A 72,089-nucleotide genomic window follows, 5' to 3' on the forward strand; every position below is an offset into this window, starting at 1 on the left:
TCCATTTTTGCATGGTTTAAAAATAAAATACGGACAGCTTTGTTTAAAATTGGTTTGTGTATGTTTCAATATCCTCTTCCATTCAAAAACTTGACTGTCCTGTTATCCAGTGCCGCTCAGGACATGCAATCCCGCCCTTGATCGGCCATGAGACATGACATGGGCTCTGGCATTTCGTCAGATCATTCAGGATTCAAACGATTGACTGAAAGTCAAATGATCTAGCCAAGAAATCATTACTATTCACACGTATTTCATATGACCATGGCTATTTACGGACAGCCAGTCTGTTGAACACCGGCGTTAAATGACCGTTTTAATAAGTTTTGTTAACAACATTTTTCGTGGTAGGCCACGCTTCTCAACGTACAAACGTCTAACGTCATACGTCGACGTTACAAATGCAAAGCATGGTTCCCCTTCATCCTTTACATTGGGTTATCGTTGTCAAATCATTTAAGATGATCGTATTGTCGCCATTTACTTGGATGAAAGTGTACTGAAAACTTCCCTTTATTTGAAAATTAACACAGAGGGGCAATATCGTGACATGTCTTACCCTTGTGTTTAAAATAGAATATGTGATAAACAAACCATTAGAATCTCTTTTCATATGATATAATACAAGACAAACTCGGTTATATACCAGTCATGTCACAATACTTGATTTGCCAATAAGCTGGTTACCCAGATCCAATCTGTGAACGAGACAGGGCATACTCAAGTTTCAATTTTATCAAATGACGCATCCAATGCAGTTTATTGCAACAAACATACAGCCCCAATTTCTCGAAACTTATGGGGTTCCTTATAACAGGATTAAGGGGACTTTTTTGTTTTTCATTATTTTGTATATTTACTCTTTTTTCAAACTTATATAGAAATTATCTTTATGATAATCACAATAACGCTTTTTTCATTTATTTATCAAATTTCAATGTAAGTATATACTTTGGCTAATTGAAATAAGTTTCTCCAGCCTATTTAGCTTAAGAAGTTTCAAGACATTGGGGTCAGGTTATTACAAAACATTTGACACTCACATAAGCTCTGAATCAACAAAACCAAAAATTAGTTTTTTCTCTTTATTTCCAGCATTTTAACAGTTAAATTAAGATTTTGACTCCGACTTGGAAGTAGATGCGGAGCGACTGTTACTACGGCTACGGCTGCGTTTCCTCTCCTTGGCTTCCTTTAGGCGCTGAGCAAGCAGCTTGGCGTACTCTGCTGCATCCTCACGCTTCTTGACAACACGGCGCCTCTTCAGGGCGATTCTGTGGCGTTTACGCTGGAGTACAACAGGGGTCACCAAGCGCTGAATCTTGGGGGCCTTGCTCCTTGGCTTTTTGTCTGAAAAAGTTTTTTAAACAACATTGAAATGGCTGTTTGCAGACTACATTTTTTTTTTTGGGGGGGGGGGGGGGGGCGATTTTATAACCAGTATTTGGTCATGTTCCCAATGGCAAGTTATCTTTTTCCTAATTTCCAAACAGAAACTAGGTTTGTTTTTTGTTTTTTTATCCCAAACTGATGTCTCCCCCATCTGCACATTGTCTCAACATGGTAACATTTGTTGTGGCAAACCAAATCCTTCAAGAGAAATGGAGCAGACAATATAACTGGTCATTACCTTTGACCTTGTGAGACCTTTAACTGAGCTAGTTGTCTCATGTGCTCTACACATCATCTCAATATAGTGAACATCTGACAAAAAAATGGTCTTATTCTAGTCATATGACCTTTGAACTCTAAGTGTGACCTTGACCTTGAACCAAACTGGTCAAAATATGGTGAACTTTTGTGGCAAGTTATTTCAAAATCTTTCAAGCAGTTCAAGAATTATGAAGCTGGGAAATTTAAGGAAGTACTCAGTTTGAACATGTCCTTGTAAATGTAAGACTCAGAACATCACAAGAATTTATAACACTTGCAGAATACCAGTATTAGAAATTTTGATTGTCTTTTAAACCAAGAATGCCTCTTACATCATGTTGAGTCACTGGAATAACTTTCAACCTATCTGAACACTTATGAGACTTAGTACTATTGTGCATTATGGTCAAGGACCTTATTTCAATTAACTTCAATCACAAATTACAGGACTCCTGTACATTGTATGTCTGCAGGGCTTCAGGTAAAAAATTTCCATTAAATTGGGTAGTACGCACTCAATATTTCTAAAGGGTATTTAGGCTTACGTTTTGAACTTTTGTTTTATAATATATAACATATATATGGACTTAGCCTTAATTCATATGTGTATTGTTTGCTGAAATGAACAAAAGACGAGGGTGAAGTCTCAATAAATGGTAGGTACATCAGTCTAAAATTTTAATCCCATAATACATGTCCAATAGTACATGTAAAAGATAATTCCAGAACAGTTAAATTGAATTGCCAGTTTATACCAGCATTTATAGTCATATGCCATTTCAGTTAAATATAATGTCAGTTTTTGGGAAAATTGAAGCTGGTAACTTGCCACTCAAAGCTGTTTTATCAAATAATATTCAGACATTTGATTCTGTACACAATTGGTATAATCAAAGCTGATCAAGCATCAAGAACAGAGTTTCGTAATAATTAAGTACTGTATTATTCCCTTTCAAGAACCTCCATTATCATATATACTTCCCACATGACATTGATTTGTAGTACTTGTTTCATAAAAACTATAACAAACTTAAACAAGGATACCAGTACACTGCTTATCTGAAGCTCTTGTTTTTTTTTGACACACCTTTTTATGAAAATTTTAGAACTATCATTTAATTGCTATTGTGATAAGGTTCAAGGACATAAACAATGTACTCTTGATTAACATATCTCTATTAAAACCATTACCGGTACATTACATTACAGCTCAAAGATAGAGATAAAAAAATAATAATTTCAACCACAAAATTACGTTTAATCAAGTGATAACACAATTAAGGTTTGGTCAAAACACAATAAAGAAATTATTTGACGAAATTCAATTTCTTATTTAAAGCCGTTTTTGATTGACACTATTGTTCTTATCCTTACTTTCTTTCTCTGGCAGTGGTCGTCTGACAACATACTGTCGGACATCATCGTCTTTGCTCAGGTTAAAGAGACGTCGGATCTTGCTGGCTCTCTTGGGGCCAAGACGACGGGGAACTGTCTTGTCAGTGAGGCCGGGAATCTCCTGCTCACCTGAAAAAAATTGTGGGTTTTCGCATAAAGAAACCTATACATTGCTAAATTCCAAAATTATCATCAGCAGTACTGAACATATGATTTTTTTTCATAATATGAACTATTTCATAAAGAACAAATCATAAATATCAAAGAACCCTTGACAAAACACACCCTGCATTCAATAGTCTTGTTATAGCAAATAGTAATTTGCATCTTCTGCCTTTTGATTAATTTAAATTGTTTAAAAACTGAAAACTAGTAGATCCAATTGACATTTCATCAAGTTTCTACATATTTCAATTCGGTTTGCTCTAGTTTGAAACCAAATATCTGAGCTTTTTTTTTTAGACTGACCTAACACAAATTATCAGAATTAGACAAATACAGAACTTTATAAAGAGTTGAACAATGTTTATTCTGTCAACCTTTCTTGATAATCCTGAGGGCCAGCACACTGAGATTAGCGTCAACAATGCAGCCCCTGACAGACTTCCTCTTCTTCTCTCCATTCCTGCGGGGACGGTAGCATGAGGTGCCCTTGCCCATCAGCAGTTTTACACGGCCATTGGTGAGCACACCCTGCTTCATGGGAAATCCCTGCTTGTCATTGCCTCCTGTGATGCGCAGCACATAACCCTTGAAAACAAGACAGAAGTTGCAGAACTAAATAAGTAATTTGGGCTTAAATGATCCATATAAATTTATCTTTATACTAGTACTTGCAGGACAGGCTACAATAAAATAAATCAAATGGGTCCCAGATAAATAAAATTGTGCAGACACTCTTCTGCATTGTCATATTACTAACAGTTAAAATTATTGAAATAAAGGCTGATAAACTTATTTTTATGGTTGAACTTCCTGTATTAGTTATTACACTTTTAATACTAATAAACGAAGAGTAGAAAGATATTGTGCATGCATTGCTTTATAACAAATTTTCCACACATCTAAGTACACTGCATACTTGCAACTTTTAACTGCAGAACTGAACTGCTTGTAAAAATAATGTGTTGCAAATAATCCTTTACTTTTAATTTAGTTGTTGAAATGAAAACATGTCTAGACTGTGATATCACAGAATCTACAAAGTTTAAGACTTTTAAAGTCTTCAAAATTGTGTTTGAAAGCATTTGACCTGAATAAAATCATGTAAATCAACCTATGAATAGACTAGAATGAATACCTTCCACTCATCTCCAAGACAGTCAGCAGAGACTTCAGTGGCTATCCTCTTCTCATAGAGAGGTCGAAGTCTTTTCTCATCATCAACTTCAATCAACTTCTGACAGCCAGTGGCTGGGTAAGATACGTTCAGCTGGAAAGTGTAAAGAATGTAAAAAAGCAAGTTCAACAAAGGTAGCGGTTGTAATAAAATATCAATATCGGACAAAAGCAATATTTCTCATAACTTATTGCCGTAAAATAATCACATGAGCCTAGCTTTTTTAAGAGATTCGCTCACGGAAGGGCAAATGACAGCATTTTGGGGAAAATATTTCCGGCCGTAATGCATGCTGTCCCTTTTCTGCAGCGCCCTGCCCTTTAAAATATCTGGCCACAATTTCTCATAACAACGTTAAGCCTAATAAGCTGAAGTATCTTTTTGTTTTAAGCAAAATTACCAACTAGGTTTTTAAAAATAACACCATCATAATTATTTCCTCTAAAGGTCTCAGCTCTTCAAAGCAAAAATATTACACAAATTATACCAAAACAAAAAAGCGTGCTTAACTTCATTCTATTAAAAAGGACTTCAAACCTTAAATGTTGTCAGCATCAACATCATGTAAATGTTGTAAAACTCATGGGTGCACCCGAATTGCCATTTGTTATTACTTGGCAAACAATCCATTTCATTTATTTTGTTCAATATATTGCTCGATTGGACAAGTTTCACAAACCTCTTCAAGAGAATTTTGTGGAAGGTAATAGATAAATCCAATTTATAAATTAACTCAAGTATTAAATGCAGATTTAATGGTTATTGCATTTGATGCCAATCTACGAGAGGGTGCTTTTAAAAGAACAGTAACAGGATATAAAGGCTTGTTCATCAAAATCCCAATTAACGCAAAATAATGTTGTTTTCGTAATAATAAAATTTCGCAGGAACGACAAGGCACAGAAATACTGAGCGATCATCAAACGCCGTCATTACAACAGAAAGTTAATCTATTGCACCACCTACCTCAACATGAAACACAAAAACTTGTAATGTTTTGACAGTTCATAGAAATAAACCGTCAACGAAATCTGAACAATCTGAGCAATGTAAATAGCTAACGTGGATCTAATGCTTAGTTACATACTAAAAAGGGATATTTTTACATGTCTGATGGTTTATTTATTAAATATTATCACTGACAATAGACTAAAATGACAAACTTCTCGCACCTTCATGCCGATCTACAAAGATCGAATGGCTGTAACCGGAAAAAGAAAGTAACCGGAAATAACAGAAGTAAAGTCTCAAAATAAAACAAAAACGGAATAATGTAATACAATATGTACTTTTTCTTCTTTTTCTACCAAGTTTGATAAGATAATAATAGTTTTTACATTTATTGAAAGTATGGAACCATAAGAAAAAAAATAAGAATTAGAGATTAAAAAAATCAGTGTCACGAAAACGCGCAAGAAATTGCCGCGAACAAAACAAGACGCATTGCAATGATTTGAAACCAGTACAGCATAGCTTAAAGGTTATTCAGCTAGATTGTTACATAAAAAAATACGTTTTCTATATTATTTTGCTCCTCTTTCGTTGATTAGCTATTTATCTAAAAGATGGGTTATCCGAATTTGCTTGTCCGAATAACAATCAAAAGTGCTGATGAAACATTTGACTGAAAAGCACTGGCTCATGTTTTGGCACGAAAAATATTTCCCCAAATAATGCATCTGAAATCACATATTATAATAAGTTTACTTGATAACGAAATTGCAGAAATAATAAAATTAAAGAATAAAAATGTAGTGGTGGTTGTAGTCCACCTAAATGGCCGTCAACGAGTCTTTTGACGATTTTTTTAATATGGCAGACTCGTGACGTCCACCATCCCAGCAAAAAGTAGCAAGCGGTCCTTGCGCAGAGAATCCTCGCGGCCACAATTTTGAAATTATCTCCGTTATAAATTCAAATTTCTACGAAAATATTATTGCCTACTATTAAACACGTATTAAGTTATGTCAGTATGCCCAAAAAACATGTTAAGTTATCATAAAACACTTACAAGTGTCGATTGTTTATCGAGCATCCCGATATCGGTAAATCTGGGACAAATCTGACTGGTTGTGTACATGTATAACGGTATTCGTGACCCATAATATATTAATGTGAAAATAACAACTCTAATGACAAATTAAATCCAGTTCAGATCACTGTCGGATAAAAATTGAACAACTTTGTCATTATTATTCAACATCAATGCATATTATTACAGTATATCATTTCGCCCGTTGTTAAATGGTAGAGAGTTGTAGCGTTACAGGGATACATAAGAAATGTCAAAATAATAAAAAAAAGTATCCCTGATCGCTCATTATTGTAGCTAGTGGTGGTGGTGGTTTTAGTCACAGTTACTTGGTATTTGGACTGCATTTTTGGCCAGTCGAGCTACATGATTCGAGCGATGTGTCCCTAGGGTGATCTCTTTGACTGAGAATCATTAAAAATGTGTTTTAGTACTCTATGATACACATAATAAACAAATAACCCACTTTTAGTCGTATATTTTCACATATTAGATATTTTAAAATTTCATACAATCTTTATCATTTACAAGTTATGAAGGTTAGCAGATATGGGATTGAGACATATGTATGGAAAAGAGCTCAGATCCACAAGATTTTTTCGATAAAACAACTGTATATGCCGCATGCATGTTCAGAAGGAAGTTATCTCCAAGGTGTAATCGCTCAACAAGCACAAACTAGATGCTTTTTCGCATTTTTTTTTTAATAACTCTGCCGAGAATACTGTACTGGTTAGCGACCCCTTTTCAGCCGGAAACGGAGGTTTTTCCTATGTTACTTTTGACACAAGATAGCTATTCTGATAAAACTTTGCACTCAGACAGGTTGGCTCTACCGACAAAAACTGGGTAATTTGTTTTTAAAAATAGCTAGGGATTCTGAATATTCCCATGTGCAAAGTACCTCTATAATTTCGCTAAAATAAGCACCCTACTGTACCAATTATTCGCCCACCCCATAAATTCGCTGTTCTTACGATGTTTTTCATATATTTCTCTCTAAACTATATCTTCAAACATTTTTAATTTTATTTGACCAGTCAAGCGACCGTTTAAAACGACAATTGATCAATAAATATAATACGTTAACTATTACATACTGTTTATGTATGTTTAAAATGATACATTACCTACTCGGTAAGCCTTCTCTTTTATGTCTTTGCAGAAAATTAAAAAAAAACTACTGGGATTTCCTTCTTGAAACGTGACCTACAATGTATGCATATTTATAGACTTCCGAAGAGGGACAATGCATGTCCGTACAAGAATGTAATGATCAATTCAAATTTGAGTTGCTTCCCTTAGACGAAAAATTCGGCGATTACTTCACCGTTTTTAGGTTTTACCATTTGCTTTTTCGAAAATTGAACTTAAAATGCAGCAATTTATGGCATTTGTTTAATTCATCACCCGTTTTATACTTTATAATGACAAATCAATAATGTCGTCTGAAAGTGCAAGGTATAAGGAAAATTAAACAATCCTTACAGGGCCTCATGCAAATGAGCGCAGGCGTGATGACGTCATCCCCGCGTACAACTTACAAGGTCAGACGTGTAAACAATGTTTATTTGGGTCGAATTCCACATACGTCTTACATTTAAACGCAGAAAACAGCTAATATCTGTCAAAAAAGATGCCGCAATGAAACGCCAGACTATTTTGTGTAAAATATTTCGTTTTGACTGGTTTTAACTGGGTGGGCGAAAAAGTGGTAATGGCGAATAATAGGTCGCTAACCAGTATATAGACCGACTCACAGATCTTTGCCTACTGAGGAATTTTTGAGATGTTTACGCATTTAAATTTCACAATTTGCAGTATTTCACGCGTTTATATTTCCCAAATTGAAAAGGCTAGGCCTCTTCACAATTTGGGGAGAAAAAGCCCTGCAGAATATAATAAAGTTCCAGAAAATGTGCAACAAGTTAATTTGGAGACAATTTATTAAAAATAAGATAGTTACAAGCTTTACTTAAACACCACTTGGCCACAGGGACTCTATCCGGAGACTGATAAATCGCCAGTGGGGCTTTTTCATAATCCAATCATTTTCAAATTTATTTCTGTCATCAGTCTAATATGAGACTTACGCTATTTCCTTGCATTAGTCACGACTCTTCTGGGTAATTTCTGTGATTCAGATTGCTATCCACTATTTGTACAATATCATTGCAATTGTCAAACAGTAACATTTGGATTTTGCATTTTACTATAATTCGAAACGCCCTGACTGGCAACGTATTTTATGACCTAAGTCAGCTGAAAGCATTTGTAAATGTTCTGTTCTTGTGGATTGGTTCCTGATTGCACAATAAATTATTGAATAAAACAGCAACCGATAGTTATATTTGTTGAACATCAGTTGTCAACAATATTGTATCTGAAATATACTTGATGTATTCATGCCAGAATATGTATATATTTTTTTTAATAATTTTGAATGTAGATATTCAGCAGAGAATTAATTTGACAAGATATTGCAAAATGTTCAAAGGTTTTTCTGCCCTTGTAGGGTACAAATATGGGACTCTTTCACAAGTTTTTCACAATCACTGGAGAAAAAAATCAAAATGAAGAATGATATTTAAGTTCTATTTTTATTTAACCATCATGAAAAGGGAGAAAGTACATGTTGACTGGAATTTTTGCAGTGCAAACAGAAACTTAACAGATATTTACCTAAATTTGACTTGATGTTTTTATATGAAGGTGACTTGGCATGGAAATTCCAAAACAGAAGCGAAATGCCATCCTTTTCCCAACTTTTGAGTAACATCCTTTTCCCAAAATAAATGGACAAATACCTAAATGGTTTTCTTTCACAATACAACTAGTGTTATTGCAGCTACTATGGCCTAAAAGGAATATATCTCTGGTTCGGGTTACCCGACCCTACCTACGCCTTCTACCGAAACGCTTACCCTTTTATAGTCCCTTGGTTTTCTTTTTTAATTGTGTGTTTGTTATAATATTTAGTTAAAAAAACCTTTGTACTGATTTACTCATTACTTTAACACTATTACCCAAGGATGACAATATCCTACATAAATAATGATAAAAAATTAAACAGCCTACCTACCCTACCTTTTTTTGGTTAAGATGTAACCCTAACCACACATTGTTTTTATGCCTGAAGGTTTAATACTTTCATTTCTATTTAGGTTTGTTCAAATTACAACATTGAAAGCCTGATGGGCTTGTTGTACAAAATTCTAATTTTTATCACTGTTGTGTTTGATTTGATGGCAGTGGAGGTCAGTTTGGGCATTACCTGTCTCTAAAAATGTTATTATGCTATTCTGTTTCAGCTAAAAAGCCACTTCTGCTTAATTTTACATCAATGGCTGGTTTTCTTTGAAACTGTTTTGGACACGCCTCCAAATTAGAACATGCGGTTGCGCTGAAAACCTGTTGTTAGCTGTCGCTGGGTTTCAAAATGTAAGATTTGAACAACTTTTCGATAGACTTGTGAAAAACAGGATGTGCTTTGATTGCTTACATAAAGAATGCCTTACTGAACCATCGCCAGTATATCATTATTTTTGGTCTTTGTTTTTTCCTCGACCAACCTGTTTACTGTACATCCAATTTCTGAATTTTCAATTTCTGCTTTTTATGTCTGATTTTTCCAAAAAAAAAAATTATGTTTTCAATGCAGGTTAACAATGTCAGCCGCATGTTGTAGCATAATTTTGTATTACTGATTACTTTCAGGTTTATTCTTTAAAATTGGTATTGCTGCAAGTCTCTGTCAGACGATCAAATGTTAGTCTTCTTTTTCATACTGTAGGTGGAGAATGGATGATGATGACTTCAGCTGCAGTGCCCCTAGTCAGAGCTTCATCCTGCCAGCCTCACAGGAGGAGACCCAGGAGGATCAACCTTTGTCACCTGGCAAACGCATGAGGAGGACTTTGGCCAACCTGCCAGCTCTGCAGGTAGAAAGCTCCTCATTCAATGAAGAATACATTTATACACTGCATACTCAAAAGTTTTTATTTCATTTATTTCATAAATTAAAACATTTATCTGCTGGTATTGGAAGTTAACATTCATAATTGTTAAAGATGAAAATTAAATCATGAATAGACATTCTCAGTTCACGAATAAACTTCCTCAGTTCTTTACTTGTTAGATTCTTTGGCAAACTATCGTGACTAATGTATGAGATTGTTAAGATTTAAAACATGTTAAAGCAAAGTTGTCTTTATGTTGAAAAAATTTAACAAATGTTGGTACATAAAATGTCATAACATTGTTTTCCCAGGATAGATCTGGAAATCTACAAAGTGGGAGGGGCCAGGGAAGTGAACAGGGCCAGGGACTCCGCTTCTCACTCTTCCCAGCATCTCAGGATATCTTCTCCGACTCTGAGGAAGGTCAGTGGTTCCCTAGCTGTGTTGAAAAAAAAGGAAAGAGGAAAAAATATAGTAAAAGAAGTGGTGTCTGATCAGGTTTTAAAAATAACAGTATGCTGCAGAATAGTGTTAGGGTGCTAAGGGAGGAAAGGGCGCATTGTATCAGACTGTGAAGAACATTATGAAATTAACAAAAAATTGTTTATTTTAGGTATGGTGTTTTACTTAGGAAATATAATGTTTCAACTTAAAATATGTAAAGCTTGTGTGTTAGTATTTATAATCATATTATAAAAATGAGCCACCAACACTACCAACAACAAAAAACTTTTTTTAAAAACCAAAATGATTGGTTAATTTTTAAAGTGAACAATTGGAAAGTTTTTCAAATGTTTCATTGCTTCATTTCATGAAACACTTTCCACTAAAATACATGTTTATATATCTGGACTGATATTGTTTAGATGAGGACAATGTGTTGACACCTGCGGCTCACCTTGGCAGTCTGCAGATATCGCAGAAGCCGATGCTGGTCCCAGAAACTGTTGAAGATACAACTGAGTAAGTAACAGTAATTTCCAAATAATCTTAACACTTGTTGCTTGAGTCTTAAACATGATTTTTTTTAACTTGGCCATTATGAGGATTGCCCAGTTACCGGCTATGCTCAGTTACTGAGTGCCCGAGGGTCAGGTTTACTAATTCGCAGTGGAAGCAAATTATCGATAACTTTTTTGCATATGTTATACCCTCAAATTTTAGATTTTATCAAAATTGATGAGTGAATTTTATTTTCATAAGTTTGCACTTATGTATATTTAACAATTTGGCAAAACTTGTTTACTGACATTATATGCATAATAATTTAAATCACAGTTGATGTTCAAAAGGTCTAAGGAAACATTGCATTGTTACAGGATTTGAATGATGATGTAATGTTAGTTGTTTTTTATAATTATTTATGGATTATACAGTTTTGAAAAGTTGTAATTTAAATTGCTTAATATCAGACAATAAAAGTAGTTGGAACATTGTTGGGCATAAATCATCTTCCATGGAGGGGGTGGATGATCAAACCAGCCTTAAATACATGTCTAATTTGTAAGAATAATCCGGTTTCACTTTGATTTTAGGAATGAAATCCCTCCATCTCCTGAGGCGTACGGCTCGACTCCCTGCATTATCCCAAGCTCACCAACTGACCAGTCTGACAACCAGTCAGATGAGAAACATGAAAACATTGGAGCCACAAGAAACCAACAGCTAGATAATGAAAGCAGTGGTGTCTCGTTTGATTTTTTGGCTGATGAGACCCTCGCTAGTGAGTCTCAGATCAAAGAAACAGACAGAACAGTCATACATCGGAGGGAGATGGAAAGATCTGATCAACTGTCAGGAGATATTGAGAAAAAGACTCCGGAGAAAAGTGATGAAAAATCCATATCCTCACAGGTAAGGTGGCTTCTTGAATTAGTAAAAATACCAGTATATGAACTTGTAACATCAAGAGTCTTTGAACACTTCATTTATATCATACTCAATATGAAAGAAAAAGTGTTATTTAGATAATGCATGCTCAATAACTAAAGGTAATATTCTTTAGCTAAATTTCTTTTTAGTATTGTCATGCAAAAATGAAATGAATTAAAAAGTGGGGAATACCCTTTAGAACAATTAATTGTGTATGTTGTGTATTCAATATCTCCATTTCAATGACAGAGTCTTGAGGCGCGGCTGGCCATGCCTACCCTGGTGGATGATGGTGGGAGGAAGGAGCCTGTGTATCTAAACCTCACTGTCTCCAGCACTCAGCCAAGTCAGGTAGGGCCATAAACAGGGCTGGTATAACAAATTACAAACAAGTTACCTGTACCTTCTTTAAGATTATTCAACACAAGCCTGATGTTTTACAGTAGCTGATATAAAATCAATATTTTACTGGCCAGCTACCAACTTTAATGATGTACTGATTTCTATAGCTGCTTACTAATTTTACCTTATGATGTTAAAGTAATGAACTTTTGTTTTGGTAGCTTATATTATTGGAAGCAAAACAAATCGGCCTACTACCAAATCAGCCCCTTAGACAATTTGGCCCCTTAAAAATATTAACTTGAGACATTTCAGTTTTTATTTTAAATATTATTAACAGAGTAGAAACGTTCAATTTTTATTTCATACCAGTCAAACCCCGATCGCGCGAACTCGGTTTGTTGGATTTCTTGTTGGCTCGAACTGTATTTTAAGTCCGATTTCTTTCTACTGAATGTAAACAATCCCGCTTGGCTCGAATTTTCCAAGGCTCAAGGTATTTTCGCCTGTCCCTGGGAGTTAGAGCCAAAGGGGTTTGACTGTATATAATTCATAAGAAATCAAAAGAAAAAATTGATGCATTAATCAAAGACAAATTTGAAAGTTTCTGTAATCAGGGTCCGAAATGTCTACAGGAAGGGGTCGATTAGGTAAGGTGCCGAAAAGTCTTGCGTTTCAACTAGGTGCCGAATTGGTAAGGGGCCAGTTTGCCTGGTAGCCATATTGTGTAGTATAAAGAAACATGATGTAACAATGTCTTTCCTTGTATCTCAGAGTATTGAGATTGTGGATGTCCTGCCTCCCCCCAGCGGTCATGAGGGTATGAGACAGGTTGCTGGTGTAAGTCTTGGGCTAGCCACCTCTCAGAGTCTGCTTGGGACTGAGGTGCCCCATAGGGACATTATTGTCATCCCTAGTGGTTCAGCACCCTCACAACATGGTGAGATGGGCATAATCAAATACTTTTATTGACAATGTTTTGTTGATTCAAACAGATAATTAAGCAATGATTCATGATTCTGTATTATGGGTAAATTTACTATGTCTTTCCACATGTTTACTTCTAATGTAGCTTTAATACCTCTGGAACAAAATGCTACTGTACGGCACAATTATCAGTAAAGCCTGCACAGAATATCTGGAAAAAGTGAATCAGGATAATGTTAACATCTATCTTTAATATTGTATTTTGTTTCATATTTAGGAGTCATTGAGAGTGATGACTATGGCCTTAGACTGAGCCCGTCTCAGCAACAAAGCTCTCGAGCAACACAGGTTAGCAAAAACACTGACTCCCACAGCACGCAATCAAATAGTGTTCACATGACACATTCAAAAAAGGATTTAATTGAGAAAGAGTCTGAAAATAGTGAAATAGGTGAAAAAGTTAGGGGTGATAAAAGTGCTGTTGATTCTAAACCAACTCTGAGCTCGAAAGACTCCACTGAATCAAGGAAAAGTGCCTCACAGGGTGTGGAAGGTAAACATTGTGCAAGTGAAGGTCAGGCCCGGAGGTCATCCAGTGAGCCAAGGTCATTTGAGAACAACCGAGAGTCGCGGAGAAACAAGAGAATGCTGGACTTACTGAACAACGACCCGCTGGTGCTCTGGAAAAATGACAGTGATACAGGTAGTTAAAGAGGCAATAATTATAAAAAAATTAAATGACAGTGATACCGGTTGTGAAACCATTTGAAAATTGTCCATGGATTAAATTCTTTTTTTGGCATTAGCATGTCATGTTATTGTTAAATAATTTCTTTCTAGTATCAAACTTGATACCGGTATATGTTGGCTATGATTGATGGATGAAAACTAAACTTATTACAAAGGTTTGAATTTACTCACTGTAGATCTTAAATTCATCTGGCTTAAAATTGTTCAAGGATTTGGGGCCAGGTTCTAAAAGTTATTTATATTTCAGAGAAGAAAATACTAGACGCCAGTGTCCGGTCCTCTGAAAAATACACAGGTATGATTGCTTGAGGGCTTTTTGAAAACAAACACTGCTTACTGAGTATTTCTCTAACAAGCTTTTGCATCTTAATATTGAAAAAATCTGAAGTCATTGTCATCTTTGAATCATTTTTGAAGACAAAAGTTTAAAGACTTCCTGCCTACACTTTCAGTCAAGCATCTCTCCTATGATATGACGCTGTCTTTTCTGTTATAGAGGAGTTTCATCTAGAGATACCTAGAGAAAGTGCCTCTGACCCGGTCACTGAAATTCCCAGATCCCAACATGCTAAAAGGTGCATGGAGCACATGGATTCAAAGTATGTGATAAACAGAAATACTCTTATCTGGTAAAAATGAATGAAGTGTTCAAAAACTACTGAAAGTCAGAAATTAAATTGATACTGTATATCTTTTTTTTATGTACCATATAAACAATTATTTATTCTTACAAAGATTATTATATTGTGTGTTAAACATCCTGTAGACCTACTTTTTTTAATTCTACTTTATTTTTGAACATTTTTCAACGTATTTGTAGGAAATATATATGCATTTTTGGATCCTGCAACTGATACTATAAAAAAAATCATATAAAATTTGAAATTCAGATATTCTCTGGCTGTAATAATAATTGAGTTATGCCCCTTTTTGACTGTTAAACCGTCTTCACAAGGCTTCTTAGTAAAAAAAATTCAACTTGGTGGAAAAAATGCTTTTATTTAATTTAAAGTCAAATTTAATGAAAATTAATAAAACATGAATAAAAAGCAAGGAAAAGATTCAAATAATAAAGGCATAAAAAATTAATTTGACCTTAAAAAGAGGGTATTTTAAAGATTTGTTGTTGAAAATTTCATTAAGAATTGATGTGAATATAGCCCCAGATATTTGCACTCTTGAGATTAGGTTTTACACATTTAAAACAATTTTGAATTGAAAACAAATTTTCATCACTAAAAACATTGAATTTGAAATATTTGTTTTGTTCATGCCAAAAATGTAAAAACAATTTTTTTTTTCAGGAGTCAGCCAGGAAAAGAGCCTGCAATAACATGTCCCACAGAGGACAAGATGGCCATAGAGAACATACACACCGAGTCAGAGCCTGTCACACAGCCAGAGTTCAGGCTATTAAGTATGGCTTGCTACATATAGTTTATGTTTTACTATTTTACAGTTACAAACTGTGTCCTAATGTCCCTGTCATGTTTCTGAATTAGATTATTTGAATGTATCAATTAAGTAAATAAGACTTCATAGCTGCAGGCAAAAATCATTCCTTTGCCTTTTGTTATTATATATAAATTAAGCTGAAGCTGACCTCTGTTAGCTGTTCTACACTTACGGTGTCCCGGGATTCCGAGGACACCAGATTTCATGGAGGCACACCAGAACCTCATTGTCAGGTGTCTTAAGGCTAACTGAACATAAGTTTTTGGAAAAAAGTTCCATTGAAACCCAAAATACATGTTAACAGGGCTCTCAATAACTTTTGAAGTAGGGGTTGCACAGAAGCATCATTTAACATGTACAATACAACAACATGTATTATGAAAATCAAAGATTGTAAATGCAGTATTAACAATATTGAAATTCTTAACATCAGATGTTAAAATAATTTGGGCAGGGGTTTTCCTACTGCAGTGTTACTTGATACCTCAAATCAATAACAAGTGCCCCACCCTCTCCAAGTCTTCAAAAAACTGGGAGAGAGTTAGCATCATTCCTGAGTATCAAACAGCTTTAAAGTTTATATAAATAACAATCCACATACATGTATCAGTAACTTACTAAGATGTCAGATAAACTAGCTTAAAGCAGTCATGGTAACAGAAAATTGGGTCTTTCAAAAGAATATCAACACAGTCGAAAATAATGGTATCCGAAATGTGTACAGTTCTTGCAATGACATTTCAAAGCCACAATTGCGCCGTCATTGAGTCGCCATAAATATATCTGGAATATCATTCATATACCTACCTAGAAACAAAGAACGATTCCATTTTTCTTTGTTTAACATCGTCGTTCCCATCTTTTTTACTTTTTGACATTTTCGCATTTTAATGTTGTTGTTGTTTTATCGAATATTTAGCTTGTTATCGCCGATGTTCTTGGTTGTACTTTAACGAATTAATACGCCGATATCATCTCATCTTATTTTAAATAAGCGTCTGTCGGATTCAAAGCACTCCAAGTATTGTAGATGCATATTAGTTCAAATACAAGCGCTTTGAATGGAATCTGGTCAAATAGCCCCCAAATCAAATAGCCCCCAAGTCAAATAGCCCCCATTTTGGTCAAATAGCCCCCACACTTTTGGTCAAATAGCCCCCACTTGGAAAAAATTGATCAAATAGCCCACACTCCTTTTTTTATTTGAAGGTAAGTTGTAATATTTTTAAGATATTTGAATGTATGTTGTAATATTTTTAAGATATTTGAATCATAATGAATGTATATTTAAAGGTAAGTTATAATATTTTTAAGATAATTGTATTTATATTTGAAGGTAAGTTGTAATATTTTTAAGATATATTGCATTTACATAATTGCTAATCAAACACTAGCATTTGTTGATAATTAAAATGTTAAAATATAAAAAAAACAATTGCACATATGAAAGATTTATTAATTAGAGAATATAGGGCATCTAAATTATCACATTGTGCAATAATCCTTTGAAGAAAGATTAAAGTGGGTTCACACTTTGTTTTTTAACTGACTTCAAATAATTTAGTTTGCACAATATTAAAGTCGGTTCACACTTAGCTTAATAAATGACTTCAAATAATTTAGTTTGCACACCTCTTTGATATTTTTAATAACAATTAATTTTGATTTAGTTTAAAATGATTGATTGTTAGCAAAGCTTTCATTGTGGAAATGAGTTCATGAATGTGGTGCTGGATGACAATTTTTTTTAAGTGTATATTGGATTATTCCACAAAAATAAAAAAGTGGGGGCATTTTTTGGGGGCTATTTGACCAATTTTAAAATGTGAGTGGGGACTATTTGACCAAAATGGGGGCTATTTGACTAGGAAGCCTTTGAATACCACGATGCAAATCGGCAAACGGGCGCTTTTAACAATAAAATTGATCGTAATACATTGTTTCAAATCATTTTTTTTACATTTAGACAAAGTATTATTTTCATTCAAGATAAGGGACATTTTAAGAATACAATCATGACATATTACTAATTGAGAAGGCAGCTGTTTACCTGATAGTAGCCTGGTCATACAGCCATAATTGCCGGGGGATATCCTCGGCCCCCGGCTCTTATTGAGAGCCCTGATGTTAAGTTACAGAAGAAACTTAATCACATTTGAAAAAAAGCTTTTATTTGCCAATAATTAAGCACAGTAGGTTTTAAAGTGCACTCTGTCGGTTTTGCTTATGATCTTTCGAATTCAATTTTTTCATTATTCCATATTTCCCATTTCTATTTCATGTTTGTGTAGAGCCCGACTTCAAGGAATCAGAAGACTTTGATGAGGAGGAAGAGATCATACCAATACAGCGGTCCATGGGCAGGAGAAAATATATACTTGATGATAGGTATACCTATTACAGTGTTCTGCCAAGGATTGAAAAAGATGGGGCCGAATGGCCCAGCAGTCATGAAAATTAGGGGCCATTTTCAAAAGTGAAGGACCATGACCTTTTCCAGGGGAAAAATGTAAACTTTTAAATGAAAGTGTTTTATTTACCCATTATATACATGGTGTAACATCCACATGACTTCAGTATTCTCAAATATTGGACAGATCAATTTAACATTTAGAAAAAAACTATAAACATGGCACAAATGAGACACAATGATATATGTTAATGAACAGTTTCACATGTCAATGTGTAGTTATGCTTTATCAGGGATGTGATTGACCTGGCAGCTTGAGGGCTGAAACCATTTCGGTCATTGGGGCACTTTTGGGGTCAAAAGCACACTGCCGTAGAAGAAAAACTGGCCCAAAAGCAACTGCCCAGTAGTATCTTTTTTAATTAAAAAGAATTTTTTTATTTTTTATTTATATCTTTTTTTGGGGGGGGGGGGGGGTCCTTGGGGCCATTAGATCCGCGGAATTTCGCGAATCCGTGGACAAATCACATCCCTAAATTATAATCCTCCCCACCCAGGCACATTTTCCTCTGTTTTGCATTCCTCTAATGCACCAGGGCCTCATTGAAATTGAATTTGTTTATATCTCCCCCCTCTAATTTGAGTTGTTTTCTTTTTCTCAGCCATTATGATGACATTGAATTTGGGTAAAAAAAATATACTACTCCTCGCGGTTGGATAGTTACACGTATACGGACCACTGAAAATCGTTGTTTTATCGAATGAATGCTGTGCTGTAAAACTTCTGAAAAAGAAATCGATTAAGTCAAAACGGCTCTTTAAAAATTTGATTAAGTCAAAATGGCTTTTTGAAAAACGGGCGCGCCGATCGGCCCGTCTACAGGTATTTCGTTGCGCCATCCCGATTTTTTCTGCGCCAATGGCGCAAGGGCGCGTCCTTGGCAGAACACTGCTATTAATTATAAATTGATTTGTATCTCTTTTTTATGCACTAACATGCCCTTTTTGGCTTAAGAATTTTGAAATAAAAAATCTCCATGTTTCATGATTTTCTAACAGTACTTTATTTTCCAATTAAAAATCTTTGGAATGCTAAAATCTTGCTCATGCTCATTGTTGATATGTTCATTCCTCAGTGATGATGAGATGCTCTCCACAAGAGAAAGGGACACCCTGGTACTGCCTAGTGACCCACCCAGCAATCATGCAGACCCACCCAGTAAGCCCGGTGACCCAGACTTTGTCCTCGCTAGCGGGCAGTACCTCGCACAGAAAATACCTGTATGGGAAGTCTTTTATTTTTTTGCTGTATCATATAAGTTTTGCAAATGCTGTTCATGCCGGATGATCAGTCAAGAATTCGGACTTTAACAATAACTCAGACACAATTCAATACCAAATAATGATCAGTCATGCAAAATAAATCATGTCTGATCAAATAGTTCTATGCTTTTATAAAAAATACAGATAATAACATAAAAAAACATATGAACAATACATAAAATACTCACACACACAAGCTCACAAACAGGTAGGTTGCAGTAAGTAGATGGCCCCTGTTTTTTGGTCAGTATGTCAAAAGTCAAGGTCAATGTCTACAGTCAGATGTTAATTTTGTTTGCACGATAAATGGAGGGTGGCTTGTCCTAGTACTTGGATCTTCAGTGGTTTATTGTCCTTGGCTAGATGACCCCTTTTGGGAGTAGGATGTCAGTCTATCAGAATGTCAAAGTCTCAGTCAGCAGTCTAATTAAAACTTTGACTGCAGTTTTAAGTTTGAAATTTTTGTCTTCACTTTTAAAAATCTATTCATAATCAATGCACATGTAAATCACATTACTCTGTCATACAATAAATATATTTAGACAACTGCAAAGATATACCAAAATATCTGTTTTGAATGTTTATATTTATGTTCATTTCAGGCTGCAGAAGCTATGGATGATACACAGACATATGATCCTGTTGAGGTAGGTTTGATGTCAGGTGCTTTTGATCATAACAAAAGCCAGTCCGCTGCTGGTATGAACACAGAGCAGGCTGTTGATATCACTGAGAGTAAAGATGAGGTCATAGTGACTGCAAAAAATTCTTCTGAACATTCCCTAAAGGGAGGAGATATAAAGTCAGGTGTCCATGCAAGTGTGAGTGATGAACTCTCTGTATGTTCTGAGCCTATAATGCCAGGAAACGTCCGAGAGAGGAGATTGACAGAGTCATCCACGCAGACTCAGGAGGGTAAGCCGAAGAGCGTTTTTGAGGGAGTGGATGTAAATGTAGTGCAGAAGGTGGCCGAGTACCTCACCTCTGGCTACGCCCCCCGCAGTCGCACAAACTCCACGTGCACAGACATCTCTGACCAGCACGGGGAGGGGTCAGAGAAAAGTGACTCTGTGATGAAGACTCCTCAACCCAGAAAGGCAATGGATAAACATAGGAGTCCAGGGTCCTCCAGAATGAGAAGGGAAAGCTCAGATCAAAAAAGTCCTCAGGAAGTAAAGGATATCGTTAAAACATACTCAAATATCCTTCAGAAGAGTGCCATGAAGCAGAAACAACGAGAAGAGATGCGGGAGACAGCCACCACGTCCTCACAGAGAACTAACCCTGAGTCTGTCCTGCCTAGTAAGGCAGCAGTACCTAGAAGACTTAGCACTCAGTCAATGCCAGATGGTGTTCATTCATCTTACATTAAATCATCTCAACAGTTTACGGCAACATTAAACAGAACCTTGTCTTCACAGCCAGATTGGATCACTGCAAAGAAGCCTACTAGCCAGGGTTTCATTACCTCGAAAACTCCTAAAAATAGTAGTCAAGGATCGTTAGAAATTTTTCCACCCAAATCACTAGATAAATCCACTGATAATACGAAACATGAAAGTTTTCCAGAAAATAGTGCTGAAAGTGTCAGTGCAAATATACAAGCCTCTGAAAATGCACCTGAAACATTACATAGTGTAACAATTGAAGATGCTGATCTTGATTTGATTGGTGTAAAAATAATGGACTCTGATATTGCCAAACCAGCCGGAATTGAGAACGCAAGCTTTCCCACTGTCTCATCACAAAATAAGCAATCAGTTCCTCTAACAGAAACTAAGAATTTGACACAAAAAGTGCCAAAACATGAACAAAAGCTTGAGATATCAACGAAATCAACACCAGTAAAGGTCAAAGGTCAGATACCTCAAAGTCACTCTGGGAGACCGTCCAACAACTCGAAAAAAAAGAAAAGGCTGATATCAGTGGAAAAAAGAAACAAGATCCGAAGAACCCTGGACAGTGGAAGTCCACAGATGGGCACAGGCTCGTTTGTTTCAGGTACCCAGAAATTTAAGTCCATAGACAGTGGGGAGGGGAAGACCAGGGACCCTTACAAGTTTGAGAGCTCGCAGTCTCAGATTTCACCTAACCAGGCAAGTTAGAATGTCGTTTTTTCATGTGTGAAAAACTATGTGTTCAGCTTAAGTATTCTCTCTATCATTTGCTTCAACCTTACTCATTCCCTTACAGTGAGTTTAGTCTGATAATAAGAAAATGCAATGGTGAAAAGCAAACATTACAATGTAAAATTATTTGAATTCCTAAACAATTGCCTCAACAGTTTTTGTTGAGAAATTCTTATCACAGTATTGTCAGACCTATCATTTAACTGATTCAGACAAGCAGAGCTACTGGTGGCTCTGGACAACAGGAGAGAACCCCTCTCTCAACAAGGAAAAGGCCAGCTCGACTCATCCACAAGAAAACTGGTCTCAAAAAGCAGAAAACTGACAACCGTATGTGTTTTGCCTTATATTCTACATTTTCCCCAGCCTATTATTAGTGTTTATCTGTGGTAGAGAAAAAAATCCCATGAAAGTTAAAAAGTAAATAAATATTTGGCAGCTAAATAGGGGATAGATTTTTGTTTCGCATTATATTTTGCTGAGTCAGCAACAAAAGCTATGTTATATGAGTGACCTAGCCACAAGTGAAATATTAACTTGGGCTGTTTACTTGAGGTGAAATGTAATGTGACCTTACACTGCAACAATGTTTCTTTTATCATATTAATTTAAGGGATATATAATGATATTTAATTGCAGAAACAATGTCTTAAAATTGTGTCCAAATCTTGTGTCTTATGTCTTGTTTGCATTGACAATGAGAACATTAAAACAACTTTAAAGTTTCACTATTTGAAACAGTGAAATATCAAAGTATATTTTGCAGATAAATCTATATTAAATTGTGTTTTTTAGCATCCACTCAAAGCCGAGATTCACAAAATCCAATGAACATGGTAACCAGTCCAGTGTCAGAAAGTCAGAGCACTGATGTAACAGTGACTACAGTTGGCTCTCTGGCATCCCTGCCCTCCTCCATCAGCCAATCTAGTCCAGCAAGAGATATCTTGTCTCCCTCAAGCAGCTCAAGTAGACAGAGTGTCACAGATGAGATAAAAGGCCGATTATCTGGGAAAAGACTCTCTATTGAACAGGTAGTTAAAAATACTTCCATGTAAAATGTCATATAATAATCTTACACAAGGACACAATGGAAAATGTTTTTTTTTTAGATAAATGTCAGCGAAGGGTTACTATGACAGTACATTTTTTGACAATCATGTAATCACTTTCAGTTATTTTAAATTGTTTTGGAATCTTAACATTTCTACTATGCTTATGAAAATTATATTCGACGATGGGTCTTCTGGAGCTTTGAACAGGAGAATTAATTGTCCGGAGGTAATTCAAAATTTGTGGAAAACAGGTTGATGTGAAAGAATTTTGCCTTGAAGACATTTATTTAAGGCTTCAGATGTATAGAGTATATAACCCATAGTATTCTATTTAGTCACTGCCAGACACCCTACCCCTTCCGCAGAGTGATGAGGACCATTACCAGCGTGTGACCATCGTAATTGAGAAGGTGGAGCGAGTTTTCAGGGAAATCACAACCACTAAAAAAGTTGTTGGACCAGATGGGGCTGTCATTGAGAGTTCTCAAGATGTGGTAAAGATTCTGTTGGCATTACCAGAAGTCGGCTTTCATTGTGAATTTGTATAAAAAAAAGGTGTTAACTGATGAAGAGAGAAAAAAAGTTAATTGCTACAGTACTTTAGACTTTTACATATGACAGTGCTCCAGCTAGCCCGTTTTTCAATGGCGCAGCGCCCGTGCCCCTTTTCTTACCGCCCTGCCCCCTTTTTGAGTAGTGCCCTTTTCACAATTGCTCTATTAGCACCAATTATCCCGTTTGTGCCCTTTTTACTATTGAAATCATTATAAAAGATCGGCAGCCCTTAATCCGCTGTCATAATTGAGACAAATTACGTAATACTTATGATAATAGTGTTCCCGCTAGGTGTCACCATGCCCCCATTGACTGCTTAAAATATGCCGTACTGCCCTTTCATCTTCCCATGTGCCTTGTCCAAGTCATATGACAGCTAATTGTGTATTTGTGTAGTGAGCAGACGACCTGTGTATTCATAATCGGTCATCTTCTAATCTAATAATTAAGAAGAGACAAATAGGGAAACATCGGCAGGAGGCGGAGCTATTGAATGTCAGCCAATCAGAATATACATTGAGAATTCGTTCATTTAATGATGAAAGTTCGTAAAATGCGATAGAAAATGCGAAGGGATGGTGAAAAATGTTGTCAAGCACAATTAAATCTTTTAAAATAATTGTTAATTGTATTGTACTGACGAAAATCGTCATTTAAACATTGTTGATTTGAAGCAGACGGTCACTGCCGATGTGTAAACATAACAAAGGTGGCGCTAACACAATCAAATACTTCACTATTTCAGTAAATGTTTTTTAAAGTTTATTTGTAAAATATTCTTGATGAAAATTTCATTGTAACCCACAAATATATGCTGATGCTTTATGTAGTGTTTACCTATCGTGGTTACGATCATGTCAAAATTCGCTGAAACCGCCATTTTGTCAGAACGAATTTCGGAGTTATTTTATCAATGGTCTATGTTTTATAAGTGATTTTTAAAGAAAGGGCAGTGATTTTTATTGTCATTTTATTCTAAAACATTAGCATATTAAACATTTTTTTACCAAAGACAATTAAAAACAGCCAGGCTGAATGTAACATTCGTACCCAATCCCGATCGTACCAAACTAAGATTCGTCACCTACATATTTGTTTTTTGTGTATTTATTTATTTGATTGCTTCAAATGTTTAACTGTCTTCGATTTTTGGAGAAATATGTGACATTGCCCTAAAGGAGACTCCAGACAAGTACAATCATACTACCACAGACAAAAAGACAAATTTTAATTTTGATATTCAAACACACCCTTCCAAATTTGGAGAAAAAAACAAACTTTTTTGTTCAAGTCTAGAAATCATGGAAAATGATTTAAATTGAGTATGAAAACAAATCAAATTCTAGGTGGAGACCCCCCCCCCCCCCCCCCCCCCAAAAAAAAAAAAAAAAAACACCCAACAACAACAAACAAACAACCTTGTGACAGGGGTGGACCCCTCCCACAACCACCCCCAATCGCCTCTACACGACTCATGTAGTTTGCCCTTTTCAAAACTCCACCCTGCCCTTTTCAAATCCTGGCTGGAGCACTGATATGTAAATCAAGTCTTTACTAAGACATATTCATTGTAATTTCTTGGTATATCAATAAGATTGTACAGGATTAATTTTTACAAGATGAGAGAGAAGGCCAGGTATGACTGAATTGTTCTTTTTTATAGAAGCGTCTGGACCCGGTTATTGTGGAGGAGAGCACTCACAAGAAGGTCCAGTATATCTACATCCCATCTCCCTCTCGTAGTGTAACCTCCATGACCTCAGGCGACCTTGCAGACATCAGCTCCTCCATCTCCAAGTCAAGTGGATCTCTTGGGTCGAAGGTCAGTCTGACTTCCTCCAGTCTGGATCACTCAGATGGAGGCCAGTCTGTAAGCAAGCATCTGCAGACACAGAGCAGTGTGGAAACCAGTCAGCAGGCAGCAAAACCAGTCAGGAGGCAGCACTCAATGGATAGTCAGAAAAAAGGATCCTCAGGGCAAAGTGACAGCGATAAAATGGAAGGTAAAGACTAAATCGAAATATTCTCATGTTGTAGAAACTTTGATATGGTATTTGTGATTTTCTCCACTGCTAGTCTGTTATGACAAGTAAAAGATTTTATCACTTGTTGGAAAGTGGAAATTTTAATGATAAGCAAACCTTTTGCAGCCCCAAAAGCTGTTCCAAGAAATGTAAGAACACAAAGTGGCAGTAACCTTGCTGCCAAGCCCCCTTTGCAACCCCCTACTGGCCACACCCCCAAGACACGCCTTAGTGTGCAAACTTCAGGAACTTCAGGATTAGGGACAGCTGCACCCGAGAGCCCGACTGTGACCAGACCTAAGTCGGCTACACCAGGGCATTCTGATCATGATGTGTCAGGTAAGAGAGACTTCCTTGGTTGTAGTGGTTATTCCAATAAATTGATAAGTAGCATTTAAATAGAAATTACTGTAAAAAATATTTTGGTTGTGACTGCTAAAAGAAGAAAAAATTGTTTCAGCATTTGATGTTGTCTTTTTTCTTTTAAAACAGCAAAAACATACCCGGTACTGGTTAAATGAATGCCATTCAGTATTTGCTGATAGCACCTATACTCAATACTTGTTTTCTATCCCTGTTAGGAGTGGTCACCCCACTGGGTTCGACAATCAATGGTTCGGGTAACTACTTGCACAGTCGGACAGTGAGTATGGAAAGCCCGCGCATGTCCTCCTCTCTCTTCTCCAGCTCTGACTCTGCAGGGCAACAAAGGAATGAACAGGGTAGGTAGATTAACTTTAGGCTATATTGACATGCCCTTTTTTTAAATTGTTCAAGTATTAACTATTAGATATCATGTGCTTTCTTATATGTTTATGACTGATTATGCTTATTAGTAAATAGTTAAAAAAATGATATGTATCATGTACAAAACTATTTTGAATGACACATATTAAACAACAAGTTAGATTTAATTGGACAGTTTTCATGTAGATAATCCTTTTTGCAACAGTTCCAGCCAGCAAAACGACTGAGATAGTGACAGAAAGTTCTTCCAGCGATCATCTTCACCCTGAACAAAAAAGGTAAGCTATGTGGGTTTCAGTTTGACCCAAAATCAGGAATTTTTGAAAATGGTTATATTAAGCAATGACAAGTTTCTAAAACAAATGTTTTCCTATCAATTGAGTAATATGTAGTATATCAAAACTCTTTTTATCATGAATTGTAACACAAGTTATATTTATTAAACTTGGAAACTTGAAACTTAAAAATCTTTCCAAGTCACCAATTCTGAGCCTGAAGCTGGCCCATCTGTCTATAATTTGGTACTTAGGCCATGTGTGATGTTTTGGGCGATTTTCCGGACGTTTACGCCCACTTATTGAAACACCTGAAGCTATGTATGTCTATGAACATTTCATGAGAAACAAAGATTGACTGTCTTATAGAATAACAAATATATGTAATATAATGGTCAGCTTGGAAACAAACAATAATCATATACATGTATCATGTAGTTAGGAGCAGGAAGAAATGCACTGTAAGTACATATAGAATGCCAAAATATTATAATGTTTGTATTTCAAGAGCATCAAGCCCTCAGCAAGATCAAGCTGTTAGCTCCTCCAACACCCCGCCTGATGTGGCCATGGTAACCAGCTCTGGAGCCCCAGGTCAGTACTCTCAAACAAACATTACTATCAATATCTTGTGTACCTATTTCATACATCATTATATGTAAATGGATAAGGAAAGAAATCTGGTAAGGGTTTGATTACATAAAAAAAAAGTCTACAGAGTTTGTTCGGCTCAGAGTATTATTAAATACATCTTTTTTCTTTGCCCAGGTTCTCGAGTGCTGGCCAAGTGGAAGGATGGATTTTACTACCCTGGTGTTCTCAGAACGTCCCCTGACAGATTATCCAAGTAATTATCTTACTTTCTCACCCTCTTGAATCACTAGGAACCTTAAACTGAAAATAGTTGTTGAATAAAGAATTTTCAAACAAGTATAACACATTTAATCCCTGTTTATATTTGATACATATAGCTTTACACAAGGAGTAATCTTTAAAAGTAACTTTACTGACCAAGGATGTTTTAGAATTAAAAGGAAATACATTGTTGCAACAAAGACATATTCGATTCTCACACATTCTCCATAACAGGTGTTCTGTACGGTTTGATGATGGTGACTCTATGCACGTGAAGATAAGTGACATATTGTTGATAGGGCGGCTCCCTGCAGGCCAAAGCGTGATGGTGCTTACCGAGGATGGTGATTTTGAGTTTGGTCTGGTTCTCCAACAGACTGTAGACCGTTATGTTGTCGAGACAGATGAGGGAAAGAATGCTAGGTATAGCCATTACAAAAGTAATGATGAATGTGCTGTTTTCTACTGGTTTCTTTCCAGAAAATGTTCACTAGCAAGATCTATAGCTGTTCTCATAATAGGTATTAAAACACATGTAAGCACATACATGTACTTATATTTTTCTTATTTTTCTGATCTTCATAACATAAACACTTTACTGCATTCTGATAGGGTTAGTGGGCTGTCATTTGAATCAAAGGTTGCATATCCCTTCTTTCTTATTCGCAGATATACAACGGCAAATTGTATCTTTAATATGTAGTATCTTGTTAAGCTGGTTGAAAATTTCACCAATTGTTTTGTTTCCTATTGCAGCTATTCGTTCAGCCAGGTGATTCTGTCGTCAGACCAGGCGGCATGTATCATCTCTGACCATGGTCCTGAGGTCCAGTTACAGGGGTGCACAACATCTCACTCGTCAACCGGCAATGTCAGTCTGGGTGAGGCTTTAGCAATAAACAGTTTCCTTATTATGCCATTCAGAAGTGATTCCTTTGCTTTATTAATACAGTTAAATGTCTCTTTTATTGACCCTTGGAAATACATGTAGATGTGTAATTTGGACATGTGCACAATTTAAAAACATACCCAGTATTGTTCTTTTGTTTTCAAATTACCTCCCATGACAAAACAAGTATGTTGTATAAAAACTTTCAAGGAAGAGAGTGAAATTCTTCTATAAGTTGATGACAATGTACTAGTACCCCTTTGTATAACCAAGATTTGTATCTATATTATGTTTTAGATTTTTTTTTAAGTTTATGGATGTGTTGGAAATGATGGCAATGTGAACTTGCTAGAACAAACAAGAACTTTTTAAAGTTTTTTCAAACATGCATGTTCATTGATAATACATTTTTTAAACTTTTTATGAAATACAATACAAGAGCAGCATTTTACTGTAAGGCTCATAGTTGCATTGTTATGGATTGACTTATAAGATGCCTTCAAATTGCTCAACGTGTCAAATATGCTATCATCTGAGGCATTCTTGCAATTGTGCTCTTGTTATGTAAAATGTGTATCCCCAAATCTCAGTTAATTGACACTCGTGCTCACTGTCACAATGGCAAAGTGTAGTGAAAATTTTTGCTCTATCATAGAAAACCTGGTAGATGAACCAAGAAGATCTGCCAAGAAGCTGCCTGCTAATAAATTCAAGGAAACTGTTGCCGGGGAGAGAACAGAGGATGAGGGAGGGGGGGCGGGGCCGTTCCAGGAAGAGAAAGCTGGAGCCCCAGGCCACCAGCACACCCACTCCCAAGGGCAAGGCTGAGCCAGGGGCTAGCAAGAGACAGAGAGGTTGGGATGCTCTTATTTGTAGATTTGTGTATTGTCAAAGTGTATAATGATATAGGCCAGAGAATATTATACTACTGTTTTCAAATAAAGTTATCAAAATGTACTCGTCAATGAATTAAGAAAATGCATTATTGCAATGCCATTTAGCACCCACGAGACAGTAAACTTGTACTGCCCCAAAGCGGCTTTGAACAGTTAATTTTTTGGCACATCAATGAGTTTCGTTTGTCTCCAAGCTGTTCTTGTAAGGTATTGTTGATACCCATTATGTTAGTCCTCAGGACCTCAGGAAATTTGAAAGCTACAATTGAATTCATTAGTTAATGTGAAACCAATTCAAACTGTACATGCATGGATGCTTTGCAGCGGTATGAGCAGTAGATAATTTCAATATGTCAAAGAATATATGCCAAGTAACAGTCAACTGCTTTGATGTGGGATCTCAAACAACAAGCCATAGATGTTGTTCTTGATTTTAAAAACTTGACAAATTTTGGCCAACTTTAACCCACGATTATTCAGTGCTTCAAAAACATGAAATGCTAGTTTTATTTGTAAACAGAATTTTTTGTTTTACCATCTTATATTGAATTAATTTCCAAAGACTGTCACGTAATGTTTATTTCAATGAGGTCTTAAATATTTAAACTTTTAAACTAATGTCTGCAGTGCAAGACCCATCCAGCAGCCCAGTGAGAGGCATCCAGGACTCTCCAGCAGGCGCGCGCAAATCACCCAGAAAACCTAGAGTTGGTATGATCACTTGATTTTGATAAATTCTTGTTGCATATGATAAATAACCTCTCTTGAAATGATAAGTTGTAAACCTGCAATTGACAAAATCTTGTTTAATAGGAACAAGTGGTATTTGATCAAGAAAAAATGTTCATTGTACAAAGCACTGGTGTTTGATTTTTTCCTTGCACCATATAAGGCCATTTGTTTGACATGCCTTATTTACTTTCACAATGGTAATTTATATCATTCACAGAGTTGTTCACATCTGACCTGGGTCCTCTCCCCACCAGGAAACTGTTTCGGGGCCTGAACTTTCTGTTAACGAACGTTGAGAAGACACAAGGACAGCGACAGGAGGAGAGACAACTGCTCAAGAATCCCCTTGACACCTCAACTGATGACAGCTCCAATGATGGTGAGGGAATATTTTTACTGTTAATAAAATTTATGAAAATTCCAATGATCTCTGGGCTATATTTCTCTCTGAATGGTCTATCAAAGTAATGATGAATGAGCATTTATATTTATATCAACAAAGACAAAAGAAGAGCAAGTCTTAAAGTATCTGGTTAGGAGTAAGGTTTTCCTGATGCAGACTAGGGATTTTGATAGTCAAATTGTTAGCCTTTTCAAGATGTTTATATATATGCACATTGTCCTTTTAATGGTATACCTATAAATGTTGATATATGTTCACAGATGAAAATGGGCCGTTATTTAACAAAGATCACCTGAAGGCCCAAATAGAGGCTGGAGGCGGGGCTGTATTGGAGGACCTGGATGAACAAACAGTCAGTATACTTTATATTATGTTATAGATCTATCTGTCATGTGTTTCTAGGTCGGATCAGAAAATCCGACCCAAGCCTATCTGGTGTGAAGAAATACATTGACTTGTGTGGGCAGTTGATTATAAGGCAAAGCTGGATGAATTATGAAGCTAGTGTATTTGTACAAGTAGTTAAAATACTGCACACACAATAATGTTGAATTGTTCACTAGAGCTTGAATCTGTCGTTGCTGCTTTCCTGTTATGAGTAAGAAGATATTGAAATGCATTTAAACAATGTTCTTTAAGGTCCCATACGGTAAGCTTCAGTCTGTTGTTGTCAAATGTTAAATACTTATGAAAATTTAGAAAATGGTTAAAGGTTAGAAATTAAACTAGTTCTATAATTGTAAGGGTAACAAAGAAAAATAGAAGAGAAAACTATTGAAATAGTTTACACTGAAAGCAGGATTCAAACTCCACACCTCTGTGTAGTCAGCTACCTTATTGACTGAGTCACTGGGGGGGTGTTGGTATTTATGTAGCATATAAACAAATTAAATGCCCCATTAAATAGGAAATCAAAACAAATATGTATATTTATGAAGTTATTCTATAATACTGTTCCAATATGCCATTGTATAACATCCAAATTTGCTCTCATAGACTGTTTTTTTGTCAGGTTAACAGTGACAAGAAGATCATCTTGCTTTCATCCGCGTACCAGCGGACAATCAAGTACCTGAAGTGCCTGGCTACAGGGATATCATGTGTGAGCTACATGTGGGTGGTGGACTCGTGCACCCAGGGGGCGCTGCTGGACCAGGTCTCATATGTCCTGCCTGCAGGAATCAGCCTGGAGAAGAAGAAGATCATTGAGTGGTAGGCAGCATTGTAGAATGAAATATACAAATATAAAATGAAAACTACTGACTTTTTAAGTTTTATTACAGGTTTTATGAAAACTTTGCAACAATAAAGCTATATGGAATTTAATTTTTGTGCAGGTTCAAAACTATTTTATCTTGTATGACGTTGTTTTTCCGTGTGAAATAACAGAATAATAAGCAAATATTGACATTTTATGATTCATCTAAAACATTATGTCTCTAAAATTTCAGGAGGAAGAAAAAGGATATTTTTCTAAACATGAAAGCAGTAGTCTGCTCCAAAAAACCCAAGTTTACAGAGTCGTGGACAAACATTCTTCAGCTGGCCAAGTGTCAGGTTGTCAATAAACTTCAGAATGGTGTTAACTTCCTGTTGACAGACCAGTCTTGTTCGGCGACTATGGAGAGGCAGGCTCGGAACCACAGTGTAGCCCTTGTCTCCACGGAGTGGGTCATTCAATCTCTTGTGAATGGCAAACCCATGGGATATCAGGCCCACCCCAGATACAGCCATGAATTCAGTGTGTGAACAGCTGTGCTCAATGAAATTATTGAACTCATATATGTTTGTGATGACCTGAGGAAATAAACCTCTTTGCGAACTTACTTACTACTTACAAAGTACAGCATAAATACTGTATGTTTAAGTATTAAAAATGTTCTTAATCCTGTGAGTGTGTATAAATGAATGGATTAGCGTGATAAGAAAACTAACATGGGCATTGTTGTCTCTAAATGAGGTAACACTTTGATACAATCATGTTGAAACTCTATTGTGTAGGTAGTGCCATAGCTTGTTGAAATACAGTATTACATGTATATTATTGTCAGCTCTATGCATTTCATTGTGTGGCGGGCAATTTGGCATATTTTCATTTTAAGATATGTAGGTGCCTTTTATTCAGGTTAGAAACCTTGTCAGAGTTATAAAACTTGATTTATTAAATTGGTTTCTGTTTAAGATTTTTTCTACTTAAACAGTTATTCACTGTTGGTAAGTTGTGGAAATCATGATCTCTAAAATAAAAAATATATGAAAGATAAATCAAAATGAGAATAATTTCCTTGTGTTTCGTGTTTTGCAACATTTGATTCACCCAGCATCACATGATTGTACACAAGATTTTTAATGTACATGTATTTTAAAATCGAAATTTATAAATGGTAACCATTTTTTTTTCTTAATAAAAATATATATTTTAATATGAATACAAATGCTTAGATATACTTTATGGGAATTTATTTGTTTATCTTTTGCTCTTAGATAAGTATCAGAGTATAAAGTTTAAATTAATACTGGTGGTTACAAAAGTTGATGCTTTTCAAAAGTGATATTGTTGCTTGAAATCATGTTAGTGTTCATTAATGATGGAGATTTTTTATATGTATATTTTTATAAATTCTTGAAAAATGATACATGTATATCCATATGCAATCAAATAATACCGGGTAAGATGTTGTCAATGTATTAGGTGGTCACTTTAAAACACATACTCAGACATGTGTTCAACCATTACTAAGAATGTCTTAATTTTGTTTCTGTTTGAATATTTTTCTACTATGCTGACCATTTTTAATATAATTTTTATTCTTTCATTATAGACTGCATTGGATCTCTTAAAAATGTTTTTTATTGTTTCTATATCGACCAGAATGGATCTCTTAAGAACAAAATTCTAAATCATATGTTTGTTTAAACATTTTAAATCAAACCATTGTTTTGCTGTTTAGAAATATATCATAAATGTTTTAACCTCATTTTCAATTTTAATATCTGTTCACCTTTAATCATTACCCTCTCTGCATTACATCGTTACCATCTCTACATTACATCATTACCATCTCTACATTACATCGTTACCATCTCTACATTACATCATTACCATCTCTACATTACATCATTACCATCTCTACATTACATCGTTGCCATCTCTACATTACATCATTACCATCTCTACATTACATCATTACCCTCTCTGCATGACATCGTTGCCATCTCTACATTACATCATTACCATCTCTACATTACATCGTTATCATCTCTACATTACATCATTACCATCTCTACATTACATCATTACCATCTCTACATTACATCATTACCTTCTCTGCATTACATCATTACCATCTCTACATTACATCATTACCATCTCTACATTACATCATTACCATCTCTACATAACATTGTTACCATCTCTACATTACATCATTACCATCTCTACATTACATCATTACCATCTCTACATTACATTGTTACCATCTCTACATTACATCATTACCATCTCTACATTACATCATTACCTTCTCTACATTACATCGTTACCATCTCTACATTACATCATTACCATCTCTACATTACATCATTACTATCTCTACATTACATTGTTACCATCTCTACATTACATCGTTACCATCTCTACATTACATCATTACCATCTCTACATTACATCATTACCATCTCTACATTACATCATTACTATCTCTACATTACATCATTACCAACTCTACATTACATCATTACCATCTCTACATTACATCGTTACCATCTCTACATTACATCATTACCATCTCTACATTACATCGTTACCATCTCTACATTACATCATTACCATCTCTACATTACATCATTACCATCTCTACATTACATCATTACCATCTCTACATTACATCATTACCATCTCTACATTACATCGTTACCATCTCTACATTACATCGTTACCATCTCTACATTACATCATTACCATCTCTACATTACTTCAGTCACATTCTAGCACTTGGGCAACAAGATTTGTTATTCGTTTTCTTGAATAAATGTTAAATTTCAAAGTATTTTGTTATGAAAGTTGTTACTATTGTGGATAGATGATACACGACAGTTGACACTGAAACCAACTCAAACTATAGTTGTCACAGGAGTGATGACTATTTTGCCTGCATAGCATGGCAGGTACAAAGGGATCATGTTGTCCAATGTAGTCATGTTCATTCATAGCATATGGCCCTTGAATTGTCAACAATTAAACTAGAGCAATTCTCATCTGATCTTTACCGGACTCTGTTAAAATGTATTGGCGCAATACTTTGAACAACAACAAAAATTTGTACAACTGCAAGATCCCCCTATTCACTCTGGAGTTATGACCCTTAATTTACCGAACTTGTTTACAACATTGCTTGTTGGCGTAAGATCTTGATCAAGATCAATAAACAACCAAAATGCATTGTTAATTTCCGAGTTATGGCCTTTCTATCTTGAGCATGTTTAAAGGCATAATATCTCAACTGCTTTTACTATTAAAACAACCTCATCCGTTCAGGTGTTGCAGACTTTCCTATATATCAAACTTAATAGTAGTGTGTTGTTTTTCATCTAGGTGGAAAAGCAATAAAATCATGCAACAGTATAGTTGAACTATAATTAGAACAAATACTTTGTTTGCAGCGTTTCCATACTATAAGCAGAAAAGGCATTTTGACATAGATACATTCAAACTCATTATCTATGGCTTTGATGTTAAAATTGGTTATTCTTATCTTGAAAGCATTAACCAAAGAATGGTCCCCTAAGTATTTTACCTAAGTCATAACGCACTACATGAAAACATATAATTTAACCACTATATACATATCTACGCCATGTTTGTCATTGATCTGTATGTCAACAAACAAAATAGTATTATTATTATCCTTTCCCGGGCTGTATCTTTACAATGCATAATAGGATTTTCCAAAAACTTGCCTTGAAGGTTCATTGGGGGTGTCACACATAAGACCCAGGTCTGTACCTCAAAGGTCAATGATAAAGGTCAAAGGTTGAAATGATCCTTGTCTGAGCTGTATCTTGACCATGCATTATAGGCTTTTCAGCAGTCTTATATCACTGGTTTCCAGACATTTAAGAAAAAATGGCCCATTCCAAGACAAAAAAAAACAGTTGTCAAACGGTCAATCTGTGAGAGAGCAGCTTTAAAGAAAAAAAATAAACAGCAAAAAACTCCTGAACATCTTTGCCAAGGTTCACAAAAAATGTTTGGCATAAACACACTTTATGGTGATCATTTGTGCAAAGTTTCAAAACAATCCATAAAAACATGGTGGAAGTTGTTTGTGGCAAACTTTTTGCAATTCGAACTTTCTTTGCAGGATAAGCTTGTGGTCTTGAATAGAGGATGTACATGTAGCATGTCCTGCAAAGTGCAGTATCAAGGCAATCCTAATAACATATCTAGAGCAACCACAAACAGCTGTGCCTCTTGAAAGTCCCAAAAACTGCACAAAGGTACTTACAGAATCCTACATTTAAATTGAGTGAAGTGAATATCAAGCTCAGGAAACTTAAGTTCATGGCACTTGTAAGATATGGCCTTGTAAGCAGTTTGGTCAACCATTTATTAATTTATATTTTTTAATAGGCCTATGTTTTGCATTTGCCCTGGATTCTCTTGATGCATAAGATGTGTGTGCAACAGGTTGTTTTATAAATCATTGACAGTATGGCAGAGTTATGAGCCACACAAAAGCTCAAGTATGCTGATGTTGACCTGTTTGCCACTTATAAGCAACCGAGTATGCATAAGACCTGTTAGTGCACAATGTAGTGATTTCCAATTCAGCCACTGAATAAACAAATTTGCAAGCCAGAAACAGACATATAAAACACATTGTACTGCCATTAAGATGATCTCACAGCAAGAGAGCTCGACATCAATGGTCTGGAGTCTCTGGACAAACATTCATATAGCATGCCACAAGTACAAATTAATCCAAACAGGCGATGTTTGTCAAACATCCCCCCTGAGCGCCACTCTATCAGAACCATTTGGAAGATTGAATAAAGGTATTTTAAGAAGAAATGCATTGATTATTAATAGATGGTTGAACTAAGTTTTCAGGAAAGTGAAGATTAAAATATCAAAATCTGAACATCAGACAAAAGTTTCAGAAGATTGTTGACCATGACCTTTAATTTACTGACTCCCGACCCCATAAATAATATTTTGGTCATCTTGTTGGGACAACCTACAAGTTTCATGGTCCTACATCAAAGTTTTCGTAATAAATTGTGCAGACAAAGTTTTCATAGACTGTTGACTGTGACTTACTAACAACAAGAGGGCTCTGAAGGCCCTGTATCGCTCACCTGATCCAATTCAAGTAGCTACTTTAGATCAAATAAGTTGAAGTAAGATGGTGAATTGGTAATATGGGCATTACCGCATACCAATTCAGATTATATGGTGCCAAACAGGACTAAAGATTTGGGTTTTACATCCAAATATAATCATGAGGTATGGAATCAAAACATTTATACCTGTTGGAATTATATATCACTTAGATCCTTCCTAGTGACCAAGTTTTTTTTTAATATCATGGATGATTTTTTTTATATCACGGATGACCCAGTTGCAAACCTTACCTTGCTGTAATAAGTACATTCTGACCAGGTTTCATATAGATAAAGTAGAAAATATGGCCTCAACAATGTTATAACAATGTTTTCTATGATTTGACTTCGTGACCTAGTTTTTGAACTCAGGTTACCCAGTATCAAACTTTACATAGACTTCATAAACACAAACATTTTGACAAAGTTTCATGGTGATCAAAGAGAGAATGTAACCTCTACAGTGTTTACAAAGTTTTTCTATGATTTGACCTTGTGGCCTGGTTTTTGACCTCCTGATTACCCAGTTTCAAACTCTACCTAAAGATCATCAAGAATAACATTCTGATCAAGTTCCATAAACATATGGTCATAAATGTGGCCTCTAGAGTGTTAACATGCTTTTCCTATTATTTGACCTGGTGACCTAGTTTTTGACCGCATATGCCCCAGATTCGAACTTGGCCTAGAGCTAATCAATATAAACATTCTGACTAAGTTTCATGAACATACAATCATAAATGAGACCTCTACAGTGCTAACAAGTTTTTCCTATGATTTGACCTAATGACTTAGTTTTTGACCACACATGACCCGGATTCAAACTTGACTTAGAGATTATTAATATAAACATTCTGACCAACTTTTATTAAGATACAGTTATAAATGTGACCTCTAGAGTGTTAACAAGCTTTTCCTTAAATTTGACCTGGTGACCTAGTTTTTGACTGCACATGACCCAGATTCAAACTTGGCCTAGTGCTTATCAATATATACATTCTGACTAAGTTTCATAAACATACAGTCATAAATGTGACCTCTAGTGCTAACAAGCTTTTCCTATGATTTGACCTGGTGACCTAGTTTTTGAAGGCACGTGACCCAGATTTAAACTTGACTTAAAGATTATTAATATAAACATTCTGACAACCTTTCATGAAGATACAGTCATAAATGTGACCTCTATAGTGTTAACAAGCTTTTCCTTTAATTTGACCTGGTGACCTAGTTTTTAACCCCAGATGACCCAATATCGAACTCGTCCAAGATTTTATTGAGGGTAATATTCTGACCAAGTTTCATTAAGATTGTGTCCAAATTGTGACCTCTAGAGTGTTAACAGTAAAATTGTTGACGACAGACGACGACAGACGACGGACAAAGGGCGATCACAATAGCTCACCTTGAGCACTTCATGCTCAGGTGAGCTAAAAAACCAATATGGTCATCTACTGGTCAAGGGGAACCTACCACTGAAGTTTCATGGTACTAGGTCAAGATATTAAACAGATATAAAATTATAGGACTGTTGACTGTGACCTTTGACTTGTCCTCGAAACATCTACTGGTCAAGGGCTGATCAACTGAACCAGTTCCATAGATCAAGCACACCATGTACAAGTTATTGTGCAGACAAAACATGGTCTACCTACTGACAAACCATCTGTCTGACCTACCAACATTTGCAAACATAAATGGTGCTTTTTTAAAAGGATGCTCAAGAAACGATACTTGTTTTGCTTAGCTATGCAATACTTATATGACCAGACGGACAATGAATGATAAAACAACAACAATTAAGTTTTAACCATGTTTTATTCAAGGTTTAACAAATGCATTTAATTACACATGCAAGAAGAAAAAGGCAATCATGAGTGCTGGTAAAGCACTATTTTATCTGCTGTAGTTTAGCCCCATAAAACAATACCAGAATATTATCCATTATATAGTAGAAACTAAGTCTCAACAAAGGCAATAGTCATTCCATAAAGATCGTCCTTCAATATTTTGAAAAGTTAAATTATTTTACATTGCTTACAAAACCTATAGAGAAAAGTTTTCATTGTGGAAAGTTTATTTCGAGAAACATTGTTAGGGTTTTAGCCAGGTTTTATAAATGACAGGGTACTGCAGAAAAGGGCAAAAATGGCACACTGTATCAAAGGTGAAAAACTTAAAAATATTCTGAATTTCATAGAAAACGTTAGGAATTGTGTTTAATAGAAGTAATATTTGGTTTCAACTGCCAAATATTTAAGTTTGTATGTAGATCTATTTATAATCATATATTAAATTTTAATCAGAAAAGAAATATTTGACAGCGTTAAGCATTTAATTCCATGGAGGTAAAAGTATGCACATGCTGGTCTCAATGAAGCAAAAGGTTGCTACCAAAAAACAACAGGATGCAGCACCCCTCCATAACTATAAATAACCCTCAATGTCTTTCCAGAACTGGCAAAGAACTGCTGCACCAAATATTGAATATAAATATGACATCAAATCCATCAAACTCTGCATATGTAGAACTTGAATTGAAACGTAGTGTACAGGCATTGGTTCAAGAAAATAGCACTAAATACAATTCATGCCCGTCAAGAAAATATGTGTATTGCTTTTAAGTCAAGCTTAATAGAACAGTAGTTTCATCAAACTTAGCAATTAAATTACTTTGGAAACTAAATTTAATTTGGAAACAGAAACAGAAGACCTCCTCTCCAAATAAATACACTCTACTTGTATTAACTGATTGTATCACTTGCACTAGAAATTGTGTGCGTTCTTAGTATCTAATACATTATTTCAGCATTGTCCTAATGAATTATATTCTCTCTCTTATTTATTGAGCAAATCAAATATTAGGAAGATATACCCTTATAATTATATTTAAGTTCATTGAGAAATTAATATCATATTGGAGTCATGATTTGTTTTTGGAAAAAATATAAAGATCAGGCTTTTAAACAACATACATATATACCAGTACTAAACAATTCAGAAACAGTATCATCTAACAGCATAAATACCATTTCCAGTTCAAGTTAGGAAATAATTATTATATGTATAATTAAATACATAATTCTTACAATATACCTGCAACAATACAAACAAACAACAGTTACGAACAACTGACAGTACAAATCCACAAATAGTACATTTAATATTTCAAAAGGGAATATTAAAATGCAACCAGTTGCTTCTGTTATAAATATCGAGAGGATACAAAAAATATCCAAATACTAAATCAAGTTAAATGCGTAGATTAAGAAAACAAGGTAATATTCAAACATTAAATGTGTAAAACAATCTGTATGGTATGGCATATATATACATATATATATAAATACATCTAGCTCTAACAGAACATACATAGAAGAAAACACCAAAGCTGGAATGATACTATTGTATTGAATGGAAGATATTATGCATAATGAGTATTAACAAATCATTCATTCAGATCTACGTAAAAGTGACCATAATGGCGGTGGTTGTGGTGATAGTAGTGTTGGTGGTGTTGTTGGTGATGATGATGATAATGATGATGGTGGTGGTGGTGGTGGTGGTGGTGGTGGTGGTGGTGGTGGTGGTGGTGGTGATGATGATGATGATGATGATGATGATGATGATGATGATGATGATGATGATGATTGATAACAATGACGATAATGATGGTGGTGACAATGACAACAATTAAAATCAATCAAAAATGATGTTACATTAAAGATATTGGCAATAATATTCACAACTCAACAAAATGTATCATTAAACTCATAAAATCATAATTATCCTGAAATATGTAGTTGTGTTCAATTTTAGGTACAGTTGTGTTCAAGTATACGTACAGCTGTGTTAAAATCTTTAACTTTTTCATTTCTGGTTAAAAAACATCAATGAACATACTCCAAAGACTTTGAAACATAAACGTCTGGTATGAATTTGATCATGTGTAACTGGCACAATAATGTCAAGTGACTAGACACAGCACTGCAATGCCAACTCCTGCTTTAAAATCCGCAAGACAGACCATTCAAACTAATTCCCTAATTTGTGTAAAACACTTTGATTCATTCTGTTAAACACTTGACGTAATGATCTTTGGTAATTGTACACATCCTATACATTAATTTATTCCATACAAATGCTATGTAACTCATTCATAGAAATGTAAATAGCGTAACAAATTATATCTGAAATCATCTTAAACTACAAATTATAAAATTACTTATTTTTAAAAGCACAAAATGAATTCACAATGACATATTTGAGACACCCTTTAAGGTATATTATAATATAAAAGCTGTCAAATGAATTAACACTCATTTTTTACACTAGTTCCATTGCAAATTATTCGTATGTACATGAATTTTTACTGTCTTTAAATAAAAATGGTGCCTTATAAAAACCTTTCGAAATATGACTATTTTTATTCATGAAAAATGTTAATTTCTCATTTTTTAATCAGAATGTTTTATTATATTCTATTTCTCACATAGAAACAAAGTGGATTATAAATCACGATAATACTGAATAACAAAACACAATCATTGTCAGTTATGAAATAATACTTTATCATTAAGTAACAGTGTGGTATAATTAAATTTGTGGATAAAACACAACCTCATTTTCAAAGAGATAAAATTTTACAACAATGTATATAAATTTCATACCGTACTTAAATTTTAAAACAGTGATTTAACAAAAAGTGAATATAAACCTCATAGCCCCACTAAATTGAAGATCAAAATGTGCAACAGAAGAAAACTCATATAATTGTATCCTTTATATTGAACTATTTTGTAACAAACATACAAAATGTAAGTTTTTTAGTCAACAGATAAATTCAAGACATACACTTCAATTCAGATTGAATACCATACTTTAGATCCAATACTTGCACAAAAATCAAGGGCCCAAAAATGACAATTAAAATGCGTAACATATCTGACGATGCTGAAAATAAGATCTCCAAAATGATGTAAATTTCAACCATGAAAATGCAAATATAACCATATCCACATTTCGACAACTTCAGTCAAAATCCAAAACATATCTTTAAATTAACATTATCGTTCATAAAAACAAAGGATAACATGAAAATTGTTACATTCTACTTCAACTAGTAAACACACCCCTTACACCCAGTATTTGCTGCCCCTGAGCTCTGGCGGGCTGGAGGAGGCGCAATGTTCCAGGAGCTCTGGGTCGCTCGTAATCCAGTCTATCATGTCACCCATGCTGCTCAGGGACTGGCGCTGGTCATCACTGCAACCCCCTACAGCCCCCTCTAGCTCCTCCCCTTCCCTGTGGCTCACAAGCGGAGTCACCTTGCATGTGGGAACTGTGCTGCTCACCTCTGTACGCGACAGGTCAGGGGAACGTGGCTGGGTGTGTGCACTCTCAGACTTTGGTACACACATTATCATAGGGGCTATAGTATCTGCCTCCTCAGAGCTCTGCCTACTGGTGTTGGGAATGTTGTGCGTGTTCTCATATTCTACAATTAATGACTTGCTTTCCTCAGAGTCTAGGCTGCCCCGCCCCTGGGGCTCTATATGAACATGGGGTTGTTCTATTTGAAATGGTCCACTTATTTGGGGCCGGAGATGAGGGGATTTCTTAGATGAAGGCGTATAACCCTGCTTTCGCTTACTTCTCCACACAATGTAAATGATTAATATGATGAAAATGAGAGCTATCAATAAAGGAATAGAAATGGCTAAAATTATCACATGATCAGGTTTTAACCGACTAGGTTCCACAGTTTCATTGTTTCTGTGCAATTCTTCCCCGCCTGGTACACTGGTGGGAGTTACTGGCATAAACACATTTGTGTTGACCTCCCCAGAGGTGGGCTTTGTCACTGGAACTATAGGAATATTTCCTGAGGGCATCAGCCCTATGTAAAATATACCACTTGCTGGTTGAGCATTATATGACGTTAACACAAAACTGAAATTATCTTTAATGAAACTATTTGTATTTTGAATATCACTTTTATAAAACACTTTCATGTAAACTATATCCTCATGAGAGAATTTATCAACACTTTTTAAACCCATTCTCCTTCGGTAGCTTTCCTGGTGAACTTGCCTCTTTGAATGGGAAGTTTTCACAAGTTCTCCAAAGTAAGGTCCACCAGATATGGTATACAAAGGGTTATCTCCTGTTCTTTCAGCCAGGACGCTGGCATCGAGACTGTGTAAAGTTATGGCCACACGCTCCCCCTTGGGGGCCTCTAACGGTTGCATGGAAACAAGAGGCTCCACAGTTACAGCCATGCTCACTCTGTCATAGAATATCACTTTTGAATATGGATCATGCACATATTGGACAGAAAACTCAAAATGGTCAGAGCCTGATGCCTTATCCTTTTGGTAGTAACTAACTTCACCATCATCAATATTTTCCTGTGAAAAACTGTTAGACATTCTGCCATTGACATAAATTTTGCCATACCGGGGTTGTCTCGCCATTAAAGTAAAAATAACTTTTTCACGTAAACCATTGGTTGTCACATTTATATTATCTTGGGCAATTTTTGCAATGTTATTTGACTGAACAATTTTAATGGTCATATTTTTTGTTATACTCAGATACACTTTTGTGACATTCACTTTAAAATCCTCTATTATAGGTTCTCTGCCATCTGAGAGTTTGAAATAGAACAATCCAGAATCCCCATGGAAATTGTGTTTGAATGCTATTCGACCTTCATTGATGTGCAACTGGGTGAAGCGCTGGATTTTTTTGTCTATATCTTCAATGAAGCCAACATGTCCATTGCTGGGTTCTGTAGATATTTCATACACAAGTAACTCTGGTGGGGTGTCTTTGTCTACAGCATACAGCACTGACCTGTTTATAATCTCTGTGAATCCTTGCACAATGTCAATGCCAGGATGCATGGTAACAAGTTGAATTGGTTCATCATTGACTGGTTGTATAGAAATATTGAGAACCAGTCCAAATGTTGTCTCTTGGTTTTCACCGTGTGTAAGAGAGTGCTCTTCAATACGAAGGTGAAGAGTTAGGTTAAAGGTGTCAAATGATGTGTCTGAATCATCATGCTGGTAGATTAACTGATGGGAATTGATATTTCTTTGACTGAATCTCTCTTTCTTCTCCAAGTCCACATTTTGATAAATCAATGTACCATGTCGTGGTGGATCTTTCAAACTAAATCTAAGACTGGCACGCTTTCCCAACCTCTCCAGGTTTGTAATAAATTCTGTCACATCTAAATTGTTCTTTGCAACTATCATTTCCCCACCCTCATCCACCTTGATTGGCGAAGTTTTAATTAACTGATTCTTATTTTCAGCATTAAGATTTCCATAAGAAATATATACTTGTAGAGATTGTCTGTTTAATGGTTCAGCGTACAATGTATTCACAGTAAATTCAATGCTATCATTTTGAGTCCATCCTTGCAAATCACCAGAGTGCTTGTAAAATATGAGAGAAGAGTTCACATCCTTTTGGTTAAAGGACTTCACTCGCACTGGTTCACCATTTTCAAGTTTGACAATGGACCCATGCTTAGGTTCTGCTGTTATGGTATATATGATTGGTTTAGACTGTTCCAAATCATTGGTTACTGTGATGAGTTGCTGCTCTGTGATTGGCTGGATGTAGTTGGGGTAGGCATGGAGGATGTTGGGGGTGTGGCAGGTGAGGACAAGCGACTCCGCCTCAACTGTGAACACTGACAGTGGGCTGGTGTTGACTCCATCACTTACTTGAAATGAGAACTGGCCCTTTGATGGCCCTGAAATTGAAAAGTAGTTTTTGTATCACCTTCATGGCACAAACACATTGTAGAAGATAAAGAGAAAAGAAACAAATGTGAAGATTCTACAAAAATACAGACCACTGGCATTGATCTTAGGGAAAATTGTGTACTGGTAAATAGAGAGTTTACAAAAACAAGGCAGTCCGAAGGACGGCTATATCCCTCACCGTTGTTTCTTTAGTATATTTTGTTTTTCTCGCAACCTGACTGGTACGTTGAATCTGACCAAAATTGTACACAACCACTGGTCAAGAGTGGGAATATAGGAAATGCAAGTTGTTTGATCGGTAACCTAAATATTCTTGGATATACATGCATGAAAAATTATAAAAAGGATATTTGTTAAAAGTTATTCATTTTGTGTGTAGTGTAGGTAAGATCAATGTCAAGGTTATTTTGGCTAAAACGAGCATGTGTACTATGACCTTTAAATGTCTGATGCGACCTTGACTATTGCGATATGGACCCGGGTCAAGGTCACTGCACATCATCTAAATAAGGACAACATTTGTACCTAGTAATATGGTAATCCATCAATGCATAAGTAAGTTATAGTGCGGACCCGAGCATGTGCACTCTGACCTTTAAATATCTTGTGTGACCTTGACCTTTGAGGTATGAACCCCAGTCAAGGTCACTACACATCGTCTCAATGAGGGCAACATTTGGACCAAGTAATACGGTAATCCATCAATGCATAAGTTATAGCCCGGACACGAAATGTTACGGGACAGAGAGACAGACTGACAGACGGAAAAAGTGCATTTCTATATTCCCCTCCCCACTCTGTGGCGGGGGATTAATAATCCTAAAGTCTGAACTTTTCATACCAGTAATCTCGTACAATTAATTTTGTCTACAAAAACATGAAGTACCTGTTATATTTATGAGAACTTGTTTTAGGAGATTCTTATTTCATTTTTTCGCTCCTAGCATTTACAGATCTGACAATAATTTGATAAAAATCATATAACAGAAAGATTGTTTTCCCATGGATGTTAAGTATAAAAATAAAATACCTTAAAACTTGATCAAATGATAAAGTAAACTGACACAAATTGAAATTGTTGATAATTATTTTATTTTTATTTTTTGTCTCGTTCTGCAAACAATGCTTTAAAAAAAAAAAATCTCCTTAATTGTAAAACTACACTCACACAGTATGTATTATTTGTTCAGTTTATAAAGCTTAAAGCAATTATACGCCTTATTTGCTTAAGTAACAATTACAATTGCTTTGTGAATTTAAAAAAGACCTATACATATAAGGTTTTCTAGATACTTCAATTGTAATCTTTGACTGGCATTAAATATTTAGTGTTTGAATTTCCAGGCAATGACCTCATACCATACATCTATCATGTTTTGAAATGTCAATATCGATCCCTTTTGTAAGTTAGTCACTAACTCTTAAATTAATCATTTTGCAATGGCTGGCCAGGTTCTCTAGGTGCACCACTAAGAAGAATTAACAAAAAGTGGACAAATGGTTGTCGTATGTACAGTGTGACAGATGATGTTGTTTTTATGGCAGATCAATTAATAGGGATAGGTCTTACTGTGCTACAAATAAAGTTTCTTTTAAATGAGTGAACAAATCACTGATTGACATCAGTTAATACATTAATTGAACCTTTATCAAACATCTGTTATATTTAAAGTCCATTATCTTCCCTAGTTTACGCCTTCACCAGCTATCCTTAGCTTTGGTTAATAAATTATTCAGAAGCCTTTAGTCCATATAAGGAAAGAAGGTGGGTAGTAACCTCAAGTTATATTTCTTTTTGGTTCTCCATGGTTATATATAGCAAGACTTACACAGTTTTACCAAATTAAACACCAATACTAGTTAATATCATCAAGTAAAAGAGCCTCCTTAACAATTTAATATAGAATCAACATAAGATGCTATATGATCCTTATTGGGCTTAAAAAAATACCTTTGGTGCGGGTTAGCCAACCCTACCTATGAAATATGAAAAAAATAAAATTGAAGTCTGTGTTTTTATATGTAGTTTAAAACATTTCTTACTTCAACACCATTCTAAATCAATGACAATTGCTTTCTTAAATAAAGCATAATAATAGCTTTTTTTTAAAAAGCCTACCTACCCTACCTGTTTTTGAAAAGGATGTAACCCTAACAAAACCTTTTTCCGGCCTTAGCGATGTATTACTCAAACTAGCTGGTGTTTGTATTTAATTACCTTCCTGGACAAAGACGAGCAGGTCATCGTTGATCCATGACTGTCGGAAGGTGGTGATGCCCTTAAAGGTGTTGTTGAGCATGGAGATGTGACCGTTGGTCGGGGGCGAGATACGGTACACTAGCTCTTCAGCAGAGGAGTCTGGGTCACGCGCACTTAGAATCTCTGGAGTGATCTGGGTCATCGAGCCTCGCCAAACTTTCAAACCCAGATTCTGTACAATCATTGGAGCTTCATCGTTTATGCCTTCAACTTCCACATAGATGGATGCAATTTCACTTTCCTTAGATGGACTGCCCTCACTGACGGTGATTGAGAAATAATCCAGTTTACTTTCACTATTGTCATGTACATAGGACACCAAGCCTCGTGCAAGTTCATTTGATGTAAAGCTATCAATAGCTATACCTTTCCTATCATCCAATTCAACTCTTCCATAGTTTGGCTGTTCCTTAAGAGTGAAAACAAGGTTTTGTTTTTGTGAAAAATTCTCATCAACTTTTATTTGTTCAGATGACAAAATCTTTTTTCCGCCTTCAATTACTGAAAAATTCTGAATATGCAATGACAATGAATATGGCACAATGTCAATCATAAACTCCAATCCCCTAAGAGCTTCAACCCCATTTGAAACTTCAAATATAAACTGATCAGTTGTGGCACTATCAACCACTGGTTCATACTCCACGTTTCCATCATTAATATCAGTTTGAGTAAACGTCATTTCAACTTCAGAAACTAACTTCACATGTTTCACATAGATATCGCCATGTTTGGGAAGCACAAGTATCAGGTATTCCATGTTGGCAGGGTCGGTGTCAGACTGGGTTATGAGGAGATCACTCTGCTTAATAACATTTCTGTCCCGGCCCACGAACACTTTCAGACCACGATTGTTGATGACCCGAGGTGGCTGCTGAGAGGATTGCAAAACAACATCTATTGAGAAATGTCCATCCACTTCAAGGTCTTTAGCCACTAGAGTAAATGTAAAGTAATCATCATCACTGGATTTTCCTTTATGATTATATTCCAATCTGTTTAAAATCAAGTCCTTGTACACAAACTCATCAACTATTTTGCCATCTATCTCCAAATTGCCATGCTTTGGCTGTTCCCTTAGAACAAAATGTATTTCACTTTCATCAATGTTCATGTTTGTTTCTACTGTAAGGTTGTGTGTTGCAATCGTAGCTCTCTGACCATTTTTGACCCTCGAGCCTGTGTTTTCACTGATCCTGAGAACAGGTGGCCCGGCTTTTATCTCCAGTACACAGTTTGTATAGAACTGACCGTCAGTTACATCAATATCAGCACGCCCATTATCTTCACCATAATGTTTGAAAAGTATTTCTCGGTTAGTAAGGTCTCTCTGTTTGAACTGATAAATTTGTGATCTATTACGTGCACTTAGGAATTGTCCATTGGAAATGCGCCTTCGTGTGTACACAAGATTTGCTGGGTCAAAGTTTATATCAGGGTCGGTGAAAGCTAGATCGTCAATAGTTAGAAGCTTTTCATCATTTTTTACTACATGAAAAACCTTGTCTACAAGTCGTTCAGGCGGCTTGTCATTTCTCATCAGCATCTGTATTTCAAAAGTTCCTGTGTATTCTGGAATGTTATTGTGAGGCTGACTCGCTCTGGAAATGTCTGGTACTGCAGTGAATGTGAAGGAATCTGTGTCATGTTCAGAGTCATCATGTTGGTAAACCAGTCTGTTATCCTTGATATCATTAGTGGTAAAAGTGTTCACATCTTGAGACACAACTACAGAAGATCTGGGGTCTATTAAGCTCAACACACCATACTTTGGCTTTGAGGTGACAGTAAACTCAAACACTCTGAACTGGTCTGTCTGAACAAACAGACTGAATCTATCAATGCCCTTCTGCCCACCTTCAATAACATCCTTAAGTCCATTACTTATAAAAGTCACATCACTTTTCTGAGGTAGAAACTCGATCCATAACCTTACAGTTTTGGCATCAGTACCAACTGTGTGTACTCGCATGTCAGTAAAATCCTTGATATTTTCATATGCACTTGTTTTCAAATTATAATAAATCTTCCCACTATTTATATCCTCCTGTGTGAAATAACTAGCCTGACTTAATGGAGTTAGTCCCGTAAAATCCACATGTCTCCCTAACCCAGAAGGCCCCTGGATCTTGAAGAAGTTTCCCATGCTGGGAGGCCTGATGAGTTCATACACAATCTTGCCTGAAAGTAGTTGGGGGTTGTTTGTGGATGCATGGAGGTTTTCCTGGGTCAGCGTGCCATACGGCTCGTGGAGCAGAACCAGCTTGCTCTCCTCAACTTTCAGGTAGACCTGCTCAAACTGAATACGGAAGAAGGAGAATGGCGTGGAGTAGCTATTGGCCGTCACCGTGAAACTAAATTCATCTGACAGCGGGGCATCAGTGTCGCCAAGTGAACGGTACCTGATAAACACAGGATACAATGTAACCATGGTGAAAGTTTTTTAAAAAGATGTCATTTTTACCTATTATATGCAGCATAAAAGAATCACTTAATACATGAGTTTGTAATTAAACAAAAGTTTTGAATTAATAGAAATTGAGAGCAGAAATCCTAATTCAATACAGCAATTTACATGATTATGTCAATGAGTGTTGATGATGGCAAATGTACTTTTTAATGAAAAAAAAAAATCCAGCTTAATTTAAATTGAAAGATCCATACCTAACATGTCCATTGTCAATGTGCCTCTGTGCAAAAGAGGAGACCTCCTGCCACTCCCCATTGGCATACTGCTGCCTCTCCAGCACCCCGTACCGGGGTGTCCGCCTTACATCATAGCGGATCTCCACCTCCTGCTCTGGCACATTGCTCACTGTGGTCAGGTTTTCTGTGGAAATCTTACAGAACGAGCCCTGTGGCAACAAAAGCCCAGTGTTCTTCAAAACAGTCAAGTTAAGCTGCACAGTCTGTACAAATATTCTAGCTGGGTCACTGGAGGAGTGACCATCATTGACTTTGAGACTAACTTGAGCGTTCCCAGAGCCTATATGGAGGAACCAGATGTCACGGTTGTTGACCTCAGCCTGAGTGAATTCGGTGATGCGTTCTCCACTGCGGCCACTACGCTCGAAGTAGCCCTGATTGGGCGGCTCTATCACAATATAGGTCAACTGGGAAGGGGATGTGTCGGCATCATTTGTATACAGAAACTCTGGACTTATTCTGACTTTGGTATTTTCAATTATTCTTAAAATGCCATTGTTTTGTAAAACTATTTCAGGGGCATCATTTACTGGCCTAATTGTCACTGGCAATACAAAGTCAAATCGCTGCTGTATTCTTTCAGGAAATTGATCTTCTGTGGATCTACTGCTGGCAACTATTTCAACTTCCATTAAAACTTCATCATAAACCTCTTCAGAACCAAAGTGCTTATACTTGACTTTTTTACCAAGAATGTCCAGGTAGGTAAATACATCACTGTTTCTTCTTCGACCAAGATCAACTTCAATTTCTCCATATTTTGGCTTTTTCACCACATATATCATTATACCAGATTCACGAATGCCCAACTGCTTAAAGTCATATACAATCTCAATATTGTCAGTGGACAGTGTTACTTGTGAGCCTTCACCCACAACCACAGGGTTGACTGCCAGCAGTTGAAACTCATCCCTGTTTGAGTCGGAGTGTGGTGTCATCTCGACAGAGGCTTTACCTGGGGGCTCCATGCCACATCTACCCCCCTCACATTTAGAATCAGTCCCACAATGGGAACTTATCAGTCTACTAGAGTGAATATTATGTATATTGTATGCCCGGGAATTAATGACCAGTTTATCCACACACCCTAGTATGCCTCCTTTCATGCCATTTTCACTTTGAAGACTCTCCAGGCTGTCCTGTCTAGCAGCTGCCCGTGCATTTTGATTAACACCACCTACATATATGACACCTCCATATATGGCACTGACCTTCTCCTCCAGTTTTTTCATGTTTCTTATTCCATCTATGACTAGTTCAAGGTATGTGGGCGAGACAGTAATATCTATCTGATGCCACTGATCCCGTAATTCCTGCTGAGCTTCTAAACTTATTATGCTACCATCTTTTCCAATGCTTAGTTTTAGTTTGTGGTTGATAATTTCTAATGCTATGTAATGTTTTTCATTTGTGACGTGAGTAAAGCTGTACAGAAGCAGAGCTGTAGCTGTCTGTGTTTTCACCAGGAATGACACAGTTCTCTCGTTGGTTGGGTGGATGTGGGAAAAAGATACAAAGGACGTCTCAGAGAGAAAGGACACTGGACTGTCTCGAGGAGCACTAAATATTGGATCGATGTCCCATGACACTTCTTTTACACTAGTGGGATCAGTTATCTGTCGGCCCATATCAACTAGATCCATAGTGTTGAATAATACATTGCTGAAAGTACCACGGAAGAATCTCAGGTCATGGTTGAACATAGCTGCAGTTTTAGAGTCCACTCCACCAAGATATATTCCCACATTGATGTTGAGTTGCCTGTAATCGCCCTGTATTCTTTCTCTTGCAGTGGTGGAGTCATCAATAACCATGGTGATGACATTGGCTGACCTGGTGACCTTGACAGAGTGCCAAGCAAGGTCATCATATCTGTGCCTGCCAAGGTCAAGGACTGTTTCAGCATCACCATAGTTCACCTACAAAAATAAAATAAAATATACAAGAAAGAATGTTATTCATGATAATTTGTTGCTTTCTAACTTTTATTTCTACATTGTAATAAACAAGAGTGTTGCTGGAAGCGATGAATTGCTCCCCAAACACCCGTTTTCAATGAAAAGGCTAAAATCGTAATACAATGTGCTGGTAGAAGGTGGATGGTTGAAGTATTTATGTAATATTACACACAAGGTTCAAACATGCCAAAATATGAAGATACTATGCATGATAGGATTACGGTTCTTGTGCACTGCACTTCCTCTTATTGCAATCTATTTATATACCACATTTATTTAAATCCCATCAGTAGTTTTGAAGTAATTCTTAGCACAAGGTCGTGACAGAAGGACGGCGGTAAGGAAAAAGTGGGGACTATATTCTCCTCACTTCTTAAGAGCATAACAAATCATACTACATTATATCACAGTTCATGCCATATATGTGTAAAGTTCATTTAACACATTTTAATTACTGTCTTTTCTTGTAAGATTGATGTTTTTCATTAAAAAAAATTAACATGAACTTCATCTTAACCTTTGCACCAAACCTTAAAAAATTAGTATAGGGAATGCATTCATTCAAAACTCAATGTCAATTTGTATTATGTAACTTTTGAAAAAAAAAGTGTACATGCATCAATAGGAAATGTATTCTGCATATGAAGACAATCATATTGCCACGGTTAATGTACTCAGCTAGTGTAACAGTATATATCAGAATGCCTCTTTTATTTTTTGCAGTCTTATAATTATTGCACCATTTGGGAAACTTATGATTAAATGGAGATAATATGTAATAGGCATACAGTAAAATTCCTTGTTTTTAGTGTATTTTCAAATAATTTTCAAGAATAAGAAAGGCTTTCAGTAATTTATGGCTGACATCAATTTATGATTTACAAAGAAAATCACTAAACCTACACAAAAAAAGTTTAATTCAATTTGATATTTTCCCCTACTCCCTAAAGCGCAATAAAAAAATTTAAACATGAATAAATTCACTCAAAAAAAAGATAATAATGTAAAACGTAATGCAACGGTTGAGGACCTACTGTTTACTTAGATAAACTCCCAATGCTTACACCTTCACAAAAGATTAGAGACAAAAATCAAAGCTCCAGAAGGCAATAAAGCCAATAAAGATAACATAACTTTGACAGCTTCGAGCACATAACAGCAAACAAAATGTGAGATAAAGTAATTTGGAGAAAAAACTTGAATGCAGTTTACACATATATTTTTTTTAATGTTTCCAAAACAATGCCAACCAGAACAAAGCATTCAAACTTCAAGGAATAAAGCCCTAATCATTTCGACACTTCATGACCTTTAAAAAAAACTCCATTCAGATTGTGAGTTTTTTCTACCAATTTTGCAACTACAATGGAATGTCAGCAATTCAGAAAAGCAAAAATCTAGAGAACAATTCCTGTGATTAGGATACTTGTATTAGTTAATAACTAGTTATTGCACATAACAACCATACCTGTCCTATTTATTTCATGGAATCATAGAACACTTCAGCAATGCTGTTTTTTGATAATTGCACGAAAGGAAAACCACTGCTTTCTTTTAATGTTTTTACCTAGCCGTCATGCAAAGAGTTATCTAATGGAATTTGGGAGAAGGGAAAGCTCAATTTATGAATCTAACTTGAATATGCTATTGAAATATATAAAACTTATGTTATAATATGTAGAAACCAAAATAGGGTTATTCTTAAATGAGGCATTCTCCAGTCATGCTATTACTAATACACTCTTAAGGTGTTTTATCAGTCACTTATTTGGCCAAGATTAGAGTTTTTACAATTCAACACTTGAACACTTTTATCAATTAAGTGCCAATAAGAAACTTAAGTTTATAAAACATTATTTGAACTTAAAACAATTCCTAACTCAACTAGAGCTGTCGCAGGAGTGACGAATACCCCCAAATGCCGCCTGGACACAGGAATGGCAAACCATTCCTTTGAAAAGAGGCCATAACTCCAAGGTTACTGCACACTGCATCTTCTTTTATCGTGCATGTATTGTTTTATTTAAATCTGTTGAGTAATTTAGAAGTTACACTGCTGACTAGAAAAACTAGCCTTTCATGAGTTATCGTCCGGAAACCGTTTTTCTATTTTTAGTAACAGTGACCTTGACCTTGGCCCCACCAGCCCCAATATCGAACTTGACCTGTATCTTCTGATGTTACACCTGTGTACCAAAAATTGTTCAAATCTGTCTAGCCTTTCATGAGTTATTGTCCGGAAACCGTTTTTTCTATTTTTGGTAACAGTGACCTTGACCTTGGCCCCACCAGCCCCAATATCAAACTTGACCTGTATCTTCTGATGTTACACCTGTGTACCAAAGATTGTTCAAATCTGTCTAGCCTTTCATGAGTTATCGTCTGGAAACCGTTTTTCTATTTTTAGTAACAGTGACCTTGACCTTGGCCCCACCAGCCCCAATATCGAACTTGACCTGTATCTTCTGATGTTACACCTGTGTACCAAAAATTGTTCAAATCTGTCAAGCCTTTCATGAGTTATCGTCCAGAAACCGTTTTTCTATTTTTAGTAACAGTGACCTTGACCTTGGCCCGACCAGCCCCAATATCGAACTTGACCTGTATCTTCTGATGTTACACCTGTGTAACAATTTTTTTTTTCAAATCTGTCTAGCCTTTCATGAGTTATCGTCCGGAAACCATGAAAACCGACAGACCGACCGACAGACCGACCGACCGACCGACCGACCGACCGACAGACTCACTCCTATATACCCCCTCAAACGAAGTATGTCCGGAAACCGTTTTTTTATTTTTATATCTTGTCAGTATAACGGTATAATAATTAGATGATAAAACACATCAGAAAAACAGCCAGTTTCAGGATTTTTTTACACTTAAGAATAGATCGACTTGCACTGTTTTATTCTAAAATTAACAAATATAGTGTGAACGATACAATCTTCAGCTAATAAAAAGTGCAATTCATATTATACATGTAGATCCATATATTATAACGCTGTCACCCACCACTATAAGCAAATGGCTGTGCATAAGTACCTTAAGCTGTAGCGTGCCGGCATGCAGTTGCAGAAGAAGGAAGTCCTGAGAGCCGACTAGGAGCAGCAGGACACCGTACGGCTGGGATGCCTTGAACCGCAGCTCAAGGTCCGTGGTCTCCAGCCCCGCCCTGTATGGGATGTGCACATAGCTCTCACCATAGAACGACACTGCAATGGGAATATGGAGGGATGTAGTCTATAGTCTGATACAAGTTAGGTTATGGTTTTTAAAATGAAACAGCAGAGGCAAACTGTGCAATAGATAATATGCATAATTGGCAAGTGTAACTTGGATGAAGAAGGCAACGTTATAGACACACATGCATAAGTAAACTTCTTAAGTAATACATTGAGGCTGGAGATAATATATAGCTGCTCAATTGAGCACAACATGTATCTGTAATATTGACAAAAAGGTCCCCCACCCCCGGAACAATTTATTGCTATTTTATATTATCTAGATTCTTGGACTAAAGTAGTTCTTTCATATTTATATTTGCCTGGCTCCAGTGAAAAGGAAGATTGTCCTGTATGGAAATTGCTGACTTGCCAGTTTCATTTCATCTGTCTCCCAGTAAACACCAATGTCTGATATACCAGTTACAAAGAAAACAAGTCCCCTGGGATATGAAATCAGCAATTACTTCCCAATATATAAAGAATTCAAATTTATTCATGAGCATCTTTTGTCTGAATAATAGTCCTGATATAGCATTTCACCGGAACATTGACTTTGCAACACATCATCTGAAGGGACCATGGCAACTGAATTGGCAATTATCTCACATAATTATTACATATGTTTGAGACAGCACCTTTTAAATATATGCTATCTGCATGTCATGACAAAGGCAATGAAGCATTATTTCACACCTAATCTGAATAAATGTAGCGGAAAATAGACCTAAAATAGATGGTGTAAGTGCATCAATCCAACTATCCTCAGGGTATTCTGTTCTTTTTCCAGATTTTAATCAGTTTATCAAATCTACTGACATTCTACAACAAGCCTCGATAAGACAAAAGTATATGTTGAAGAGGCTCTTGTTAGCCAGATTAATTTTCAAAGAATGGAAGTATCAAAACACTGTTAAAGCTGGAATTTTCCACTACATTCCACAGGTAGCCAACCACCAAGACTCTATTGTTGGTTTTATACACAATACCCATCTGAATTTCATCAACAATATAAAGTTAATTAAATTGTGGTCAGAAAACAAAAAGGCTTGTGTGTAACAATCTAAGTGGACCAATTATTTGTCTTCAAATGACATTTATACCATTAGTAATAGATGGGGATGATACCCCCAAGTAGCCTTGACCAAATTCCAGTAGAAGTCACTTGATGCCATAGATTTTGAAAACCTCATCATCACACAAGGAGACAGGGGGAGGACAGACTGTCAGGCAAAAAGGGACATGAAATCCAAGGGTCAGTCACCGCATCCACTCTATCTCTCCAACAAACAAACATACCAGATCATCTTACCCATAAATCAGGTCATTAGCTTGCTTATCTTGAAATCGGAACCAAGAAAAACACATAGATAAAATAAGCAGGTAATTAGAATGCTCTTCATTTATTCTTTCTAAAATCTCTTCGAAAACACATTTTTTTATTTTAAAAAAAGCATTTTTTTCTTAAGATACTGGAAACTAACATGAGGAGATCTATTATAATACAATACACAAAAGGGCCTTTATTTTTCTTTGTCTTAAAACAGTAGAACTATTTGGCAAACTTAAAAGATATCTTACTATTTTTGAATATATACCTTTAAATTCAATTACTCACGTCAACTGATTGCTTGTGACATGGCAGTCATGCTGTATATCAATATGAGTCTTCCTACACTATTTACATTTTATCAAACTAGTCTTGTAACAAAGGCCTATCAGAAACCCTGACAAGCCTATCTCCAGATATCTTCATGGCATACAAAGACCTGTCTTCTCAATTTAAGCTAGGTAGGTATGGGGTTACATTGAAACTACTTCTGGTGTATATGCAAATAAAACTCTATACTAAAATGATCTGCTTTAATAAATTATCATCCCTTCAGCAGAAGTTTTTCAACATAATATTTAATTATAATCAATCTATAACCAGATTTAATACAACATCAATAGTAGCAACTGAGACCAAGATGCATTAGGGTGAGAGTGGTCTAGGTACGCCTCTCACCTAAGAGGTTGTGTGTTCGATCCCCACCAAGAATACTTCCTCATGGCGTCCCAAGAAAGGACACAGTACTGGTTTCTCCCCAGGAAACAGACTGTAGAGTCATCTTTTAAGCTATCAGCTTTCATCAAAATGGAGCTTAAATTATTAGTATAAACCAAAACACATGACTTGGAACATGCAGGAAACTTCTGTTGATGTCTACTATATTATTCTACATTCATAACATAAAACACTATTCTTCATCTATGTCATTATACTTATGTCTTAAGGAACTGATGTGCAACATTAATAAACATACAGACAATAAAGGAAAATGTAATGGTTTTCCTAGATATAAGCTGATCATTCCCGTCCAATTTCAAACCAATACACAAGCCTGGATCAAAAGCAAAAGTTATTTAGATACTGACAAAATACCACACAAATCATTGATAGAACTAATCAAAAAGACATTTTGGTTCTACTGTAAGCGATAATCAATCACACTTCCATGTAATTGTGTTAGAAACAAATTGAGGACTGCTAGGTAATCCGCTCTGTTTTAAATATCATCTTACCACAACAGATAAATAATACAAGGCAGCTTTGGGACACACAAAAGGGAATTCTTGTCAAAGTTGAAACTAATGAGCCTGCAGTTTTCCATTTTTTCTACTATATGAATATTACAGTACTGATTATGAAGTATATTTAAAAAAAAATCATGGAACTACCCAACAAAAGAAAGAAGAGGACTATAAGCGAGAGACTGAAAAGTTTGCTGAAATAAAGATTTTCAGTATTCAAGGGAACAGAAGCCAGGTCAAGCTCGAATGGATTGAGTGTCTGGTCCCTCTGAGTGCTAAACAGTGTTTATGGACCCAAAAATACAAGAAAGTCCATTCTGAAGGCCTGGGGGGGGGGGGGGAATGACAAGCAGCTTAAAGCCTCTGACTTCCTGCTTTTTGTGTAGACTGAATGCTTCCAACACTGTCTGTATAATTTATAATGTTCATGCAAAGCAGACATTAGGTTAATCGCTGGTTGTCCTAACATGCCACCTTAATGAGCCTGGAAAAGTGCTGACTTGTCAATACTGTCGGCATCTGACTACTTATAGTTCCTAATCAGGTCAGACATTGTCCAACAAGTGTATAACAACTTCCCCCTCAATCTATCTACAGCAGTCTAGGGATGAACAAATCGGAACTAAATCGATACAGCGATACAATTATGATCAACAAGTATTAAGAGGGTCCATGCAGTGATTATATCACCCAAGTATGTTGACAACAGGTCAGAACATTCTTCTGTCGCTGTCAGCATGGTACAGAAGAAAGAATCACAGACAATGATACACTTATCATAAATTATATAAATGAAAAGGTACTACAAAGGTTTAAATCTTGTTGTCTTAGTTATTGCCCAATTCCATTTTACTCCTACTGTACTTGAATTTGACCCTCTATCTTGGAAATATTAAGGTCTTGGTTCCCGCAATTTAACTTCTCACCAAACATGTAAGTACTGTGCTTTGATGAATCAGGTCAAACATGTTCAAAGGAAAGACTGTTTATTTCTGGTAGCAATTTGTGGTAATGGTACAGAAATAAACGGGACTCCACAGAATACAACTTCCTTTCTAATAAGCTAGCAGTGACACCAGTAATCCATAATATAAGTGGCAATTATGTGAGAATCTTTTCTGAGAGGGATTTTTTGTATCTTGACCTGTCTGTTGACCTCAGAGCCAATTTAGCACCAATACATAAACCAAATACATCTGCCTTTGAGTGTTTGAATAATTAATGATTTATTAATTGTCATCAAAATAGCAACACTTCAGATGTTCCAATACCTGACATAGGAAATATTCAGACTATTTGTTTAAAGTAAGCTATAATAGCCTCTTTAGCAGCCATTAAATCAGAACGGTAATGGTTGGAGTATTTTCAAATGTTTATATAGCATTAATGTAGTCATGACAACATTGCTTATCTCATTCAGTTTCCTGGAAATTGCAACAGAGTTAAATGTGCTGATTAGATCATTAAGGGAGTACTTGTATGTCTGTAAATGGTAGCAGAAAAAAACACTATGACATCATATCTATACATATTTGTTTCAAAGGCTGTCTCCAGGCTGCATTTTCAGAGACAATATCAGCAGAAGAGAGTAGAAATCACTTGATATTGATCCCTGGTAACATCCTTCCCCCAATATTAGATAAATTCTACCATTATCTAATACTCCCGAGATCAAAAAAGCTTGCTCCTCCTGGAGGCAGGACTGTAATTAATTTACATTAGAAGTAAATAAATGATATCTATGTTCACCAAGCAATTTCTGGCCTGTTTTTTATGTTGTCTATTTATGTCTGGCATTCATGGCGGGCAATAAACTTTACTCCTCCACCAGTCCATAAAAGGCTGAAAGATTTCCAGGCTATGAAATTAAACATGTATTGTCCAACCCTGTATGTGCAGTATAGCATAGCACTAGAGCGGACTTACAGGATGCCCCCTCCCCCTGGGTTGCTATGTCCTACTGAACGTTTTAATGTCAGTATTTGTGATAAAATATTGATAGAAAACACAAACACTGTTTCATACTATCTTGAAGGACAGTTTAACTGGAGGACCTGCAAACCTCCCTGACCACATTTAAACCATGCACTTTTTCTCTTCTGGGAGGAGAAGGGGCACACTTCCAAAGTTGCACTCTGAAGTTACTGCCTATATCTTGGGCAAAATGACTTAACAAATGTGCTTCTAGCATCTTTAATATGGATACGGTGTGAATGATGGTGAAAAAGACAATAGGAAACCCTATCTTGCTAAAAACCAAATTACTGACATGATAACTATGACAAAGGATTTTTGGTAATACAATATAATTATAATTATACTGTTTTTTGTAAAACCATGCCTTAAGTCTTTCCATTTTCAAAAGTGTTACTCAACATTTGCTAATATAGAGCATAGAGCATCTAGAGAATATGGCTTATTTATGCTTCTGAATAAAACATTTTTTTTCAACATCTTACCCTGTAAAGTGTTTTTACCAGCCCAAACAAGTAGCATAGACTATACACATCTTTTCACGAGGACAACAATTTAAGTCCCCAATCAGGATGGTGGAGTACTAGTACTACTAGTACTACATTCAATTAATTACCTTACATTGAAAAAGTAATGGAATGTCTACAATGACAAGGAATTACTTTATTCCCAACGCTGTTCTTAAGGGTGGATTACACTTGACTACTGGTACTTCAGAATAAAAAAAGCTAAAAATCCCCAACCCCACTGACCTGGTTACTTCTCTACAAATTCTTTGAGACCAGTTAAACATTGGCTAGGACATTTTGGCAACAGAACAGAATACAGAGGAATTTCATAGCTTATTCAGCAGTCTAATGTTTAGCTAAGCAGAGTTTAGTGTCTTGATTACATAACATTGTCTGCCTGCCATAACTCATTCAACTTAGTGATTCTCAATTACAAAACCATATTTAATCAAGTTCTCAGTGAAGACTCCCAGGGTAACCTTTTGAAGTGACAAATTCTGCAATAGCCATGCCTTCCAGATCAATACCAGGACTTTCAGTTGTTCCATGTGAGCTATAACATGGTGACAGGTCAAGCCATGCATCTCACCCACTCTGCTGCAAACTGAAGTTTTAAGTATATATTTTAGGAAACCATTCATTATGTATCAGACAGCACAACAAATTAGTGTCTTGCAAGGTCCAAAACCATGCAAATGTTGTAAGAGCATCCAGACATTTACAGATTGTAATTTCATGACAAATGTTCGGTTTAAAGCTGCACTATTACCAATTGACAGTTTTGGAAACTTCTTTTATTTTGGTCTTCGTATAAGCCAATTTAAGCATAAGGGCATGAAACCAGTGATAAAAGAATGCTAAATAAAGATCAGATTATCCATATTAACATTCGAAAATTGATGTTTTATGGCTAAGTGTTACTAATTATACTCAGGTAATGCTGTTAATAAGAAAAATAAAATTTTCGGCAGTTTTCCAAACAATTGAGATCTGTTCTACTGACTCAGAGAGATATCTTAAATGATTAAATTGAAGACATTGATACTAAAATCAGCTGATTCTGAGACAAAAACTAAAACAAGAGCTGTCACAGAGACAGCGCGCTCGACTATCATGCCGCTTTTCAGTGTAAGGATTGAAAAGTTTTGGCGAAACATGGATCACTGTAAAATTAGATTAGATTTCAATGCAATTCATGATGTATTTGCTGAGATATTAACATGAATGTGGTTACATGCAAAATTTTAACCAGAATTTCTAAGTCCAATAATAAAGGGGCATTATTTTTTTGCAAAATACAGTTATCTTACTTCGTTATTCAAGTAGGTTGGGTGGTTGAGTACCATTGTATAAAGTCTCAATGCAATACATGAAGTAGTTGCTGAGATATGAACCTATGTGTGCTAACATGCAAAACCTTATAAAGGGGCTAAAAATGATACAATATGCAAGATTATTTACCGAGTTTCCGCAAAACACCCTGCGCGAGGGTCGGGATGAACCTATCTTACACGAACCGCTAAGGTAAATGCTTTTTCTCCCTCCTCAGTTAAACAGAATTAAGTATTATGTATTTTTTGCTGGAACTCTTTTGTGTTTAGTGAAAAAAAATGCGTATTGCGATAATACGTGGTTGTCATGGATATGCGCATAGTGATTCAGGTTATGTTAATACTCATATCGCTCTTTAAATAGTTCTAAGGAGAGTGAAGCATTATTCCTTAAAAGGTGCGTGAAAACTGGTTTTGTGGTGACATTTGAAGTGAGAAATAATTATTTATCGTTCTAAATATTGCCACAAGACAAGGTTTCCACAATGCTACAGACGACAGTCTTTAACAAGGGAGGTAATTACAATGTGATGACCATTAAAAAGGAGTTCCATACGGGCATTTTATCTTCGCCCGTGGGCAAGATGAGAATTTCTAGCATGGTTAAATTATTGGAACTACTTATCTGGGGTGGGAGAAAGAGTTATTTTTCCTGATTAATAAAGAAGGTTGAATGGTTGGCAGCCCGTGTATAAAGTTTCAATGCAATGCATGATGTATTCGAATTTCTATTTCGAATAAAAAAGGGCCATAATTTGAATTTAACGCAAACTAGAGTGATCTTACTTGGTTAGTTAAGTAGATTGGATGGTTGAGTACCATTGAATAAAGTCTTAATGCACTACATCAAGTAGTTGCTGAGATATTGACCAATGTGTGCTTACATGCAAAACCTTAACCAGAATTTCTAAGTCAAATAATAAAGGCCCATTATTTGCATTAAATTCAAATTTATATCAAGTCTTATATCTAACTTCATTAATTTAGTAGGTTAGATAATACCTACCTAAAGTTTCAATGCAATACATTATGTATTTACTAAGATAATGACTTAAAGGTGTTTGCATGCAAAACCTTTACCAAGGTGTGATGCCGACACTTGGGTGAGTAGTATAGCTCTCCTTATTCTTCCAATAGTCGAGCTAAAAATGTGAAAACTGTCAATCAGTCAAAGTGCAGCTTTAATAAAAGCCATATCAACAGAATTCTCTAACATGATTTCGGGTACAGAAACAATAAAATTGGTCCATATAAAGTTGCCAAACCATAACTCATATAGTGCCAAAGATTGCAGAATACATACAGGCTGAGTACCGGTTCTCGTATCAAATAGTATACCCATACAGGACGCACAGTTGATATATTTGTATCCAATGTTCGGTCAAAATATTGTTCAAATAGAAGCTTAAAAACCCTTTTTTTTCTTTGTTTATTTGTATAAATTTAATCCCAAGGCACCGCCATATTGATATTCCAAAATATTGTGTCATATCAATACTATTTTATAGTTCTGCTGGCAGTTTTGCCCCCCTACAGTTTGTCCAAATTAAAGTTAATAATGTTTGCCAACTTCAGAAGCACAGAAAAGAAAGTTTAACTGTTAATGCTTTAGCATGAGTGTATATGAGATCATACAGCTCACTTATTAGTCTTTTTAGACCAAATGCGATGACAGGGGAGCTCACTAGGTTCTGTGAAAATTAAATAAATGTACACATCAGCACGGCTTTTATCTCCAACAAAACTCTTCAATAAGAACCACAAAGATGCTGTCTCCAAAAACAAGCCAATGGCAATGATGTTTATGATGTGATCATCATCTACCCACGTTGCCTTTTTAATATGCAAATAAAAAAGTCAAGCTGATGAAAGCACAACATATAAACAGCATTGCGCAGAAAATGCAACATTTTGAACTAGAAATTGTTTCATGGGGGAGTACCCTCAAACCCCCCTGACAACACTTTAAACCAAATCAACGGAGGCCCACATGTCAAAAGATTTCCACCTTAAGTTAGCCCCCTCTAACGTCAAATCATGGATCTGCCCCCGATTTATAACCAACCTAAATCCTAGAAAAATGTTTTATAATATATTGGACATCAGTCATTTGGCATCAATACAAATATCATTTCATTTGATACTCAGCACTAGTATACATGTTTGCATATCAGTGCTGACAACCTAGCTACAGGAAATGTAGTATTCTCTGTATGCCTGTACAACACTTGTCCCTGTTTGTTCAGGGACATAACTCCACAAATACTTCATCCACATTACCTAAAAAAATTTCTTTTCTGCAAAAGATCGTAGCTAACAAATATGGTTTTATATTTTCTTGAAAAATGTATGTGAGAACCTGACTGCTTTGCACTGGAGTCCAGAGCGCACCACACCACTGAACTACAAACAAGATTTAAAAATCTTGAGTCGGATAAGTTATATAAGATTAAATTAATGTCACATAAATCAGTTTTAAAATAATACCTAGTAATTTAAAAAGCAGTTTCGAAGCTAAAAAGGATCAAATATATCATCCATAAGAACTTTCTTGTGGGGCAATTTGACGGACAACTTTGGCTCGAAACTCTAATTGAATCCTTAATTTTAAAGCTGCACTCTCACAGATTTACCGTTTTTACAACTTTTATATTTTTTTGTATTGGAAAGAGCAAGTTTTTGCATAAATATCTGCAAACCTATGATAAAAGATTGCTGACAAAAGATCAGGTCGCAGATTTGCATATTTCCTTTCAAAAATCATTTTTTTATGGCTTAAACCGTTACTTACAGTTTATGAAAAAAGCATAAAACATTAATTTTAGAACTTAAATATAAATTAAAAGAAATATAGTTTTTGTCTTAGCAGTCTTATCTCACTGGTTTCCATGTTTTTTCGCAGAAATTGGCTCGTTCCAAGACAAAAATTAAAAAAGTTGTCGAAACGTTCAATCTGTGAGAGTGCAGATTTAAGTCTACAACAACTGACAGAGGCTTTTCAAAACTCTCCCTTCAGTCAAACTCAAGAATAAGGATGTTTATTTCAAATACCCTTACATAGATACAGAAATATAACCGGCCAAAAGTGGCTTCAAGGCATGAACATGTTTTTGTTAAGGTTGTTCCCTGGACAATACAAAAGCTGCCACATTTCTCTCTAGACATGTTGCAGAACACAATAGGTGGTTTAAACTTTTATTTCACATGAAGTCATGACAATATGGAAGTTCAGCATGCATCTTCCACATAACCGCACTCTCCTCAATCAATACAGGCCTGCTCCTGCATCTCAGATGCAAATTACAAACAAGACAGATCATATCAATAATCATTGCTGGTTTTAAAGAATAACCACAGGATAGTTTCACTATTCTCTATAAGGTTGCTTTAATGATAGTATACAGACCTCAGTTATCTTTCGAACACCCACACTAGCCTACAGGGCCTGTTTAAGTTATTAAAACTAGAACAGCTATGCAAATAAAACACAAATTTGTATGTTTTTTTCCAGAGGTCAAGGGGTATAACTTGATCATAATTAAACCCAGAGTTTTGGGCTTTGCTTCTTGTATTGTTTCATGGCCACACCAACTTGATATTTTGTTCATAGGATTTACCACACCTGTATTTCAGAAAATACAAAAGGTTTTCTTCTTTTATCAAGTGACCACACTAATTCCAAAAGTCTTGAAATTCATTACAAATCCAAATTATTGACTTGTTGTGACAAACTTCAATGACTCCATGTAAAGCAATCCAATTCAAGGAGAGAAGTGTCATTAAATTATTATTATTTTTTAGGTCTTTAATGATTACAGGAAGAGTGCAAGAAAACAAGAATGATGTTCTTTGGAGTGTTTCCTATGTATGAGTTTGCTCCCGACTGTAAGGCAAAATTGTATTTTTTGTTTTGCTTGTTGCTCAAAAATAATTGGGCACTATTTGTCAAACAAAACTTAAATAGGTGTGGCCCTAGTAACTTGTTTACTTCACTTTTAGTTTCATGAAAATATCATGAACATCTTTTGAGTTATGAGTTTTTATATGACCATGTTAAAGATTTGAAAAAGAACACCTTAGTAACAACTCAAAGGCTTCGATAATAGCTCAACATTTTTTCTTTGAAAAACAGACAAGCTAAAAAATGCCAAAATTCACTTAATAAGAAATAGCTTAAAACAATTGGACATATTATCTGGGAGTCTGTAGAGTGTTTCAGCTGATGTAGCAAGATAGCCCATTGTAAAGCGTGATGCCAGTGGGTGGGGAATGTAAACACCTTCGCAGGATCTACACACTGGTTGGCCTGCCACTCTGGCACTTTGATACTATCATCAACTTGATTTACACTAAAGAAGTCTGTTAAATATCAACATCATAAACAATGATCATTATTTTTTGTTTAAGCAACAAAATAGATGAAGGCCTTATCGTTTCCAGTCTTATTTCCTGTTTGTAATGTAAAATGCTATGTATAAATATATCAACAAGACAAGGTCTGCAAGTAATTAGAAGTTTTGAGTTTTACAGCCAATATGTGTATGCTACTACACAGTTTTGGAATGGTGGTTCAGGGGTGGGGTAGAGAAGGGACTGGACAGTAAGTGGTGTGTCTATGACAAAATTATCAGTTCCCAGCATAATTCCTTGAAAACCTGACAACCTGAAATTCACTCTAAATAATCTGTTATCCTAAAAACTTGCAGGGCAATTTGTTTGTGACAGGGGTTTGAATAATTCACAAAGAAAATTGCAGCAATCCATCTCCAAGAAATATGATTGCAATAAAATACTGGAGTCTTCATGTAAAGAGGTCAGATGAACAGAAGGAATGAATTTTAATGCATCACACACTAGATCAATATCCTGCTGGAAACAATAAATCCAGATTTTCCAGCATAAATGTCAGGAGCTTACTAATCACTGAAATGCAACTTGTTCCAGGAAATGCCTTAAAGGCAAAAAAAACCTGAATACTTTTCCGATGTAATTTTGTACATTTAAAAAAGGAAACATGATGCCACCCTGAGCAAAGCTGTGCAGCTTTAGTATAACGTACATACAAGATTAAACAAAGGCATCCTGGGGAGAAATTCATTGCTTATAAATGCTTGCACAAGAAAACTGAAGAGAAGACTAAAGAGCAAGACCTTCAAACTACTTGATTCCAATCTTGATTTCAAATCCATTTATAACGGGAAATCTACCGGCCAAGTGCAACTCACTTTTAACATTTCAAGATTCCACATCATAAGCATTTTGCAGATGTTGCACAAATATCATATTTGTGATCTTGACCTTCGATATACAGACTGAGACACCAAAAAGTATAGAGATCATCTACTGGTCAAGGGCATCCTACCATTGGCGCTTAATAGTCCCAGTTTTTTGTCCAGTGACCTTGACCTTTGAACTACTGACCCAAAATCACAAAATCATCAAAAAGTTACAATAGGGGTCATCTACCAGTCATGGGCAACCTACCACTAATGTTTCATTTGGATAAGATATGGTCTACCAACCAAACCTAAATGCCCCATTTTAAAGAGGACATAAAAATATAAAAAAATATTTGAAAACAATTTAGAGGATCATCTTATGCCCTAGCGAACTTGTCTTCACCAATCCAACAAGCTATTTGTTGAAGCCTTAGACCCAAGCATACTCTTCAGTTATCAATCGGGGGAAAGGTTTTTGTGTTCTAGGTTACCACAACCATGACCTTAAACCTTAAAATCGAAAGGGGTCATCTACAGGTCATGACTAACCTCCCTTGAAGACAGTAGGCCAAGGCATACTTTTGTCATCATCAGACAAGCTTTTTGTGTTCAAGTTCAATGATACAAGAACTTATACTAACCAACCTCAAAATCAATATCAATACCTGCTTGTCATGTCCACCCTTCCTACCATTTTGAAGACCATAGGCCCAAGCAAACTCATTATTATCAATTGGACTACATGTAACCTTATTTTCAAGGTCACCACATTAGTGAAATTAGTCCTACTGACTCCAAAATCAATTGTTGTCGTCTGCTGACAACCCTATCATATTTGAAGGCCTTATCAGGCCGACAAGGTTTGGACTACAGAAAGACCGACATGTGCAAATGAATGTACCTTCACTTCTACGAAGCGGGGCATAATAAAAAATAGTACCTTCACTTCTACGAAGCGGGGCATAATAAATAATCAAGATTCCTCATTTTCAGTACCTAGGTTACCTACTTGGGTTTTTAGCTCAGACTCAAAGATGCAAAGGTACAATATGAATTACTTAAGATGACAACATTAATGTCATGCACAACTTACAGACGTTGACATGTATGAATAGGGAAGACTTTTTTAAATTTGTAATGTTTTTTATCCATATTTCAGACACTTTAAAGCCACCCTTTGAATGCATGAATCAACTTCTTGGCATCCCTAGTCTTAAACAACAATTTGCACACCAAGCTGAAGAAAAGAGGGTGAAAATTTTCCTGGCATGAATATGAGAAGGTACATTGACCAACCTATAACTGAAATTCTGTCATGCAAACCTGCCATTAGGAACTACAGTAATTATTGAAAATCAATACAAATGGAAACATTTTGATTGCTTTTTCTAAACTGTATTGCAATACAGTACTGTTCATTCAAAAAGTTTTGAGATTTTACAATACTTTTTGTCACTTATACCCTGTTTATATGACAGATTTACCCTCGGTGGCAAATTTGCTCCCATGGGTAATCTACCTCAATGGACAAATCTCCCCCAGAGCAAATATTTACATATAAACCCTAATACCCAAAGAGATTAAACCCTCAGGTGCAGAGTGAGTGCGGTTGGGGTTAATTTGTTTCCATCATTGTTTCATTTCCTAAAAATGCAAAACCTGATTTGCCCCCTTGGGAAATTTGTGGTGTTTTGCTGTGTTTTTCAGTAAATATTTGACATAACAAAACAAAAAAGGAAAAATATTGTATATACATAATTCATTATTCTATTTAAACATTTGTCGATATGCCTCTGAAAAATGTTTCTAAAACCGTAACTGATAGCAGATCAATTATATAATGATGGTTACGTACGATCTAACTATTTCTTTTGTCACATTAAGCTATTTAGTATTCTTTTATGCTCTTATACAAGTATCAAAATGTCGTTCTTACTTCTCATGAAGCTACAAAACTCAATTCAACAAGTTCAATCAACTTAGATTGAAAATATGAATTATTACTGATTAAGATCATACATAATTCTTATTATGTTTAAAACAGTCGAATAAATAAAATTGGCTTAAGTTTAGTTTTCTAAAAGTCAGGGGACACGTGGCTTTTATATTACCGTAGTTTCTCTAAACATCTCCCAGATAATGACTTACTTAAGAGAAAAATGAAAGTATAAAATATAAATAGTTCTATCACATAATCTAATTTTATTTTTCCAACACAAATTATTGGCTTTTATCATCAATGTTCATTTTTTCAATTGCCATATAAACTCATCCAAAAAATAACCACAACTCCCTCGTGGGTAAATTTGACCCTCAGGAAAAGAATGGTCATATAAATGGAATATATATTAGTCTTTGTATGTAAGGTCTTGCTCTAGTTAATATCCAGTACTCAGAGATAAATGAAGAAGAACCCTCCCTATTAGTTGTGGTTATTTCAGCATTTTTGTCCACCTTTTGCGATGGGCCAGGGTCCTTTAATAGAAATGTGAAAAAATGGCTACATTTGCATACATGTGATAACGTCCCGGACGTCCGGGATTGTCCCGGAAATCGTATCTCTGTCACGGAGTCACGGAGGGTGCATGTTTGTCCCGGAAAGCCATAAAAAAAAACGAAAAAAAAAATCTTGGAATCGGAATCGATTATCTTAATTTTACCAATGTAAGTCAGCTATTTTGCCTGTCCGGGACACTGGTCGTAAAACGCAGGACATGTTGACACTAATCCGTTAATTGGTACGTGTGTCGTCGAGGTCATCGTCAATCACCCGATAAATGATCTATCGGCCTATTGTTGTGCTTAACGAGTGGGGGAGGGTTCTTGTATACAAATTCATTGTTTTCATATGGATTTGTTTGGTCTTATGAATGATAGCTTTTAATTGATGAATTGATATTTTTGACACATTTTACCAACAAACGAGCATGAAGGTAAGTTCAAAGAAAGTGACAAAATGAGTAAAAAAACACAATTAAAACACGGAAAACATCCCATATTCCTTTCAAATTTCAAAGTCGATACGTCGTTATACTTTAAACAACTTTAAACAACTTACGCGTCCATAAGGAATTTTAGTGTTTTGATCTTTTTTTCGATCTATCGTGTGTATTTTTACGCCGAAATAAAACTGACGATATGGGGTTTACAGGTGGTTATATAGAGTGCTTTAATCACGTGACCATGGTAAGTCACGTGATCGCTTTATACAGCCGATTGTTGACACGTCTCTATCAAAATTATATGCATCTCCAAACGGAAAAAAGCTCATCGACTGGAAAATCTTCTTTATCGTCTGGAAAATATTGTGTGTCATAAATTGCAAACGTTTTAAATGTGATGAAAAAATAAATATTTTGTAACGCATGTTCTCAAAAGCGCGGGAAAACAGGTGCCCGTATAGTTGTTTATTTCCTGTTTTGATGAAACCGAAAGTAGACTAAATATCCTCCTGGTTAGCACTTCATTTAAAGCCTGGGAAAATATCTGGTGGTTTTATTTTTTCAAGAAAATGCAGAAAAAAATCAACCATGTCAAGTAAAAAATACGTCTTGGCAGTCAAAATAGGTACATTTTCCCGACGTTAAAAACGACTAAAATAGCCCCAGATATGCTATAGAATGCACCACAGACGTTCCCCATTTAAAAAAAAATTCGGGGGGGGGGGGGGGGGGGGCATGCCCCCGGACCCCCCTAGTGTGCGTTGACATTACGACGAGTGTCCCGGAATCGACCCAAGAAATTATCACATGTATGACATTTGTGAATTTAACATAGTATTTTTCAAGCAAATAAACAATGCAAAGTCATTTAAAAGAGCCTGGATTTGAAAAACAAGAGGCACATCAGTGCCTGTGCTCCACTGGCCAAAAGGTTCAAGCAAAGACCACCTAACGAACATTTTCGTCAAGTTTCATAGAAATACAATCATCAATTTTTGAGGAGAAGTTATTTAAAAAAAAATTTTACTTTAATAGCTCTGGCTGCCATGTTGTGCAGTGGACCGAAATGATTTGGGCAATTTGAGTAAAGGAGCACCAAACAAACATTTCTGTCAAGTTTTATCGAAAAAAGGTCATCGGTTTCGACGACAAGTCGTATAAAGGTTTTTTTATTTTTTAGCTCTGGCAGCCATGGTGTGCAGTGGACTGGAACCATTTAACAAATTTTGGTTAATGACCACCCAAGGAACATTTCTGTCAAGTTTCATCAAAATCTGATCATCGGTTTCTGAGAAGATGTAGTTTAACCTTTTTTTCTATTCTTAGCTCTGGTGCCCATGTTGTGCAGCAGACCAGAACTGTTTGGGCTATTTTGGTTAAGGACTACCCAAGTAACATTTCTGTCAAGTTTCATTGCAATACAATCATCGGTTTCTGAGGAGAAGTCGTTTAAAGGTTTTTCTATTTTTACCTCTGGGGGCCATCTTGTGCAGTGGACCGAAACCATTGAAGCAAATTTGATAAAGGACCATCCAAGGAACATTTCTGTTAAGTTTCATCAAAATCTGATCATCGGTTTCTGAGAAGATGTTCTTTAAAGGTTTTTCTATTTTTTTGCCCTGGCAGCCATGTTGTGCAGCGGACCGGAACCATTTGAGCAATTTTGGTTAAGGACCACCCAAGGAACAATTCTGTCAAGTTTCATCAAAATCTGCCTATCCGTTTCAGAGGAGATGTCGTTTAAAGATTTTGCTATTTTTAGCTGTGGCGGCCATATTGTGCAATGGACCAGAACCATTTGAGCAATTTTAATAAAGGACCACCCAAGGAACATTACTGTCAAGTTTCATCAAAATCTGCCGAACTGTTTCAGAGGAGATGTCGTTTAAAGATTTTGCTATTTTTAGCTCTGGCGGCCATATTGTGCAATGGACCGGAACCATTTGAGCAATTTTGGTAAAGGACCACCAAAGGAACATTCCTGTGAAGTTTTGTCAAAATCCGCTTATCAGTTTCAGAGGAGATGTCGTTTAAAGTAAAAGTTTACGCACGCACGCACGCACGCACTCACGACGGACAATCTGTGACGACATAAGCTCCATGGCCTTCGGCCAGTGGAGCTAAAAATAATAAGGGAATAAGACTGCATTTAAAAATATCTGAACTAGTTTAACTTGTTGCTTTTTTATTTTTAAATAGTGATTTTTGAGTATTCTTCTTGGGATTGTGAATTGGGCTGACTTTGAAATTTATTGTAGAAGTAGAGGAGTAGTTCTTGGTTACATATCGAACGCCTGATTATTATCAATTAGGTGCTTGGAACATTTCTAAGGTACCAAAAGGAGTGTGTGGGGGGGGGATGGGGGGTAAGTAAATATTAGAGGTTCATAACTGTTTATAAAATCATATTTTACTTCCACTGGAAACTTCAAGGGCAGAGTGTGGATGGGCAGAAGAGTACCATAAAATGCAAAATGCAGATAAACAAATTAATAAAAGGAACGAAAATCTCTTAAAAAAACATTTTTAAACATATATATGGTACATGACAAGTGTAATGTCATATTCATAGTATATTTTAATGGCAAATTAATATTTTTCTGATTTAAATATTCAACTTTTAAACATATCAAAAATAGAAATTACTTAGGACAAGATCTATGGGTGTGTTGTTAAGTTAATGTAGCATCAGAGAACTTCTACTATCAAATGACAATTAGACATATTTTGTATTTATTCATGATTCAGCATGGAAGTGAAAATATTAAAACATTTATTTTGCATTCTAAATTTGAATAGAACATATGCTGAAGATTAAAATACATATCAGATAACTTCCAATATCAGGTGAACATCTCGAGAAAGAGATGTCCAAGAAATGTTCGCCTACTGATATACATGTAGCGTTTGACATAAATTTTGAGGATAAAAGTGTTGTGATCGCAGGGCCATGGGATGGGAGAGTGCTGCAAGCAGTGCTACAACGCCTGTGGAGAAAACTGGGGACGCAAAACCAGACCACCATAGAGAACAGTTGAAAGTCTTGTATATTACCTGACAAATCACAATTATGAATACAAGATATGAGAATCTTTAAAGTTGGGTCTGAATTTTGTGGATCTCCACTTGTGTCCACTGTTTGTCAGCATTTTAACCTGTCATGCATTCAGTAAAAATGTTTGTAGGGAACGTTTGTGTTTGGTTTTCCGCTTG

General features: G+C 35.9%; 3 protein-coding genes across 4 annotated transcripts in view; 1 reads left to right on the forward strand and 2 right to left on the reverse strand.

Moving 5' to 3' along the window:
• Positions 1-1,071: 1,071 nt before the first annotated feature.
• On the reverse strand, positions 1,072-5,674 carry LOC128227454 (40S ribosomal protein S6-like). Its single transcript, XM_052938011.1, has 5 exons — positions 5,560-5,674; positions 4,349-4,480; positions 3,588-3,798; positions 3,028-3,177; positions 1,072-1,350 (listed from the first exon to the last, which is right to left on the reverse strand). The coding sequence occupies exons 1-5, from the start codon at positions 5,563-5,565 to the stop codon at positions 1,112-1,114; spliced, it is 738 nt and encodes a 245-aa protein (XP_052793971.1). The 5' UTR covers positions 5,566-5,674; the 3' UTR covers positions 1,072-1,111.
• Positions 5,675-5,777: 103 nt separating this feature from the next.
• On the forward strand, positions 5,778-34,008 carry LOC128227453 (TP53-binding protein 1-like). The gene is given in 32 exon segments (XM_052938010.1): positions 5,778-5,867; positions 10,213-10,360; positions 10,690-10,801; positions 11,245-11,341; positions 11,914-12,232; positions 12,500-12,601; positions 13,367-13,532; positions 13,797-14,222; positions 14,517-14,564; positions 14,766-14,868; positions 15,574-15,686; positions 18,016-18,112; positions 19,271-19,415; positions 20,060-21,553; positions 21,799-21,916; positions 22,382-22,620; positions 22,977-23,135; positions 24,860-25,199; positions 25,347-25,559; positions 25,802-25,942; positions 26,173-26,245; positions 26,751-26,836; positions 27,011-27,089; positions 27,332-27,520; positions 27,854-27,978; positions 28,642-28,741; positions 28,743-28,840; positions 29,510-29,593; positions 29,832-29,993; positions 30,278-30,369; positions 31,030-31,229; positions 31,469-34,008. Coding segments are annotated over 31 exon segments (6,159 nt in total). The 5' UTR covers positions 5,778-5,867; positions 10,213-10,219; the 3' UTR covers positions 31,767-34,008.
• A 4,189-nt stretch (positions 34,009-38,197) lies between these two features.
• Positions 38,198-72,089, reverse strand: part of LOC128227641 (chondroitin sulfate proteoglycan 4-like) — a 34,338-nt gene continuing 446 nt past the window's right edge. Inside the window, exons 2-5 of one of the 2 annotated variants that reach the window (XM_052938362.1) lie at positions 54,149-54,318; positions 49,107-51,067; positions 46,401-48,844; positions 38,198-44,169 (exon numbers count right to left, since the gene is read on the reverse strand). In XM_052938362.1, the coding sequence (XP_052794322.1) occupies positions 41,534-44,169; positions 46,401-48,844; positions 49,107-51,067; positions 54,149-54,318 (7,211 nt within the window). In that variant the 3' untranslated portion in view covers positions 38,198-41,533. The remainder of the gene's footprint in view (positions 44,170-46,400; positions 48,845-49,106; positions 51,068-54,148; positions 54,319-72,089) is intronic. The other variant, XM_052938363.1, reaches the window with a different exon arrangement.

The sequence above is a fragment of the Mya arenaria genome, chromosome 3 (genome assembly GCF_026914265.1).
Source record: "Mya arenaria isolate MELC-2E11 chromosome 3, ASM2691426v1".
NCBI classification, from domain to species: Eukaryota; Metazoa; Mollusca; class Bivalvia; order Myida; family Myidae; genus Mya; species Mya arenaria.

Excerpts from the sequence above, each read along its gene's own strand:
- LOC128227454 (XM_052938011.1), bottom strand. Across the intron at positions 3,178-3,587 it reads CCTCAGGATTATCAAGAAAG|GTGAGCAGGAGATTCCCGGC; the intron begins GTTGACAGAATA and ends AATTTTTTTCAG. Across the intron at positions 1,351-3,027 it reads ACCACTGCCAGAGAAAGAAA|ACAAAAAGCCAAGGAGCAAG; the intron begins GTAAGGATAAGA and ends AAACTTTTTCAG.